The sequence below is a fragment of the Bufo bufo genome, chromosome 5 (genome assembly GCF_905171765.1).
Source record: "Bufo bufo chromosome 5, aBufBuf1.1, whole genome shotgun sequence".
NCBI classification, from domain to species: Eukaryota; Metazoa; Chordata; class Amphibia; order Anura; family Bufonidae; genus Bufo; species Bufo bufo.
The window spans coordinates 543,209,831-543,281,919 of record NC_053393.1 but is presented as its reverse complement, the minus strand read 5'-3'; positions in this window follow the sequence as shown (position 1 = coordinate 543,281,919).

The following is a 72,089-nucleotide window of genomic DNA, read 5'->3' as shown; positions in this document are numbered from 1 at the left end:
ACGGTTTTGGAAGGCAGATTTTGCTGGACCGTTTTTTTTTGACACAATGTCCCATTTGAAGCCCCCCTGATGCACCCCTAGAGTAGAAACTCCCAAAAATTGACCCCATTTTATAAACTATGGGATAGGATGGCAGTATTGTTGGTACTAGTTTAGGGTACATATGATTTTTGGTTGCTCTATATTAAACTTTTTGTGAGGCAAGGTAACAAGAAATAGCTGTTTTGGCACCGTTTTTTTTTTTTTGTTATTTTCAACATTCATCTGACAGGTTAGATCATGTAATATTTTTATAGAGCAGGTTGTCATGGACGCGGCGATACCTAATATGTATACAATTTTTTTTAGTTATGTAAGTTTTACACAATGATTTCATTTTTGAAACAAAAAAAATCATGTTTTAGTGTCTCCATAGTCTAGTTTTTTACGGTGTTCACCTGAGGGGTTAGATCATGTAATATTTTTATAGAGCAGGTTGTCACGGACGCGGCGATACCTAATATGTATACTATTTTTTTATTTATGTAAGTTTTACACAATGATTTCATTTTTGAAACAAAAAAAATCATGTTTTAGTGTCTCCATAGTCTGAGAGCCATAGTTTTTTCAGTTTTTGGGCAAATATCTTGGGTAGGGTACAATTTTTGCGGGATGAGATGATGGTTTGATTGGCACTATTTTGGGGTGCGTATGACTTTTTGATCGCTTGCTATTACACTTTTTGTGAAGTAAGGTGACAAAAAATAGCAATGTTTTTTTACAACGTTTTATTTTTATTTTCTTACGGTATTCACCTGAGGGATTAGGTCATGTGATATTTTTATAGAGCAGGTTATTACGGACGCGGCGATACCTAATATGTATACTTTTTTTTATTTATGTAAGTTTTACACAATTATTTCATTTTTGAAACAAAAAAATCTAGTTTTAGTGTCTCCATATTCTGAGACCCTACCTAAGCGATTATCTTAGGTAGGGTCTCATTTTTTGCGGGATTAGGTGACGGTTTGATTGGTACTATTTTGGCGTACATAAAACTTTTTTGATCACTTTTATTACCTTTTTTGGGAAGTAAGGTGGGCAAAATTTCAATTTCATCATAGTTTTTTATTTTTTATTTTTATGGTCGTTACGGACGCGGTGATATCAAACATGTGTAGGGAATTTTATTTTTTTCATTTGTAATCAGTGATAAATGTGTTTTTTTATTTTTACTTTTTTAAACTTTTTTTTAACTTTTTTTTTACCCAGACCCACTTGGTTCTTGAAGATCCAGTGGGTCTGATGTCTGTGTAATACAGTACAGTACACTATATAGTGTATTGTACTGTATTTTACTTACACTTTGTCTGAACATATCTAGCACAGATCTGTTCAGCACCATGGACAGCAGGATGCCTGAGAAGGAGTCCTGTTGCCATGGGAACCTTCCCCGTCTGCCACAACTGAGCTGGGGGGGCTGTCTGGGGGCTCCCTCCCTCTGTGACCCCATCCTGTCTGGGGACTGCAAAGGCACAGCAGCCCCCCGATGGGAGAGGGAGGGAGCTCCCTGACTGTTAACCTTTTCCATACCGCGGTCCGTTCGTATCACAGATGTCAGACGTTTATACCAGAGTGTCAGCAATGTGCTGACACTCTGGTATACCCACTGGACACCAATGATTATTCAAGAGGAGGCGGGCGGGGGATCGCGATCCCGCCTGCCGCACCTCCCGCCTCCCGCACCGCCTGCAACCCCCCCCCCCCGGCAGCTCCCGCCGACATAAAATCATTCAGGGGTGCAGGGGGGGACCGCGGGGATCAGAAACTGCAGAAAGCGCAGCAAACCGCAGGTCTGAATTGACCTGCGGTTTGCTGCGATCGCCGACATAGGGGGGTCACCCCCCCCGCGCATTTAGCCTGGGTGCCTGCTCAATGATTTGAGCAGGCACCTTGTTCCGATCACCGCCCGCCGCACGGCTGTGATCGGAACAACACATGACGTACCGGTACGTCAGGTGTCCTGAAGAGGTTAAGCTCATGTCTAATCTGGATAGGTTCTGGGCTAATTTCCCCAGGTTTTGGGACACCAAAGGTTAATAACTGAAATAAAGTGACCTAAATGGGAGGAAATGCTCAAAAACCCCAAACACTGTAGCGTGTTTATAACCGGGGGAGCAATTCCTCTGCATGTGAGGGATTAGCCAGTGTTGTCAGTTGCATATCATTGTGGTGCACCTTTCACAGTGATTTATGTATTTTTATATTCTCATCCACACATTATCCCATCTTGTGTAGGATGCCATTGTGGTGCATATGGTCCGCTGCCGACATCCTCCATTGTATGCATTTTTACTGGGGATCACAAGTGGAAGAATTGCTCCCCCGGTTATAAACACGCCACAGTGTTTGGGGTTTTTGAGCATTTCCTCCCATTTAGGCCACTTTATTTCAGTTATTTTTCTTAATATGTTTAGAATGTGCCCTTGGGTACTGCTGGTAGCATTCTGTTGCACCTGGTCGCCTGTGTCACATGACCTGTTATAGGTGGGGCTCGCAGCCTTATCATCTCTCCCACTACCTGAGTGATTTCACTATGGAGGTATGTGGGAGCTTGGCTGTAAGTTGTATATTAGCTCCTCTCAGTCCGTGTTCACACACCGTAGGTGGTTTAGTGGTAGGAACCCACGCTGAGATACCTTGACGGTGGTGCAAAAGGGCTCCGATGTGTTCCTGACTGGAATACATTGGCTAAAGTCTCAGTTCTTAACATCATCTTGCGGGATTAGCCAGAGTTGTCAGTTGCATATCATTGTGGTGCACCTTTCGCAGGGATTTACATAGAAGGTTGGAGTAAATTATTTTTTCCAATCTTCTCCAAACCGGACACAGTTACAGTTAACATCATATACTTATAATGAGGCCGTCCCTCCCCAGGATATTGTGGTGTGGCTCCGGAGACACTGCGATCTTATGTCTGACCTGACTAAGAACTGGGATGATGACGGTATCTGGACGCCAAGGGTGGAAGGTCCTGGAAAGACTGCACCAACACAATAATATCACAGGGCATCTACCCAACTCTTTCTACATTGGGAGAGAGAAAGGCGTCTGCTTCTACCCTAGTCAACCCAGAAAGTGCTTCCGATGTGGTAAGGACGATCATCTGGCCAGTGCCTGCACTGTGGTGAAGTGCAATCTATGTGGTGAGGTCAGCCATACAAGTGCAAGCTGTCAGACCATCAGATGTAATCTGTGTGGAAATATGGGCCACCCTCACAGAGATTGCCCAGATGCATGGCACAACATCTGTAAAGAGCTCCCTGATGAGGAACTGGTGGAAGGGGCAGAGGCTGTAGAGGAGGAGGCCTTGATGTCAGGGACAATACTGACGAGGCAAGAAGTCCAGCAGAGGTCAGATAGTGTAGAGACAGAATATCAGGGCTTCAGGTTAACATGAAGCTCTAGAGTTCCGTGGTTAAAGTTCTTGCCTCTAATGTAAAAGGTTGTGAGTTCAAATCCTGGCAGAAACATTTCAGAAATAGATGCTAAATTAAATTTAGACATTTTTTTTTGTGATTGTAAAAAAATGTATGGCACAAAATAAATAAATATATACACTGCTCAAAAAAATAAAGGGAACACTTAAACAACACAATGTAACTCCAAGTCAATCACACGTCTGTGAAATCAAACTGTCCACTTAGGAAGCAACACTGAGTGACAATCAATTTCACATGCTGTTGTGCAAATGGGATAGACGACAGGTGGAAATTATAGGCAATTAGCAAGACACCCCCAATAAAGGAATGGTTCTGCAGGTGGTGACCACAGACCACTTCTCGCTTCCTGGCTGATGTTTTGGTCACTTTTGAATGCTGGCGGTGCTTTCACTCTAGTGGTAGCATGAGACGGAGTCTACAACCCACACAAGTGGCTCAGGTAGTGCAGCTTATCCAGGATGGCACATCAATGCGAGCTGTGGCAAGAAGGTTTGCTGTGTCTGTCAGCGTAGTGTCCAGAGCATGGAGGCGCTACCAGGAGACAGGCCAGTACATCAGGAGACGTGGAGGAGGCCATAGGAGGGCAACAACCCAGCAGCAGGACCGCTACCTCCGCCTTTGTGCAAGGAGGAATAGGAGGAGCACTGCCAGAGCCCCTCCAGCAGGCCACAAATGTGCATGTGTCTGCTCAAACGGTCAGAAACAGACTCCATGAGGGTGATATGAGGGCCCAACACCGTGCAGGACGTTTGGCATTTGCCAGAGAGCACCAAGATTGGCAAATTCGCCACTGGCACCCTGTGCTCTTCACAGATGAAAGCAGGTTCACACTGAGCACATGTGACAGACGTGACAGAGTCTTGAGACTCCGTGGAGAACGTTCTGCTGCCTGCAACATCTTCCAGCATGACCGGTTTGGCATTTGGTCAGTAATGGTGTGGGGTGGCATTTCTTTGGTGGGCCGCACAGCCCTCCATGTGCTCGCCAGAGGTAGCCTGACTGCCATTAGGTACCGAGATGAGATCCTCAGACCCCTTGTAAGACCATATGCTGGTGCGGTTGGCCCTGGGTTCCTCCTAATGCAAGACAATGCTAGACCTCATGTGGCTGGAGTGTGTCAGCAGTTCCTGCAAGACGAAGGCATTGATGCTATGGACTGGCCCGCCCGTTCCCCAGACCTGAATCCAATTGAGCACATCTGGGACATCATGTCTCGCTCTATCCACCAACGTCACGTTGCACCACAGACTGTGCAGGAGTTGGCAGATGCTTTAGTCCAGGTCTGGGAGGAGATCCCCCAGGAGACCGTCCGCCACCTCATTAGGAGCATGCACAGGCGTTGTAGGGAGGTCATACAGGCACGTGGAGGCCACACACACTACTGAGCCTCATTTTGACTTGTTTTAAGGACATTACATCAATGTTGGATCAGCCTGTAGTGTGTTTTTTCCACTTTAATTTTGAGTGTGACTCCAAATCCAGACCTCCATGGGTTGAAAAATTTGATTTCCATTTTTTTATTTTTGTGTGATTTTGTTGTCAGCACATTCAACTATGTAAAGAACAAAGTATTTCAGAAGAATATTTAATTAATACAGATCTAGGATGTGTTATTTTTGTGTTCCCTTTATTTTTTTGAGCAGTGTATATATATATATATTAATACTTCTGATATATATGAATGCATAATATGTGGCAAACTACTACTGAGGTTTTTAGCCATAATATACTGTATTTAAAGCAGGTTTGTAGTAACTGCAGGTTATTATGAAGCTCTATAGCTCAGTGGTTAAGGTTCTTGACTTTAATGTACATAGTTGTGAGTTCAAATCCTAACAGAATAATTTCAAAAATAGAGGCTAAATAAAACTTAAATACACATGCCAACCTTTTTAATTTGTGCAACCAGTACCTTTTGTTGGGAAAGGTGGCAACCCTAACAGAACCCCGCTCCCCTATAAAAAAAAAATGCCACAAAGGGGCCCACTAAGATTTATCGCCCAAGGGCCCACATGAACCTGGAGCCTGCCCTGGCTTTTAGGTGAGGCAGAAAGAGATTCGAGGTCTGGTCCTTCTTTCTAGTCACTGGCTGTGGAGCCTTATGCCGGGGTGGCTGTCATGTTCACCACCAATAATGTGACAGTACATCGGTTAACAGAGGTGGCTATGGAAAGATGTTCTAGAAGTCACTATTCATGGTAGAAGGCTCGGGCTCATTAATATCTATGGCCCACAGTCAGTGGCAGAAAGAATCGAGTTGTTCAGTGAGGTTAAGCAATATCTCTTTACCTCAGTTCCTGTGGCAATGGCTGGAGATTTTAATGTTGCTAGAACATCGGGTGACAGATCCTCTGGCCAAACAGTGACCAGGGACTCCAAGGTCTTAAATAACATGATCTTGCAGGCAGGCCTCACTGATGTCTTCACCCAGGGAGGCAGGAAGCCTAACTTCACCTACTCTTGTGCCCAAACAGAAAAAGTAGGATAGATTTGGCTTTTGTTAGTCCGGCAGACACTCCGAAGTGAGTAGTCCATTATTTAGATCATCTAGCCTTCTTTTTCTGCTTGGGATCCATGAAGCGACCTGATATTGGTAGGGGGTTATAGAGACTTAACTCCAGTCTTCTGGACGATCCTTATGTCCAGGATTCTGTCCTCTCTCTTTTTCGGCATCAACTACAGAGAGTAGACTTTTACGAAAAAAATGGCTGACTAGTGGGAGGACATCAAGGAGGAGATCAGATACCTCTTAAGGAGACTGTCATTTAAAAAAGGGAGGAGTAGGTATAGCAAGTATCTCAAGCTGCGAAAAGTATTGGAGTCACTGTATTCAGCGGGTGGGGATGAAAAACAAAAGATCAACCCACTGAAATCTAAAATAAGTCAGTACCAGTACAGCAAGTATGCCTCCCTGGTTCTTGAAGGAGATTATGAGTCCTTAGGGTCACCTGATCCTTTTGAGAACTGCCTGGAGCATGTGGCAAAAAAAAAGTGGTCAGAGGTCTCACTGACTCCCAGGGTATTTAGCAGGAATCTTGGGAGGGTATCCTGGGGGTAGTGAGATCTTACTATGCTGACCTGTTTCAGATGAAGGTTTTGGATAAAGTGAAGGTGGCTCAATTCTTGGAGGCAACTCTAGGCCTAATACTATCGATTTGGACTTTTCTCCTTTAACAGCAGAATTGAAGGTGGAGGAGGTTAAAGTGGCCATTGATCAGTTACATCTGAAGAAGGCACCAGGTCCAGATGGTATAACAGCAGAATTTTATAAGAAGTTCAGACAGCACTTAGCTCCAATCCTTGTGGACATGTACAAAAATTTTCTAGAAAACCACCAAAATCGCTAATTTTGCTGTCTAAAGGTAAGGAGCCTAGTGACATCAAGAACTGGAGGCTAATTGCCCTCTTGAATGTTGACAGGAAGATTCTGGCAAAAATCCTGTTCTCTAGTCTGCTTGTCCCGGGCACTGTTGGCAGGCTGTCAGTTCGGCACAGTAAAAGGACGGAACATCTCTAGAGCAGTCATCTTGATAAGGAAGATGTTTGAGAGATGTAAAGCTCTGAGGTGTGGGAAATATGTTGTTGGTCTTGACCAGGCAAAAGCCTTCGACAGAGTAGACAATGAGTATCTATGGGCCACCTTGTCAAAGTATGGTATTCCGGGACAATTTATTGATTGGCTAAAAACCTTGTAAAGAGAGGCGGAGAGCTTTCCTCTGATCAATGGTTGGCAGGATGACACGTTCAGAGTTGAGGCAGGGGTCAGACAGGGTTGCTCGTTGAGTCCACTGCTGTATGTGTTTGCCTTAGACCCATTTCTGAGGTCACTGCAGGAGTGTGATTTTCGGGGGGGTGGGGGGGGGTGCCGGTCCCCTACTGCTTGCCTCTGAGTGTTGTTACCTACGCGGATGATGTGACTGTGGTGATATCTGAGCTTTGTGAGGTGCAGATGTTGTCTGTAGCCATCAGAAGCTACTCGGAGGCCTCAGGGTCTCTGGTCAATCTTGAGAAGGGTCAAGCTTCCTGGACACTGAATTCTGATCATGACTGATCTGCCACAATTTGCGAAAGCCTCCACCTATATTAAAATCCTTGGAGCTAAATTTGGGAAGGAAGATAATGCCAGGCTAAATTGAGAAGAAAGATTGGAAGCCGGAAATGCAAAGGTTCAGCGATGGATGAACTGGAGGCTGACCTATAGAGAAAGAGTTGAAATGTTGAAGACTTACCTGGTCCCTGTCTTCTTATATGTCTCTGTTGTCTTTAATTTGCCAGAATCTTTCTCCGCTAGGCTCTTTAGCCTGTTCTTCTAGCTTCTTTGGGGGAACATGTTGAACCCAGTTAAAGGAGGGAGAATCTTGGGTACGAGGTAGCAGTCTCAATAGGGGGAGATCGACTCGTGACTACCTCCCCCAGTACCTGGACTATGGTCTTGGATGCTTGAAGAAGTGGGGTATAGAGAAGTCTTACAGTCAGAATAAGACCAGGAAAGAGCTGTACTTCAGGGTTTGTAAGATCTGTTTACAGCCCACACTGAAAGACTTTACAGCCACCAACTTACAGAACAGTCTGATGTTTTCTTAACGCGGTTAGGCTCCCTCCAAAAAAAATTCTTGGCTGCTTGACAGCCAATATTGCTTCGCTGTCCTTGCATAGGAAGATTTTTGTTAAAGAAAATTTAAAATTTTTGGGCGTGTCAGATCGCATGTGTCTCTTGGGTTGTCAGCAGTAGTAGGCAATGGCACATTTTATATCAGAGTGCTGGGGAGGAAGAAAAATATGGCAGGTAGTATCCCATAAACTAAAAATACTAGAGATGGGACGGGGGATTCGTCGAATCCACGAATCCCTCGAATCTTGCTGGATTCGTGGGATTCGTGGACTCGAATCCCGACGTAATTTGCCTGAAACTAATCCGACGAATCCGGTGGGAGGGACTGGGAGGCGGAGCTGTCGGCCGGTGCGTTCACTGTGCTCCGGCCCCTCCGCTCCAGTAGTTATAAAATGTGTAATTCTGATTAATAATCATGCTGCCCCTCTGTCTGTAGTATAACATTCAATGAATCTTACTTACAGGGCTACTGCTATCGTAATGCAGGCCGGCCGGGCAGACGAGCGGCAGCGTCACTGACTGACGTCACCTGCTTGCGCCGCCTGCTTTATGAATGAAGCAGGCGGCGCAAGAAGGTGACGTCAGTCAGTGACGCTACCGCTCGTCTGCCCGGCCGGCCTGCATTACGATAGCAGTAGCCCTGTAAGTAAGATTCATTGAATGTTATACTACAGACAGAGGGGGCAGCATGATTATTAATCAGAATTACACATTTTTTAACTACTGGAGCGGCAATGGGGGGGTCTGTGGATGACACTGTTAAGGGGTGGGGGGTGGGTCTGTGGATAGCACTGTTATAGGGTGGGGGGGGTCTGTGGATGGCACTGTTATAGGGTGGGGGGGGTCTGTGGATGGCACTGTTAAGGGGTGGGGGGTGGGTCTGTGGATGGCACTGTTATAGGGTGGGGGGGTCTGTGGATTGCACTGTTATGGGGTGGGGGGGGTCTGTGGATGGCACTGTTATAGGGTGGGGGGGGTCTGTGGATGGCACTGTTATAGGGTGGGGGGTCTGTGGATGGCACTGTTATAGGGTGGGGGGGTCTGTGGATGGCACTGTTATAGGGTGGGGGGGTCTGTGGATGGCACTGTTATAGGGTGGGGGGGTCTGTGGATGGCACTGTTATAGGGTGGGGGGGGGGCTGTGGATGGCACTGTTATAGGGTCGGGGGGGGGGGTCTGTGGATGGCACTGTTATAGGGTGGGGGGGGGTCTGTGAATGGCACTGTTATAGGGTGGGGGGGGGTCTGTGGATGGCACTGTTATAGGGTGGGGGGGGGTCTGTGGATGGCACTGTTATAGGGTGGGGGGGTCTGTGGATGGCACTGTTATAGGATTGGGGGGTCTGTGGATGGCACTGTTATAGGATGGGGGGGTCTGTGGATGGCACTGTTATGGGGTGGGGGGGGGTCTGTGGATGGCACTGTTATGGGGTGGGGGGTCTGTGGATGGCACTGTTATGGGGTGGGGGGGTCTGTGGATGGCACTGTTATAGGATGGGGGGATCTGTGAATACCAGGGGGAGAGGTGAGAGGCACTATGATACTACTGGCACATTGGGGGGAGGCACTATGATACGGGCACATTATGGGGGGAGATGGCACTATGATGCGGGCACATTATGGGGGGAGGTGGCACTATGATACGGGCACATTGGGGGGGAGATGGCACTATGATACCGGCACATGGGGGAGGAGAGAGGCACTCCGCACTTGATACTGGCACATGATTAGGGGGGCATCTATGGGGACACTTACTGGCACATTATTGGGTGGCACTGTGGGGCCACTTCTTATTGGCACATTATTGGGGGGCACTATGGGGGCATCTACTGAGGCCACAAAGAAGGGGTATTTTATATGGGGGGGCTCTGTGTGGTACTAGTATTATCAGGGGTATTATCTGTTTCTGCAGTATAGTATTGGGAAGCACAGCGGCACAGTATTGGGGGTGTTAGGATGATTTGTCCAGAAGATGGGAGGATGATGGAAAAGTAGTAAACTAAGATTTTTTTTTTGTCAAGCTGCAGAGACGAAAAATGGCTGAAAAATGGTGGTCTGGTCTGAAGGTCTGAAAGGAGAAGATGAGGAAAGAGAACATCTACAAGAGACGTCACTGGATGTAAGAGGTATGTGGCTGTATTACCCTGTATGTTCTGTAGTGATAGGAGCAGGGGTCATCGCGGTCATAGAGGGTGCGACCGTGACTGGGAGGTGGAGGTTCAGACAAACTGACGCGGTCTGACTTTGTTTCTTACACCGTTCACACAATTATGTACAGGATTCGTAGGATTCGAGATTCGAAAGATTCGATATATTCGAGAACCTTTTCGGATTCGGATTCGAAAAAAATTGGATTCGTCCCACCTCTAAAAAAAACCAATACCCAGATATCATCTACGGGGTACCATCTAATGTAGGTGACATTGACTGGGGGACCATGTATCTGATCATTACCATCATCAAGTACTATCACTGGAATACCAGAACCAGAGTGTCCATCAGTAACGAGACATTCCAGCACACAAAAGCAGTGAACCTCATTATGTCAGAGCTGAGGTGGATCAAATCCCTGGAAATTAGGAAAAATAATAACCACGTGACATTGTGGAGGAATGTGTATTGTGACACAGTGAGAGGTTTTGTCTGGGAAAACAGGTATTTTCCTCCCAGCATGTGCTGCTGGGCTGATTTACAACCAGGTGAGGTCAAATACCGGACCGTTTTTTAAGTGCCGGTCCAGGTTTTGGCAGCACCTGGCTGTCCTTAAATAGGCAGCTGGGCTCAGAAGCCAGGTCTCTGTGTTGGGATCTGGGAGCCTTGTGTCTGGATAAAGGCTTGCTACCTGTTTGGCGTGAAAACAGGTTGGTGCTGCTATGGTCAAGGACTCTTTGAGGCAGAATTGCCGCATGGTGTGAATTACCACCAACACCGCAAGGTGACTTTTTGTTTGATTATGACTGCTTGTTTTGTCACTTGCCTAAAGTGTGAATAAAACACTGAACTGTTTGATCCAAAGAACTTGCTGTTGCCTCTATACTGCGCCCGCTAATCCTGTCTACCAGAGTGAAACCCCACAATTGGTGGAGGATGCGGGCATGAGCAGTGAGGCTGGCGTGAACGCAGATTTTTTTTGGTTTCTGCATTTCTCAGGCACGGTTGCATGTCGTCCATCAAACCAGCTGTATTACAACCAGTGCCCCATGACAAAATGGAGGCTGTTGTGAAGGCCCTCATGGAGGCTAACCTGCAGCAGCGAGAGACAAACCTGCAGCAACGTAAGGCTAATAAGCAGCAGCAGGAGACTAACCAGTTGCTGCTACAACATGTGATGGCTTTGCAGACAGCAGGAGCAACCCTGAGCGTCCACGATGCCCGGAAATCAGTCCGTGCCGCGATTCCTAAGATGACCCCCGCAGACGAAATCGAAACCAACCTGGCGATGTATGAGAAAGTGGCCATCAGTGAAAAGCTACACCTTGACCAGTGGGCTGAGGTCGTCGCTCCGGTCCTGGCATCCGATTCCCAGCGGGTGTATTTCGACTTGCCGAACGATCAAGCAGCCGACTACCAGAAAGTCAAGGGTGAGATTCTGGCAACACGGGGTGAATGTGTTGGTCCGGGCCAAGCGGATGCATCAGTGGGGGTTTAACCCGGCTGAGCCTGCAAGACCCCAGTATGCTATGCTGGATCGTATGTTAGCCGATATGTTCTGGAGGGCTTTGCCATACCCTCTCCAGCACTGGATCGGTCAGGTGTCTCCTGGAAATCCCTTTAGATAGTGGACCTGGTGGAACGCTATGAAGCTACCAGGAATCTAAAGGAGGGTTCTGTCGGGAGGGGGGTCGGCAAACCCCGCAAATCTCCACCCCAGGCCCAGGGATTTGAGCCAATAAAACCCGCCCAGGATGTACCCACGGCAGACCTGGCTCCAATAGACTGCTGGCGGTGAGGGGCCTGGCCATGTAAGGGCTGACTGTCCCTATCGAGTTGAGCCCATGGACACTAACTATGGCTACCGTCAGTCGCTATATGCCAGGAGGCTGTGTGCAATGGGTGCCCCAGGGTCTCTAGTCTCTTGTCCATCGTTTTCGATGAGGACCTTCACATCTGATAGATAGATCTTCAGCCATTAGCGATATATCCTTAGATGGCTAATAAGGTCTATGTTAGCATTAAATATTTTGTTACATACTGAACAGAGAAATATGGATGTTTTTGTTTCAGCATTTGCAGCTTTATGTTTACAAAGTGTACGCTTCTCCTGTGCTAGGATTGTCCTTCTGGATTCGTATGTCTGGCAACCCTGATAGATCAGGTAACGCCATGTATAACCATCATGCGCCAGAGATTCCCACGAGGTGATGTTGATATCCAGGGACTTGAGAGAGGCTTTCAGTGTATCTTTGTATCTTTCCCAGTGAACTGTTCTGAAAGGCATCTGACAGCAAGGCTGAAAACATTATGCTGAATAGGGTTGGAGCACACACCCTTGTTTCACGCCATTTGTGACAGGGAAGGCCTCTGAAGATTCACCATTGCTCAGAACCCGAGCCGCCATACCATCATGGAATTTCTGTACCATCTGGATGAATCTGTCTGGGCATCCAAACTTCGACATAATGCGCCATAAGCCTTAACGACTAACTGTGTCAAAAGCCTTGGTAAGATCTATAAAGGTGGTGTATAGTTCACGATTTTGCTCCTGACATTTCTCCTGAAGCTGTCGAGCTGCAAATATCATGTCCACCGTGCCACGCTCTTTGCGAAAACCACACTGTGTCTCAGGTAACAGACCCCGTTCCAGATGATCAATCAGAGGACTTAGCAACATTCGTGCCAAGATCTTGCCTGCATTGGATAAAAGTGATAGTCCTCTATAATTATCGCAGATTTGTCTATTTCCTTTCCTCTTATAAAGGTATACGATGGACATGTCTTTCAGTTTCTGAGGTGTGGAACCTTGATTCCAGAAAGACTGGAACAATTGGGTGTGTTTTTCAACAAGCACTGCACCACCAGCATTATAGACTTCCACCGGAATTCCATCAGATCCTGGCACCTTACCGCTGGACAATTGACTGGTGGCCTGTAATGTTTCAGCCTCTGATGGTGGGACATCCAGGCTATAGTTGATATCCACCTGGAGTATTCTGTCAATTGCCTCATTATTGATGGTAGATAAGCGGTTCAGAACAGAGTGGAAATGTTCAGCCCAACGATGTAGAATCAGAGTTCTCTCGGTGATGAGTGTTGTACCATTCGAATCCAGTAGGGGAGAGCTTCCTGAAGACTGAGGTCCATACAGGGATCTGATGGCTTCATAGAAACGTTTGGTATCGTTTCTATCAGCAAACTTCTGAATGCACAAGGAAGCAGGGAAAGGAAAATTACAGCGGCACTACGCAAATACACCTCTGTATATATGCGTCCGTATCAAACCCAGGGACGGCAGCCGTCTGTGAAGACCATGTAGGAGGTGGTGCTCAGCGTAGCAAAGTGGTATAACGATGAAAAGTAGAGAGAGACGCGGCACTCACCAATATTCTTTTGCTGGTTGCTTTTTATTGCAGAAAAGACAGCATGCTGCGCAGGCAGGGGGGCGGGATGGCCACAGTGTGCGTCGGCGGCGACGGCCGTTTCGCGCAAGGATAGCGCTTCTTCTGGCCGGATATGACGTGCAGGTGCACGGATAACCTTTTATCAAGGAGGAAATGCTGGGCGTGTCTATGGTAATCCCAGACCTCCCCTGTGTGCAGCTGCGAAAAATATACAGACATAGACACAAGTAAATAGTACAAAAAGTATCATTTAGCAAAACCATGCAACAATAAGGTACTCATTCTATGCTTGGGCGACAAGTTTCAGGGGCCGGGTCGAGAGCAAGGGCGTCTGAGAGGTATAAAAACTTCTGTATGCTTTGGCACTCAGCCAGGAGTCCTGCATCTTACGGAGTGTTGATAAAAGCATTTTTCTTTGCAGTTGACGACTTTTGATGAGCACGGTGAAGGCAATGTTTTTTGGCTAGTAAGGCCTTAATCTCTTCATCGCTTTCATCAAACCAGTCCAGCTGTTTCCTGCATGCGGGAGCCTTAAGTGCAGACAAATGCAAGATGTTCCGGAAGCATTCCCAGTCCTTCTCAGCACTTTCCTGCATTTGCAGGTTCGTGGGTTGATTTTCAAGACTTTTTACCAATGAGGCTGCGATATTGGGATTTACCAATGTATTGACATTGATCTTCTTTATCACAACTCTGTTTCCCTGTGGCCGCTTCTTAGATTTGATGTGAATATTTAGTTTACAAATGATGAGTCTATGGTCAGTCCAGCAGTCAGCCCTCGGCATGGCCTTAGTTACTCTTACATCCTGTATGTCTTTCCTCCGCACTGTGACATAATCAATTAGATGCCAGTGCTTGGAACGTGAGTGCTTCCAGGACGTCTTTTTGCGAGTAGGTAGGCGGAATATGGTGTTAGTAATGACCAGGTCATGAGCAGCACATGTCTTCAATAGTAACAGACCATTGCTGTTACATGTGCTGATTCCGTTTTTGCCAATGACGCCATCCCAGGTGAAGTGATTGGATCCCACTCTCGCATTAAAATCACCAAGTAGAATAATTCTGTCAGTGTGCTTCACAGATGAAAGTAGGGCATCGAGATCATTGTGTGTGCATAGGCACTGATCAGCGTAGCTTGTTTTCCACTTAGTAATGGGAGTTGCAGTTACATGAGCCGATCGTTTACACCCTTAGAAAGATTGGCAAGTTGGCGAACCAGATGATGAACTGCAAAGCCAACTCCAGACTCACGATGTTGGTCACTGCCACGTCCACACCAAAAGAATGTATAGCCGCCTCCTGTTTCTGTGAGTTGACCTTCATTTGCTAAGCGAGTTTCACACAGGGCAACAATGTCGATGTTGAAACTTGCAAGCTCTCTAGCTACCAGAGCTGTTCTTCTTTCTGGGCGATCTGCTAATGGGTTGTCTTGAAGCGTACGTACATTCCATGTACCAATAGCAAGTGGTAATACCCTTTGTCTCACCTTGGGTTTTGTATTTCGACCGCATGAAATGGGATTCCTTCCAGTCGCGGTAAGCTGGACAGGGTTTTAAGAGAAGCAACAATGTTTAGGACACCTTTTCTAGCCCCTTCCTCATACTACAGAGGTGAGCAGTGTTATCCTAAAGAGGGCTGCTCAGTCACTCAGGTAGACGCCGAGTCCAGCTGTTGCTTCGTTAGCATGAAGACGACCATTAGACCTGAGCCGCTTGTGTGCAGTTCCGCATCCACAGCTCCAAGTGATTGCACACCTGCTGCTTCATCGCTCACCTATCGCCACAGGACTTTGAACTGGTCGAGATGTCAAGACTTGCGTGTGAATTGGATTTTAGTGAAGGAGAGGTGCGCAGAGTCAGCCTCACTCTCTCTCTCTTCCCAGATTACATCTTGCTCCAATGGCGGGACAGAAGTCGAGATGGTTGGAGATGGGCTGGGCGCAGTGGTTGACCAGGACATCTTTCGTGTCTTGCTGTGCTTTTAGCGTACCACATCGCTTGCAGATACTGCCTTTATGACCGTTGGTCCTATTTAGTAGCGCTTATCTGCTCACTCCGACAGACTCTGTCTTCACATGCTCGGGATAGACAAATTCCTCTGTTACTGAAGGTCAATGACCCGACGGCTACTCTCAACCTGGTTTAGCCAGCTTGTCGTAGCTGTTGCCTGCAGTGTGGCCGCTGCGCATGTTACAGCTGCTGGAGCCACAGGTGAGAGCTGAGTGTCAGGTGGGGACCAAAGGTATACAAGCTGCCCTGAAAAGAGCACGACATGCCCTCCACCAGAGGTACTACACCTCCCTAGACACCCCAGACATCCCTATGTAGAAGAATATAACTACTATAATACTGCTCCTATGTAGAAGAATATAACTACTATAATACTGCTCCTATGTAGATGAATATAACTACTATAATACTGCTCCTATATACAAGAATATAACTACTATAATACTGCTCCTATGTACAAGAATATAACTACTATAATACTGCCTCCTATGTACAAGAATATAAATACTATAATACTACTCCTATGTACAAGAATATAACTACTATAATACTGCCTCCTATGTACAAGAATATAACTACTATAATACTGCCTCCTATGTACAGGAATATAACTACTATAATACTGCCTCCTATGTACAGGAATATAACTACTATAATACTGCCTCCTATGTACAAGAATATAACTACTATAATACTGCTCCTATGTACAAGAATATAACTACTATAATACTGCTCCTATGTACAAGAATATAACTACTGTAATACTGCCTCCTATGTACAAGAATATAACTACTATAATACTGCTCCCTATGTACAAGAATATAACTACTATAATACTGCTCCTATGTACAAGAATATAACTACTATAATACTGCTCCTATGTACAAGAATATAACTACTATAATACTGCTCCTATGTACAAGAATATAACTACTATAGGGGGCGGAGCCGAGCCACGCTGCTGAATGGCCGCACGAGCTTGAGCTCCTCCAGCATTCCGGCTCATTTGCCCTATATAAGCTTATAATTTGCCCCATTATGGGGAAATCTGGCAAGGATAAGATCAGAGGAAGTTCAGAGTCAACCCCACGGCACCCTAAACAACCAGAAGTTTCTCCGGAAAACGCCGAGAGCTGCCGCACAGAAAGGCGCCAATATGGCGGCGTCTATTGCCCATGACTCTGACGCAGGAGAACTATCCGATGCGGGCAGCGGCTCTGATATTTCAGACAGGAGGCCCAGAGATCCGCCTCTATCAGAGCGGACCCTTCGCCGGGTTCTTGAATCGGCCCTTACGCCTCTTAAACAAGATTTGGCGGACATCAAAGATGATATGAAACATCTAGGCCAGAGAGTGGTCACGCTGGAGGGCACGCAAGAAGCCATCATGACCTATGAAGGCAAAGCGTCAGAGGTGCTAGCATCTCACAAGGCCCTATTGAATGAGGCCTTCCTGAAACTGGAGGATCAAGAGAACCGGAGTCGCCGGCGCAACATACGCATCCGCGGCCTACCTGAATCAATCGCGGCGGAGGCCTTACCGACAGTGGCGCGTGAGCTGTTCTCCACAATGCTTGGGCCAGACAGAGCGGAGGGGATCGTGGTGGAGCGCATACACAGGGCGCTGCGCCCTAGGCCTAAACCACAAGAGCCACCACGCGACGTAATCTGCGGCCTACTGAGCTACATAGACACCGCAGCCCTCCTGAAAAGGCAACGAGAGATGGAGGTGCTGGAGTATGAAAATGTGCCCATACAGATGTTCCAGGATCTTGCGCCATCCACCTTGGCTAAGCGCCGCTTATTCAAGCCTCTCCTCGATGTTCTCAGGAAGACGTCGACTCCGTTCCGGTGGCTATATCCTTTTGGGCTGGCGGTTTCCAGGAATGGAAAACTGCTCACAGTGCGTTCACCAGCGGACCTGGAGTCAGTCTGGAGGTCCCTAGATGTCCCTCCAGTGGAGATTCCCTCGTGGTTACCAGCCGACCAAGATGGCCCCCTGCCTGTCCCACCGCGGGTATCTGCTTGGCAGACGGCATCCGCAGGCAGGCCAGATCGCCCGGGACGCAACAAGATGGACAGGGTCCTTACTTGAGCCTGAACCACGGTGACATCGGCTGTGTTTGTAAGCATGAACTGCTAATACCATGCTTTGTCTCATTTCTCTAATATAGAGATGTTTTTATCTCTTGCCCTCCTGGCAGAGTGTTTTGTTTGGGCGAGCTCGGCCTTTCCTAATGGCCCTGTATTTGGCTAATACCATGCTTATAGCCTAATGCTCCCATAAGAAGTTATGCCTTAGTTGGGACACTTTCCTGATGTTGTAGGACTCTGCCTCCAAGGAGGTGATCTTTCTCTCCCCATGTGCAGGGTAATGACCGGATAGATTCCGGTGCTGGGTGTATTTTCATTTTTTGTTCTTGTTGGTCTTTTTGTTATAGACCATAAGTGCTTTGCTTGCCCCCTCGCCAGTCCATTTCTATCCTGGCTGGTGATAAGTAAAGCGCTCTTCACTTCTCGGATGGGTATCGTGTCCGAGCTGGTCATTTGCCAGTTTAATATGTTTAATGTTATCCCCCTTATTTTTTGTCTTTTATTCCCCCTCCCCCCTCCCCTCTCCTCTGCCCATTTTATCTTAATGCGTTTCTTTACAGTCTGGGGTATCATATGCTTATATGCAGTTGTATGTATGCAAATATGTCTTCCATAGTAGTAGCCTCACTTAATGCGCATAGGCTGAACGAGCCATGCAAAAGGTCTCAGACACTCTCTCTCCTCCTGAAAGATAGGGTCTCAGTGGTTTTCCTACAGGAGACTCATTTTAGAACAGGCAAAATCCCCAAATTTCCCCCTAGGAAATTTGTACAATGGTTCCACAGTACACATGACTCGGCCAGTAGGGGGGTCAGTATAGCCGTGCATAAATGTCTACCCTTCAAGCCTAAAGCAACATCTGCAGACCCTGATGGCAGGTTCCTTTTTGTAAAAGGTGCTTTAGGCGACTCTCCTGTGACGTTCGCCAACCTATATGCCCCTAATAAAGGCCAAGTACCATGGCTCGTTCAGACCCTAACTGCATTATCCGCCTTCTCAGAAGGGTTATTAATTCTTGGGGGCGACTTTAATGTTGCCATAGAACCAGCGGTGGACACCTCGGTGGGCAGACCTTCTGTGTCTTATAGGTTATTGAAAAGGCTAAAAACTTCACTGAGGAAACTTAAGGTTTTGGACGTTTGGCGGACCATGAACCCAAATGGCCGAGACTACACATTTTATTCACACGCTAAGATGTCCTTCCATAGATTGGATTATCTGTTCTTGTCTGATTCGCATATACGTAATGTCTCTGGAGCCCGGATAGGCAATATAACATTATCCGATCATGCCCCTGTTATTATTACCTTCTCCCTGTCAGGTCCACAAAGGAAAGAGCGTTTTTGGCGCCTCAATGACACTTTGGTCTTGGACCCCACACACGCCAGCAAAATTAAGGCCTCGATCTCGGAATTCTTTAGGCTCAACGATACCCCAGAATCCCCCCCGTCTCCTGCTATACTGTGGGAATCACATAAAGTAGTTCTTAGAGGGGAACTTATTGCCTTGGGGGCTTATGTAAAAAAGCAAAGGACGAAGGCCTTGGATGCCTTGTTAGCTTCCATTGCTCGTCTGGAATCCTCTCACAAGGAATCACAGGCTATACGCACCTTAACAGAATTGTCTGAAGCTAGAACGCGTCTTAAAAACTTATTAAATATCACTTCTGCAAAATTAGTGTTACGATCAAGATTTAAGGCCTATGCCCATGGGAATAGAGGAAACAGACTGATGTCGGCTATTGCCAAAAAGCAGTTTTCTGACTCCTTTGTTTCCTCTATTAAAGATTCCAAAGAAAAGATACATAAGTCCACCCCAGACGTTGCCAAGGCATTTTGCTCCTTCTATGAAGCTTTGTACAACTTACCCCCCCCATCAGGGGCTACACCTAGTGACTTATCAGAGGCCACAGATAAATTCCTGCAGACTCTTAACCTTCCTTCTATTTCATCATCTAAGGCCTCCCAACTAACTAGACCCATCTCAGAGTCGGAGATCCGTAAGATTCTCATGTCCATTCCCTCAGGCAAAAGTCCCGGCCCTGATGGCTTCTCCATCGTGTATTATAAATCATTTCAAGATGTTTTAATCCCCCGTTTTAAGAACTTGTGCAATCACCTCCTGACTGGTGGCTCTCTTGCACCTCACTCCTTATTGGCGCACATTACTGTCCTCCATAAGGAAAATAAGGATCCGACTTGCTGCAGTAACTATAGGCCGATATCTCTGCTCAACAATGATGTGAAGTGGTGGGCGAAGATTCTGGCTTCTAGGCTTCAGGATGTTCTACCTGATATTGTCCATGAGGAACAGGTGGGCTTTGTCCATGGCAGACAGGGGTCAGAAAACACGGTACGGCTCCTACATCTTGTAAATTGGGCCAAAAGATCCTCTAAGCCTTTGGTCTTGGTGAGTACAGATGCGGAGAAGGCCTTCGACAGGGTCAGCTGGCACTTTATGTCTCGGACCCTGTCGAGGTTCGGCATCCCGGATCAGTTTGTTACTGCTATCAATACCTTATATTCGGCCCCCTCTGCCATGGTCAAAGTTAACGGAGCACTGTCCCCACCATTTCGCATCACTAACGGGACAAGGCAGGGATGTCCTCTTTCTCCTGCACTATTCATTTTAGTGATGGAGACCCTCCTGTGTAAAATTAGAGCAGATCCAGATATTAAAGGCCTCCAGGTTGGCTCCTGCAATCATGTTACTGCAGCATTCGCGGACGACCTTTTAGTCATGACCTCCAATCCTTCGGAGTCTTTGCCCAAGCTGTTGAATATATTTGAGGAATTTGGATTCATATCCAATTTTAAAATAAACTATGGGAAATCCATGGCTCTCAATATTTCCTGCCCTCAAGCTTTGATTAATAATCTTAAGCGCAATACCCCGTTTACCTGGGCCTCCAGAGACATTATGTTCTTGGGGATGCGAATTTCGGCTAACGTCCATGATCTGGCCTCCCTCAATTATGCTCCACTTTTGCAAAATGTACGCAACCATCTACAAAACCTGAAACTCCCATTTGTATCCTGGGTTGGAAGAAAGAACTACCTTAAGACGTTTATTCTTCCCAAATTTTTATATATGCTGCAATCCCTCCCTATTTGGCTCCCAAACTCATATTTCACAGAAGTCCGCCGAGTGTTCACACGCTTCCTATGGAATGGCAGATCACCGCGTATTGCCTACTCTACCCTGACAAGGGATAGGAGGTTCGGGGGTTTTGGGATGCCAGATGTAAAATTATATTATACTGCTGTCCAATTGTGTAGATGTGTAACAGTACTATCCCGGTCATCTAGTTCACTCTGTTCACGTCTTGAGTCTGTATTGCTCACAAATCAGGAGCGGCTTACTCTGTGGGGTGTCAGGCCCTTCTCAGCCAATCACTGCTCTTCTTCCCCATTTAGAAGGGGATGCTGGTAGAATGGTCCAAAATGGTCAAATCCCACCTGTTCAGCTTTCCTAACCCTTGTATGCCACTCAAATTTCTGCAATCCCGTATCCATCCTTCAGTGCAAAACCCCTCTGGGATTTGGTCCAGGCTCGCTGACCTGTCTCTGCGGGATGTCCTTCTCCCAGATGGTAGTTTGCACTGGAATTTGATAATGGACCGCCCTGAAGTTAAAGCTGCACCCTTCTTTCACCTGGCAGATTTTAAAAGAGATATAACTCAGTGTACTGGATCCTTTGCTGGGAGCGGTTCTCCTTCCTGGCTGGAGAAGAAAGTTTTGGCTATTAAACCTCCACTTAGGCCACTATCTCTGATGTATAAGGAAATGCTTTCCTCCTTTCCACCGGAGCTCCGATACGTGACCTCCTGGGAAAAGGAGCTCTCTCTGACCCTGAAAGAGCCAGAGAAGGCCTTTGTCCTAGCTCACTCGCACGGTTTTAACCGTTGTGTTAGGATTCAGGAGAATTCTTTTAAGCTCCTTAGTAGATTGTATAAAACGCCTGAATTCTTGCATAAACTAAACCCAGATATCCCCGAAACATGCTGGAGATGTGGCATAGAAACTGGATCCCTGTCTCATATTTGGTGGCTCTGTCATAAGATTCAGCCGTTCTGGAAGCTGATAGAGTCCCTGATTAATGATATATGTAAGACCAAGATCACCCTAGACGCCAAACTTATTCTATTATGGTGTCCTAATGACACTCTTACTCCTGCTAAGAATAATCTCCCGACAATGCTACTCACTGCAGCGAAGCTGCTTGTCCCCTTTTTGTGGAAAACTGATTCCCCGCCGTCTCTCCAAATGTGGACGGATAAGGTAGACCAGATCTACCGTTTCGAGGAACTTGCGCATTGGGAAAATAACTCACGCTCTCGCTTCTTAAAACTGTGGTCCCCATGGAAGACACATAGAAACTTTACGTGCTAGAGCAGCATTCCCTCCCTCCCTTGTTTCCCCCTCCTTTCCTTCCTCTCCTTTCCTCCCCTTTTCCCTCTTCCCCTATGTATAAGTGTATCTGATTGACGCCTCTGATTTTATGTAATGCTCGTACATGACGTTGACTGTCACTTATGACTCTCTGACATATTTTTGCTGTTATGTGTGAGCTCACAGCTCTGATTCCTTTTCAATAAAAAGAAATATGGTTAAGAATATAACTACTATAATACTGCTCCTATGTACAAGAATATAACTACTATAATACTGCCTCCTATGTACAGGAATATAACTACTATAATACTGCTCCTATGTACAAGAATATAACTACTATAATACTGCTCCTATGTACAAGAATATAACTACTATAATACTGCTCCTATGTACAAGAATATAACTACTATAATACTGCCTCCTATGTACAGGAATATAACTACTATAATACTGCTCCTATGTACAAGAATATAACTACTATAATACTGCTCCTATGTACAATAATATAACTACTATAATACTGCTCCTATGTACAAGAATATAACTACTATAATACTGCCTCCTATGTACAAGGATATAACTACTATAATACTGCCTCCTATGTACAAGAATATAACTACTATAATACTGCTCCTATGTACAGGAATATAACTACTATAATACTGCTCCTATGTACAAGAATATAACTACTATAATACTGCTCCTATGTACAAGAATATAACTACTATAATACTGCTCCTATGTACAAGAATATAACTACTATAATACTGCTCCTATGTACAAGAATATAACTACTATAATACTGCCTCCTATGTACAAGAATATAACTACTATAATACTGCTCCTATGTACAAGAATATATCTACTATAATACTGCTCCTATGTACAAGAATATAACTACTATAATACTGCTCCTATGTACAGGAATATAACTACTATAATACTGCCCCTATGTACAAGAATATAACTACTATAATACTGCTCCTATGTACAAGAATATAACTACTATAATACTGCTCCTATGTACAAGAATATAACTACTATAATACTGCTCATATGTACAAGAATATAACTACTATAATACTGCCCCTATGTACAAGAATATAACTACTATAATACTGCCCCTATGTACAAGAATATAACTACTATAATACTGCTCCTATGTACAAGAATATAACTACTATAATACTGCTCATATGTACAAGAATATAACTACTATAATACTGCTCCTATGTACAAGACTATAACTACTATAATACTGCTCATATGTACAAGAATATAACTACTATAATACTGCTCCTATATACAAGAATATAACTACTATAATACTGCTCCTATGTACAAGAATATAACTACTATAATACTGCTCCTATGTACAAGAATATAACTACTATAATACTGCTCCTATGTACAAGAATATAACTACTATAATACTGCTCCTATGTACAATAATATAACTACTATAATACTGCTCCTATGTACAAGAATATAACTACTATAATACTGCCTCCTATGTACAAGGATATAACTACTATAATACTGCCTCCTATGTACAAGAATATAACTACTATAATACTGCTCCTATGTACAGGAATATAACTACTATAATACTGCTCCTATGTACAAGAATATAACTACTATAATACTGCTCCTATGTACAAGAATATAACTACTATAATACTGCTCCTATGTACAAGAATATAACTACTATAATACTGCTCCTATGTACAAGAATATAACTACTATAATACTGCCTCCTATGTACAAGAATATAACTACTATAATACTGCTCCTATGTACAAGAATATATCTACTATAATACTGCTCCTATGTACAAGAATATAACTACTATAATACTGCTCCTATGTACAGGAATATAACTACTATAATACTGCCCCTATGTACAAGAATATAACTACTATAATACTGCTCCTATGTACAAGAATATAACTACTATAATACTGCTCCTATGTACAAGAATATAACTACTATAATACTGCTCATATGTACAAGAATATAACTACTATAATACTGCCCCTATGTACAAGAATATAACTACTATAATACTGCCCCTATGTACAAGAATATAACTACTATAATACTGCTCCTATGTACAAGAATATAACTACTATAATACTGCTCATATGTACAAGAATATAACTACTATAATACTGCTCCTATGTACAAGACTATAACTACTATAATACTGCTCATATGTACAAGAATATAACTACTATAATACTGCTCCTATATACAAGAATATAACTACTATAATACTGCTCCTATGTACAAGAATATAACTACTATAATACTGCTCCTATGTACAAGAATATAACTACTATAATACTGCTCATATGTACAAGAATATAACTACTATAATACTGCTCCTATGTAGAAGAATATAACTTCTATAATACTGCTCCTATGTACAAGAATATAACTACTATAATACTTCCTCTTATGTACAAGAATATAACTACTATAATACTGCTCCTATGTACAAGAATATAACTGCTATAATACTGCCTCCTATGTGCAAGAATATAACTACTATAATACTGCCTCCTTTGTACAAGAATATAACTACTATAATACTGCTCCTATGTACAAGAATATAACTGCTATAATACTGCTTCTATGTAAAAGAATATAACTTCTATAATATTTCCTCTTATGTACAAGAATATAACTACTATAATACTGCCTCCTATGTACAAGAATATAACTACTATATTACTGCTTCTATGTACAAGAATATAACTACTATAATTCTGCTCCTATGTACAAGAATATAACTACTATAATACTGCTCCTATGTACAAGAATATAACTACTATAATACTGCTCCTATGTACAAGAATATAACTACTATAATACTGCTCATATGTACAAGAATATAACTACTATAATACTGCTCCTATGTAGAAGAATATAACTTCTATAATACTGCTCCTATGTACAAGAATATAACTACTATAATACTTCCTCTTATGTACAAGAATATAACTACTATAATACTGCTCCTATGTACAAGAATATAACTGCTATAATACTGCCTCCTATGTGCAAGAATATAACTACTATAATACTGCCTCCTTTGTACAAGAATATAACTACTATAATACTGCTCCTATGTACAAGAATATAACTGCTATAATACTGCTTCTATGTAAAAGAATATAACTTCTATAATATTTCCTCTTATGTACAAGAATATAACTACTATAATACTCCTCCTATGTACAAGAATATAACTACTATATTACTGCTTCTATGTACAAGAATATAACTACTATAATTCTGCTCCTATGTACAAGAATATAACTACTATAATACTGCCTCCTATGTACAAGAATATAACTACTATATTACTGCTTCTATGTACAAGAATATAACTACTATAATACTGCTCCTATGTAGAAGAATATAACTACTATAATACTGCTCCTATGTACAAGAATATAACTACTATAATACTGCTCCTATGTACAAGAATATACCTACTAGGAGGGGCGGAGCCTGACTGCTGACCGAGTCAGACGCATGTAGGAGAGCTCTCCTCCTTGCATCCCTATAAACTGGCTAAATCTGCAGCCTAAATCAGCACAGAATGGGTAAAATTGGGAGAAGCTTACCCAGAGACAAACCAGATACCAGCAAACTTGACAGAAGCGTCTCCGACATGGAGAAATTCCTTAGCAAAAAAACTTCTGCCGTAACGCCGAGTGCTCCCAAGATGGCGCCGACGGAGCATGAAGATGGGACGCCAGACCTGGAGGAGGAAGAGGGAGCCGCTGCAGACCAACCGAAGGAGCCTGCTATGTCAAGCACAGCTCCGATCTCCAGACAATTCCTACAAGCTTTGACGTCTGCCCTCACTCCGGTCATGCATGACCTTAAAGAAATAAAGGCAGACGTGAAGCACATAGGCCAGCGAGTGGAGTCTCTTGAAGACAACCAAACTGCCATCCTGGACTATGTCAGGGCTGCCAGCGACAACACCACAGCGCTTGTAGCCTCTCTAGACGCGGCCTACGCACTTATAGAGGATCAAGAAAACCGTAGTCGGAGGAAATATCTCCGCATACGAGGCCTACCTGAAAGTGTCTTGCATGAAGCTCTGCCGGACACTGCTGGCGCCATTTTCCCCCTCCTTGTGGGGCCTACAAGAGCGACTGAGATCCACATAGAACGCATCCACAGAGCTTTAAGGCCGAAATCAAAGGACACAGAAAACCCCAGAGATGTGGTGTGTGGCCTACTTAAGTATGTAGATACAACAGCACTGATGCAAGCCGCAAGAAACCAAAAAGAGATCATCTTTGAGGGATCCAAAGTCTCTATCTATCAGGACCTGGCTTCCTCTACACTAAATAAACGGAGAGCACTTAGACCCCTCACGGACTATCTGCGCCACATCAAGATCCCCTACAAGTGGCTCTTCCCCTTTGGCCTTACATTTGCTATAGGAGGACAACGCTGCATCATCCGCTTGCCATCGGATCTTCAAGCCGCGTGGGAGCTGCTGCGCACTGACCCCTTAGACATCCCCTCATGGCTGCCCTCTGCAGGAACCAGAGTCCCACTTCCAGAGCTGCCGGAGACGCCGAAGTGGACAAAGGCCCCAACGCGGAAAAGGGCTGCGCACAGGCCCCGGGACACTTGACGTTAAGGGCCTTCCTCAGGCTTTGTTACTGTGGCCTAAAGATGCTGCACTCGCGAGTGCTAATTCCCGGAAAGTTACACTTTCCAGCTCTGCTCCTACCAAGCACGCAAGTATATTTGTACTTTAATTGCTTACTGCATTTCTCCCCCATTCTAGTTGATTAGCTGTTGCGGAGGGGCCCCAGGTTCAGCCTGGGCCCTGCCGCGCTTTACTGTAAAGTTGGCCAGATTTATTTGAGCGTTAGTCAATTCTGCGCCAGGTTTGCGGGGTGTGCTGTATACCACAAGGATAATGCAGATGCGCACTGTCCCCTTTTTTACCAGGAAAATCTTAGCGCAGACCTGGTACGCGCGCTCTCCTAAGATGGTCTCTTACGCCCGCTCCGTCGCATCTAATTGACCTGCTGCGACGCGGCTGGCATAGGAGCCATCATACCAGAGTGCTTGCCACTCTACTTCATGTCCTGTTTGAATATGTTTATCTTACTGTTAATGTTTCTCACCCTCCCCCACGATCGACAATGTTATATAACACATCCCAGCCACCACCACATTTAACCTCTACTCATGGCTGCACAGATTAAGTGTACTACTTTTAATGTACGGGGTTTCAATACCCCACAAAAACGCTCTCAGGTCATCCGTCTACTGAAAAAATCATACACTGATGTATGCTTCTTCCAAGAGCTACATTTTAGGGAGTCCAATGATCCCGCTATACAGAACTCTTATTTTCAACACTGGTTTCTCAGTGTCTATGGGACAGCTAAGCGAGGGGCGGGCATAGCAATTTCTAAAAGAGTCCCTTTCAATTTGACAACTACACAGACGGACCCTGAGGGTCGTTTCATTTTTGTGAAGGGCGTCATTGGTACGCAAAAGGTCACCTTGGCCAGCCTCTACAGCCCCAACCGAGGCCAAAAGAGATGGATCAGGAATACCCTTCACAAGTTAGGGACGTTCGCTGAAGGCATTTGGCTGTTAGGAGGGGACCTTAACGTCACCTTGAACCCTCACACTGACTCCTCTGACGGTACCTCCCAACTGACCCAGTCAGCACTGGGATGCATAAATAGATACTTCTCTGATGCCCACTTAGTGGACACATGGAGACTGGTACATCCAAATGGACGTGATTATACCTTTTCTATGGCACCACACAATACACACAAAAGACTGGACTACATATTTATCTCCAGCAACTCTATTGATATAGTAGATAGCTCCTCCATTAACCCCATAACGGTGTCAGATCACGCCCCAGTCTCAACAGTCATATCCCTCTCCAGTCTTCCCACTCCATACAAACAATGGCGACTGAATGAAACGCTACTAGATAAGCCCGCAGACGTCAAATCCCTAGAACAGAAACTGACGTGGTTCTTCTCAGAAAACGCCACACCAGGAATGTCACTCATAACTCTATGGGAGACACACAAAGTAGTAATGAGGGGAGAGCTTATAGCTCTAGGCAGCAAGATCAAGAGAGACCGACAGCAAACCATACACTCCCTCCTCAAACAGATAGCCGACAAAGAGTCCATACACAAACGCTCCAAAACACTTGAGGTCAAAATGGAATTGACCCAATTAAGAACCCAACTAAAAGACCACCTTAAGGTCTGCTGTGCAAAGGCCTACCAATATTCCCAGTTCAAATTTTACTCCCACGGGGATAAAGGAACAAAACTTATGTCGTCCCTTATCAAGCCAAAGAAAGAATCTATGTATATATCTAGTATTAAAACGAAGCAGGGAACCATGCTGCATAAAACGGCCGACATAGCTACTGAATTCCAACAATTTTATCAGCAGCTATACGGGCTAGCGGACCCACAGGCCCCACCAGACATCCCACTAGAGAAAATGAGGGACCAATTCCTAGAAAAAGCAAACTTACCACAAATCACTCCTCAGGAAGGGGACACCCTTTTGGCACCTGTTACGGAGCCTGAATTAAAGAAAATTCTAAACTCAATGCTGCTAGGCAAATGCCCAGGCCCTGACGGCTTCCCAGTAGGCTACTACAGGAAATTCTCTAAACTCCTGACCCCATATTTAGTATCCTGGTGTAATGCACTCCTCACCGGCTCACACCTACATAAACAGTCATTAGAAGCCATGGTCACCATCCTCCCCAAGCCCGGAAAAGACCCCACCCTTTGTAGCAGCTACAGACCGATATCCAGGGCTTTTTTTCTGGCGGAACGTCACGGAACGTCACGGAACGGCGTTCCGCCACCTATTTTCGCTGACTCGCCCCGCCCCCCTTTAGTTACTGGGCCCAGCCGGCCCGCTGCTAGTGGCGTCGCTAGAGGGGGGCGAGGGGGGGGGGGCAATCGTCCCCCCCTATGTTGTTCTTTGCCCCCCCCGGGTGCCCCCCCGCTGATTCTCCCAGGTGAATACTAATAAGCGCTTCCATTATGGAAGCCTCATTAGTACCAAAGGACCAGGAAGTGGTGAACGCTCTGTACTTACCACTTCCTGGTCCTCGGCTGTCGGCTGTGCAGGGCTGCGCACAGCGTGAGGGCGCTCTGTGACCTCACGCTGTGCGTGCCAGTTCAGAGCTCAGTCGACTGAGGAGAAAGAAAATTGCAGGCGGCGTCCGTCCAGGAGCAGGAGAGGTAAGTGTTTTTTTATTTTATAAAAAATGTGGCTGCTGTGGGCAAAATGGGGACTAATTGGAGGCATATGGGGGCTAATTGGAGGCATATGGGGGCTATGGGGGCTAGATGGAGGCATATGGGGGCTAATTGGAGGCATATGGGGGCTAATTGGAGGCATATGGGGGCTATGGGGCCTAATTGGAGACATATGGGGTTAATTGGAGGCATATGGGGGCTAATTGGAGGCATATGGGGGCTAATTGGAGGCATATGGGGGCTAATGAGGCATATGGGGCTAATGATGCATAATGGGGGCTAATGAGAGGCATCATGGGAGCTAATTAGAGACACAATGGGGGCTAATTAGGCATATGGGAGCTAATAAGAGGCATACTGTGGGCAAATGAGGCATAATGGCTTATAATAGGGGCTAATAAGAGGCATAATGTGGGCTAATGAAGCATAATTGCTTATAATGGGGGCTAATGAGGCATAAGGGCTGATATGGGAGTGATGAGAGGCATAATGAGGGCTAATGAGAGGCATAATGTGTCATCCACAGATGCCCCCATAACAGTGTGTCTTCCACAGATCCACCATAACAGTACACGCAAGCAGAGGACGGCACAGCAGACGACTGAATGGCTTCTTTTGTAAGTAAATAGTTTTATTATAAATGTATCCCTGCAGACCGCAATTCTCTCGTATTTTGTAATCTTATTTATATATACTTATTTTGTTTTTGCCCCCCCATTTTTGACTGTGGTATCTTTGTGCCCCCCCTATATATTGTTCCTAGAGTCGCCACTGCCGCGGGCACTGGCAGCCTGGCTGTCACGACCGTCACTGGCAATTTTACTTGCATCCCTGTTCTCTAAAGGGGGGGTTTTAGGGGCGGTCCTAGGGGTGGGTAGGGGCGTGGCCAGGGGAGGGGGGGTGAGTTTGTAGTGTAAGGGGACTGTAATGCCCGTCACTACAAAAGTGTCACTTGGTGTGCTGTCGTCCCCCCTTATTTATGGGGAAGTTGGTATATGTCCTCTTTATAAAATGTCATGTAATATAATGCTATGTATTTCCCTGTTACTGTGAAACTTGCATGTACAGGCCTGCTAGGGGTGTCATTCCAGCTTCTAGTCACTAGAGGGAGCTAGAGAGCCCTAGTTTATATAAGGCCCAGTCAGGGAAGTGAGAGGGAGTCTAGTCTAAGTGTCTGTCTAAAGCTGCAGCCTGTAGTCTGAAGCTGGAGCTTAGACTATGTCAGAGACAAGTCCAGGCCTGAAGCCTGCGGACCAGGAGAGGGTATTGCAGTCCCTGTAACCGGGTTCCGAATCCAAGGAGAAGGTTCCCCTCCTGAATATATATATATGCAGAAGCAGGAAGACCACCGTTCAGAAGCTTCTAGAGTCTGAGGAAAGAGGGAGAGAGACAGAGGCATGTCAAGAGAAGCAAGAGGTACTCAAGATAACAGAGGAGGTACTTTATAAAGCTAAAACCAAGGATATACGCCAGAGTTAAGGTATTGGGCCTTGGAGAAGATTTGCTATGTTCCAGGATCAGTCAGAGATAGAGTGCAAGCTCCTGTACTGCAAGTCCTGTGTGTTTAACACTCTGTAGTCACCTTGCTCAATCTGTATTGCCTGCATCGACCGTATTGAAAAATCGACTGTATGCAAAGGAACTGTGCTTCCGTTAATGTCTCTATGAAAACTACTAAAGTTGGAGTTCTGTTTTAACATCACGGTGTTCCTCATTTATTCCTGCTATCAGCAAACGGCGTGCCACCGTTTAATTGGCACTGGCGTCACGAACATTTTCCTACCATCACCTGCCTATGCAGAGAGTCAGCCGTCTCAGGTTAGTGTTTATTGCACTACTACACCCAGGAACACATTTCTACACACAACTTGAGTACGCTGCACCTCTCTTTTGGCGTCACGAACAGGATACGCACGCTTTATAGTGCAAGAAGCGTGAACTTTGTGCCTTATACAGTTGCCCTGTGACCAAAGTGACAAATTACCTGTTTATTGAAAGTGGACTTTGTGGACTGAAAAATATACCCAAAGTGTACCTAAAACTTCTAAAAAGCGCTGTGCAGTGTTGCGCTACCAAGAGGAAGGAAATCGCCACATCGGAGTGTGGTTTTGTGGACTTTTCATCATCCTGCTTGCTGTCAGTGAATAGACAGCGTTTCTTGCTAAAGATGGCCGCTGAGCTTGCTGAAATAACTGCTGCGTCATCTTCATCCCGAAAAGGCGGGAAAAATTGGCGCCTTTCTGAGGAAATAGCGGGAAGGAGTTCAAGGTCAGGCGCCACTGCTTATCTGGACATTTGCATGTCTGCCAGCATGGACACTGCCTTCCATATACTGGAATACCTGGGGGGGCGGCCTCCCAGTGCGAGGGGAGGAGCTGGCTGATTTAATTGACGCGACCCTATCGCTCTCCAGAGAAGGATCGAGCATGTTGGAAAGTGAACAGAGCGCTGCTGCAACATCCGCACCTGAGATTGCAAAGATGTCTGATATTGGTGTAGAGCCAGAGGAGGCTCCACCGGCCTACTCTCCGGGACCGGAGAAACCCGCCTGCCGCCCAAGGGAGAAAGAACCAGAGCCCTGCTATGGCTCGTGGAGAGACTTTTTTCAGCCCTCTTTCAAATGGTCCTCACTAATGGCAGAGATCCGGGAGGCCGCTATAAAGCGGAATACCAAGACCAAGATCTACTACGAAGAGTTGACTAAGACTATCCATGAAAGACACACCAACACCCAACCCCGCCTGGAAAGGAGAAAGGGAGTGGTGGTGTCCTTTGACAAAACCCGTGGCTACGGGTTCATCCAAGACTATCTGACTGGCAGAGACCTATATGTGAATAGAAGGTCTGTCAAGAGAGACTACCTCCCTTCCTATCAACACAGCCTCCGCGAGGGAGAGGAAGTGGAGTTCACCCCTGCCGAGAGCCTGAGAGGCCCTTATGCAACTGCCGTGACCCGTCCCAAGCGAGCACCTGAGGACTGGGAGGCAGAAGAAGAAGACTACTCTGGCTGCGAGCGAGAACCGGAACGCTCTCCAGAGCCGGCCCATCACGCCTTCCAGGAGCGGAGCTCCTTCATTGGGCCTAACGTCTTCTGGCAGCCAACCGTGTTGGAGAAATGGGTGAGCCCCTATCCTTCCCCCGAGCTGCCTCGTCGGGAGAAGACCATACAAGATATGGAAAACTTGCAAGGACTTCATGCTACCTTGGAGAACATCCGGAAGGGTCGGAGACCCGATGCGCCACCAGAACCTGCAGAGGCCGAGTCCGAGCCGTCATTCCCTGTACCTGCGCCGGCGATGCCAGCAGATGACAGCGACTCTGACACGGGGAGCATCGGTGAGCAGATTGTCCGGCTGGAGGAGAAGTTGCGGGAGCTGCGCAAGATCGCGACCGCCAGGATCCAGACGCCGCCAAAGAAGGACGAGGTAAGGGTGCCTGTCACCACCCGTAGACTACCTTCTGCTGCCACCGCTCCGCCAGTGCCCCAAAGAAGACCTCCGGTTGCTGTGAATAGCTGCGCAGAGCCCACCGGACCGCTTGCGGCGGCGGTAACCGCTCCAATCCATCCCACAATTATCATGCCGGGACCGGTACGGTCCACCCAAGGGTTTACCCCTAGGCCCATGGGGCCAATACCTATTAGGGGCCCCTTCACCTTGCAGCTGCCCCCTAATACAGTTATGTGGGCCCATCCTCCTGTAGAGGACTACTACAGGCCGTACTTGCCAGCAGAGCCAAGTGGTTATGATATGCCACTGTGAATCAGCCTGCTAGGCCTTTGATTTATTTCACCGAAGAAGTATGGTATTAACCCTTTCAGGACAGGAGTCCTACGTTTTCCTGGTCCTTTGTTGCGGCTGCCAGTTCATCCACGGCTCAGTGGTAGGTGTTGGCCACTGAAGTAATAAAGCCAACAAAGCCACGTTTGTTTCCAGGACCTCCTGCCTGATTTTGCTATCCCACGCCAAGTTGTGCCTGTTCCTTAGTTGCACCTTTTACCCTTTACCCCCTTTTCAGGTTGATCAGGGGTATTACAGCACTTGTTTTATATTCTACAATTTTATTGTGCAACTTCATACTAAGGAACCGTGCCCGGAGACAGACTCAAAAGAACCTGAGCCTCTGAGATTTTTGCTCTTTTAAAAGGAAATGTGCCCAGAGATGGACTCCACCGCACGAGAGCCTCTGTGATTTAATAGGAAAATAACCTGGGTACGGACTCATGTTTGTTCTTTGAGCCTCCAAGAACTTTTATACTGTTTTATCTATTGTGCTGTTCTATTATGGACTTATTCATTGTCATGGACTATCCTGGTTATAATGTTACGCTGTGCCAGGTCAGCGCCCCCGTTCCATTCACTATCCTGAGGAGAAGAGAACGACGCCCCTTGTCACTACCCTTCACTTTTGCCAATTGGACCTGATATGAATGTAAATGCAGATGAATTACATGTATGTATGCCTGCATGTCTCTTTTTTCTGTTTCAGGTAGAGATTCCAGTTGGGCGAGCCCTGATGGAGTACGAGGTCGTACTCAGCTTAAAGCAGTGGGGTATGTAGTGTACGGGGACTGTAATGCCCGTCACTACAAAAGTGTCACTTGGTGTGCTGTCGTCCCCCCTTATTTATGGGGAAGTTGGTATATGTCCTCTTTATAAAATGTCATGTAATATAATGCTATGTATTTCCCTGTTACTGTGAAACTTGCATGTACAGGCCTGCTAGGGGTGTCATTCCAGCTTCTAGTCACTAGAGGGAGCTACAGCGCCCTAGTTTATATAAGGCCCAGTCAGGGAAGTGAGAGGGAGTCTAGTCTAAGTGTCTGTCTAAAGCTGCAGCCTGTAGTCTGAAGCTGGAGCTTAGACTATGTCAGAGACAAGTCCAGGCCTGAAGCCTGCGGACCAGGAGAGGGTATTGCAGTCCCTGTAACCGGGTTCCGAATCCAAGGAGAAGGTTCCCCTCCTGAATATATATATATATGCAGAAGCAGGAAGACCACCGTTCAGAAGCTTCTAGAGTCTGAGGAAAGAGGGAGAGAGACAGAGGCATGTCAAGAGAAGCAAGAGGTACTCAAGATAACAGAGGAGGTACTTTATAAAGCTAAAACCAAGGATATACGCCAGAGTTAAGGTATTAGGCCTTGGAGAAGATTTGCTATGTTCCAGGATCAGTCAGAGATAGAGTGCAAGCTCCTGTACTGCAAGTCCTGTGTGTTTAACACTCAGTAGTCACCTTGCTCAATCTGTATTGCCTGCATCGACCGTATTGAAAAATCGACTGTATGCAAAGGAACTGCGCTTCCGTTAATGTCTCTATGAAAACTACTAAAGTTGGAGTTCTGTTTTAACATCACAGTGTTCCTCATTTATTCCTGCTATCAGCAAACGGCGTGCCACCGTTTAATTGGCACTGGCGTCACGAACATTTTCCTACCATCACCTGCCTATGCAGAGAGTCAGCCGTCTCAGGTTAGTGTTTATTGCACTACTACACCCAGGAACACATTTCTACACACAACTTGAGTACGCTGCAAGTTCCACCACCTTTTCTCTGAGGAAAAAAAGCCCTGCCGATATCACTCCTAAATGTTGATATTAAGGTCTGGGCCAAACTACTAGCCACACGCCTGAGCCTATTGCTGCCAAAGCTCATTCACCCAGATCAAGCAGGCTTTGTGCCGGGGAGGGAGGGGAACCACAATTCCTGTAGGGTCTTTACCGCCATACAATGGTCAAGGAAGAAGCACCTTCTGTTGACCTTCCTCAGTGTAGATGCGGAAAAGGCCTTTGACCGGGTAAACTGGAACTTCATGAAGAAGACTTTGCACAGGTTCGGTGTGCCGGTGCGGTTCCAGGAGGCAGTCATAACGCTCTATAGCGACCCAAGTGCCATTATAAGGGTGAATGGCATCTTATCATCGTCCTTTCCTATACGCAATGGGACGCGCCAGGGCTGCCCCTTGTCTCCAGCTTTGTACATCCTAGTGATGGAAACTCTTCTTTAGGCAATTAGAGACCACCCCAAAATACGTGGAGTACGGGCTGCTAATGATTCCATAGAATACATAAACGTAACTTATGCAGATGACCTGCTGATAATGGTTTCTAACCTTCCCGCATCTCTTATCACTATTTGACCAGTATGGCAAAGTGTCGAATTATAAAGTAAACTACTCCAAATCAGAAGCCATGAACATAACGGCCCCTGCGAGCTCCATTGCCGCTCTTAAATTGACAACTCCTTTCCAGTGGCAGTCCTCCCACATCTCTTATCTATGCATTAAAATCCCTGCATCCCTAGACAACTTACTTCATCTTAACTATACCCCTCTGCTGATGGAGATCCAGCAACAGCTACATTCCCTACGCCTCCCGTTCACCTCCTGGATGGGCAGGAAAAATATCCTAAAAGCGTTTGTCCTCCCTAAAATTTTATACGTCTTACAAATGTTGCCCATTTTTCTCCCTACCTTATATTTCACCAGACTCAGGAGACTTTTTTCTACATACCTATGGGGAGGGAAGGGAGCTAGAATAGCACATCATAGACTAATTTTTCACCGAAGCCATGGCGGTTTTGAGTTACCTGACCCACAGTTGTACTACCAAGCCATACACCTGAAAAGGTGGTTGCAACTCCACGTTCCCTGCTACCGCATTCTAGGCACAGAACTAGAACTCCTACAACTTAACCAACCTCAGAGAGCCGCTTTATGGGATCTGACGCCCACTTCACTTCACCCACAAGTTTTACTTAAAGGCACTAGACTGGTTATTATGCACCTCAATAGTGATAAAGGGCTTTTACCCAATCCCTCCTCTGAAATGCCGGCTGACCTTACCCCATACTCTATCAGACCTGGGGAGACACATATGCCCCCAATCTGGAATAGGCTACGGGACTACTCAACAGCTGAATTCATAAAAGGAACTAAGGGTGATTTGCAAAAACAACATCCCCTCACCCAAATTTGGGGCAACTCCAACTTCCTAGACCAGATCACATTGAGATCAGTCATAGGGGCGTTGCGGCCAGGAAACATACTTACTACCACGCCAACGTGGTTTGAAAAACTATTGACGCCCCCGGCACCCCAACGGAAGATGATCTCCCTGCTATACCTTGCCTTAAACACCCCTCAAACTCGGGTGACTCCACAATACATACATACATGGGCCAAGGATCTGAATGTGACCTTTACAGAGACAGATATTCTCCGCATGCACGCTCACTCACATGGATTCTCCCGTTGTGTGAAGGTGCAAGAGCACTCGTACAAGGTACTCACACAGTGGTATTGCACCCCTGCACAGCTATTCCTGAGTGGCTTGAGTGATACTGATAATTGCTGGAGGTGCAAAGAGGTCAAGGGTACTCTACTCCACATTTTCTGGTCTTGCCCAAGAATAAGACCATATTGGGATGGGGTCTCGAAGATCATTAACACAATACTGGGTAATAACCTGCCATTGTCTCCAGAACTGGTGCTCCTATGGCTCCCCTCAAAAGCCCTGTCCCCTTCAGAAGGCAACCTGGCCACCCATTTGATACAAGCAGCTCGTCTGCTTATTCCCCACAAATGGCTAAGCCCAGAACCCCCTACACTCTCTCAATGGTTAGCTAAAGTGGATTGCCTTTATCGCTTGGAGGAATTAGCCAGCTGGGAGGCTAGGGCACATGAAAAACATCAGAAGCTTTGGACTCAGTGGACTTCCTATAGACATACATCCAGATTCTAACTTTCGCTAGCATCAGGCCCAAGCGGATTAACTCTCATACACAACTCTCATACATACCCCTCTTACACTTGGATCTGTGTGTCATGATTTCCCCATAACTTGATGTAATAGACACATCAAGAGCGCTTGACGGTCACACTGAGACAACATATGCTCGTCGATCGTTGTTGTCCAGTTCTGAGGGACACATTTTTCCCCTACCCCTGTTCACCACCTTTATTACTTTTATCGATGATATGTAGCTGAATAAAAACTGCAATTGTATAACACATATATGTACATTGGATTTTCAGGCTTTAAAATATTGATGCACAGTATGAAATTATGGAACTTGTACTATTAACTTTTCCTGAACGCAGGCATGCACCTATATGTACCTGTATCTATGCTTAACCTTAATAAAAAGATAATTGACAAAGAATATATCTACTATAATACTACTCATATGTGCAAGAATATAACTACTATAATACTGCTCCTATGTACAAGAATATAACTACTATAATACTGCTCCTATGTACAAGAATATAACTACTATAATACTGCTCCTATGTACAAGAATATAACTACTATAATACTGCCTCCTATGTACAAGAATATAACTACTATAATACTGCCTCCTATGTACAAGAATATAACTACTATAATACTACTCATATGTACAAGAATATAACTACTATAATACTGCCTCCTATGTACAAGAATATAACTACTATAATACTGCTCATATGTACAAGAATATAACTACTATAATACTGCTCCCATGTACAAGAATATAACTACTATAATACTACTCATATGTACAAGAATATAACTACTATAATACTGCCTCCTATGTACAAGAATATAACTACTATAATACTGCCTCCTATGTAAAAGAATATTACTACTATAATACTGCCTCCTATGTACAAGAATATAACTACTATAATACTGCTCATATGTACAAGAATATAACTACTATAATACTGCTCCTATGTACAAGAATATAACTACTATAATACTGCTCCTATGTACAAGAATATAACTACTATGGGGCGGAGCTTGGCCGCTGAGCTGTATGGCTGCTGGTTTCTGAGCTCCTCATCCTAGCTGGCACAAATCCCCTATTACAGCACCTTAAGGCTCCATTCACACGTCCGCAAAATGGGTCCGCATCCGTTCCGCAATTTTGCGGAACGGGTGCGGACCCATTCATTCTCTATGGGGACGGAATAGATGCGGACAGCACACAGTGTGCTGTCCGCATCCGCATTTGCGGTGCGCGGCCCCGATCTTTGGGTCCGCAGCCCCGCAAAAAGATAGAGCATGTCCTATTCTTGTCCGCAGCTTGCGGACAAGAATAGGCATTTCTATTGGGGTGCCGGGCTGGTGTGTTGCGGACCCGCAATTTGCGGGTCCGCAACACACCACGAACGTGTGAATGCAGCCTTAAGCCGCACAAAATGGGCAAAGTGGGGAGAGATCGCCCCAGGGAACCTGCCGACCCACCTGTGAGCCGCTCCAAGCAGCCTGATATGGAGCAATTCCTGAGGAAATCTTCCAAGGGCCTCGCTGCGGAGACACCTAAGATGGCGCCGGCTCCCTCTCTTCATTCTGATGCGGACGAATTTTCAGAAGCGGCAAGTATATCGGATGCTTCCGAATATAAAAATCGCAAGCGTGGAGCGACTCTCTCCAAAGCGATTCTTCGCAAAATCCTGGATTCTGCCCTGGCACCTCTAAAGCAAGACTTGGCAGAAATAAAGTCCAATCTTCGCTCCATCGGCCAGAGAGTCGCTGCGTTGGAAAATTTGCAGGACTCGATTATTCGCTTCGGTGAGGAAACCTGCTCGACACTTTGCTCTCATAGAGAGCTTATCAACGATGCCCTTTTGCGAATCGAAGACCAGGAAAATCGAAGCCGCAGACGTAATATTCGTATCCGCGGCCTTCCAGAAATATTTGCATCGGAAGTTCTCGAAAAAGTTGCGAAAGAAATATTCGCGAATCTTTTAAACCCAGAAAGAGCGGCAACTATCATCATTGAGCGCATACACCGTGCTCTTCGTCCCAAGCCAAAAGTGTCGGATCCTCCGAGGGATGTTATCTGCGGCCTCCTCCGTTTTGTGGACACTGCGGCCCTATTGAAAGCCAGTAGAGAGGCTGACCGCCTGGAATATGAAGGCTCGCTGCTGCAGTTCTTTCAGGACTTAGCACCCTCCACGCTGGCATAGAGACGTATTTTGCGTCCGCTTCTTGATGCTCTCAAATCCTCGGGGACCCAGTTTCGATGGTTGTACCCCTTTGGCTTGGCTGTCTTCAAAAACGGAAGGCAGATCACCATACGCACTCCCCAGGACTTATCCGGGGCCTGGGTCCATCTGGTTATAGCGCCGATTGAAATTCCGTCCTGGATGCCGGCGGACCAGGGAGATCCTGTACCCTCGCCTCCGAAAGCAGACTCCTGGTCCCTTGTGCCTACCGGGAAGAAATCCCGACCCAGTCAGAGTTCCCAGGCCTCCGCCGCAGCGGGTCACTCTCCTCATCGCTGAAGCCTATCTGCTGAGATGTTCTCCATTTTTGCCGGATACAATACCGGTGTACTCCTGAGGTGGATTTCCGAAGTTGCGGATCTCTCTCTTTCTTGTTGTTCAGGACATGCACCAGGGCCTTTTAGTCCTTGACATGGCTTTTTGGACGTATCCAGGCCTTTGTTTCCTTCTCTAAGGACTTCACCTTCCTGAGTGCTTTCTACCTCTCCCCTCCCACCCCCTTCTGCACAGGTGATTTGTTAGCCACTGTTCTCCTCGTTTACTGCCTTGTTACCTGATGGCCTTCCCTTGGCCTACCTCAGCTCTACGAGACCCCCCGCCTGATGGATCCCGGCACCAGTCCGTGATGAGAAAGGATCCTCTGATTTCCAGGTGCTCTGTAGAGTTCTTAGTTCTGCGCTATGTGAATATGCTTTCCTGTTTGTCTTTGTTCTTTTTTTTCTCTCAATGTCTACCTTCTTATCCTTTTGCCCCTATGTGTTTCCCCTTTTGTGTCCTCTTATACCATCTTTACGCTCTTATTTGGCTCGCTCGGATATTGTTTGCTGTGTGCTTCCCTACTGACTTCAAATGGCTTCTCTTGTAGTTTTCTCCCTTAATGTCCGGGGCCTGAATGAGCCGTGCAAAAGATCCCAGGTGATTTCCTTGCTACAAAAAGATAAAGTTTCCATCGCTTTTTTCCAAGAAACACATTTTCGGGCAGGTAAGATCCCTAATCTTCCTTCCAAGAAATTCACTCAATGGTTCCATAGTGCGCAGACCTCCGCTAGTCGGGGTGTCAGCATCGCCATTCACAAGCAGGTGCTCTTTGCGGTTACAGCCTCCTCCTCGGATCCTGATGGCCGGTACTTGTTTGTGAAGGGCTCTATAGCAGGCACACCGGTCACATTGGCCAATATATACGCGCCTAATAGGGAACAAGTTGCATGGCTGGTTCAGACCCTCTGCGCTTGCTGCATTCAAACATGGTATGGTAATTCTGGGGGGAGATTTTATTGTGACCCTAGACCCACTCCTGGACTCCTCCTCGGGGAGATCGGCCATCACTCATGTTCGTCTTAGACGCCTGAAAGCAGCTCTGCGTAATTTGGGTGTCATTGACATCTGGCGTACCCTGAACCCTACAGGTCGTGACTACTCGTTCTACTTCCATGCCAAGTCCTCACACCATAGATTAGATTATGTCTTCCTTTCCTCTGAACATGTTAAACAGATTGTACACACTCGAATAGGCAACATTACGCTGTCGGACCATGCCCCTTTCTTTTTGACGGTCTCGCTGTCCACTCTTCCTACAAGAGAATTGAACTGGTGTCTCAATGAAACCCTAATTCAGGATCAGGTATCCTCCGAGAAAATAGCCTCCTCTCTACGGGAGTTTTTCAGTAACAACACCGCAGGTCCCTCCCTCCCCTGCTGTAATCTGGGAGACTCATAAGGCTGTGATCCGTGGAGAGTTTATCGCCCTCGGCTCCCATATTAAAAAACAAGGAGCCCAAGCTATATCCACCCTTCTGTCCCGTATCGCCACTCTTGAGCTCAGCCATAAGCAATCCCAAGCTATAAGCCTTGCGGAGGAGCTTTCGGTCGCGCGAACCCAACTCAAAAATCTGCTAAACGTTACCTCGGCTAAACTACTCCTACGCGCGCGCTTTAAATCTTACGCCCACAGGGACAGAGGGAACAAACTTATGGCGGCACTAACTAAACAACAATATTCTGACTCCTTCATACCAGCAATCAAAGACGCGGCAGGTAATCATCTTAAATCTACCCCTGACATAGCCAAAGCATTTTGCGCTTTTTACGAGGACCTTTACAATCTCCCGGCCCCTCCTGGCTCATCTCCCTGCTCTATCACATTCACCGATGCCTCGAATAAGTTCCTCTCCTCCCTTCAGCTCCCCTCTATATCCTCAGAACAGTCCTCCCAATTACTAGCTTCCATTTCCGGCCCCGAAGCCCTGAAGGTCCTGGCCACTATCCCCTCCGGACGCAGTCCTGGACCCGACTGTTTCACCATCTCCTATTATAAAGCTTGTAAACCCATACTGGTCCCTCACTTTAGCTCTTTATGTAATTATCTTCTGGACGGTGGCCACCTCCCTCCCCAATCACTTACAGCCCATATCACCATTATTCGTAAAGAGAACAAAGACCCGTTGCACTGTGGCAGTTACCGCTCTATCTCCCTACTAAATACAGATATTAAATGGTGGGCTAAGATCTTGGCCCAGCGGATTCAAAAAGTCCTTCCGGACATTATTCACAAAGAGCAAGTTGGCTTGGTCTCTGGCAGACAAGTAAATTAAAATACCGTTCGCCTCCTACATCTCATGAATTGGGTGCGGACTACTTCTACTCTGCTAGCTCTGCTAAGCACTGATGCAGAGAAAGCTTTCGACAGAGTGAGCTGGCAGTATATGTCCCTGACTCTGTCGAAGTTTGGCTATCCTGATCAACTTATCTCGGCTATTCTTTCTCTGTACTCAGCCCCCTCTGCCAGGGTCAAGGTCAACGGCACCCTCTCACCCGCCTTTGCCATTACAAATGGCACTAGACAAGGTTGCCCTCTCTCCCCCTCCCTCTTCGTGATAGTCATGGAAACTCTCCTGTGCAAAATCAGGCAAGATCCCGATATTGAAGGTCTTGGGAGAGCCTCCCACACGCACCTCACGGCTCCGTTTGCGGATGACCTCCTTATTATGACTACTAACCCTGAGAGATCCTTCCCCCGGCTACACTCTATATTTGAGGAATTTGGCTGGATCTCCAATTTTAAGATCAACTATAGCAAATTCCTTGCCTTGAATGTCACCTGTAAACCTGCTCTTGTGGCGTCGCTTAAACGCTCCACCCCCTTCGAATGGGCCACCTGTGATATCACATTTTTGGGGATCCACATTTCTGCCAACCTGAATGACCTTTTCAGCCTTAACTACGCCCCTATGCTTAATTCTATTAAGTCCCACCTACAGTCGGTTAAACTTTTATTCATTTCTTGGATAGGCAGGAAGAACTATCTTAAGACGTTTATCGTCCCCAAACTCCTATATCTGCTGCAGACGTTGCCTATATGGCTCCCGCGCTCATACTTTACAGAACTGCGTCGGAGGTTATCCCTTTTTCTTTGGTCGAACAAACCATATAGGATAGCTTACGCCACATTGACTAGGGAAAAGAGGTTTGGGGGCTTTGGCCTACCTGATGACCACCTGTATTATGCTGCTACGCACCTGAACAGGTGCTTCTCTCTCTTTTCTCGAAGTTTCCCGAACTTATGCACGGACCTGGAACGTGACCTTATCACATACAAGGATAAACTCATCCTATGGGGGGTTCGTAGCTGCTCGCCCTCACACTCCTTTGTCTCTCCCATCTGGAAAGGCATGCTCGTTGAATGGGCTAAACTCTACAAATCTAAAGATCTTAGATTTCCAAGTCCCCACCTCCCTCTACACCTCTTACAAAATGTAGTGCACCCTGAAACCTCTGCCCCTTCAGGTGTTTGGTATAGGCTGTCTGACCACACCCTACAAGAGATTGTGTCCACGGCTGGGGACTTGGCATGGAACGCAATTCAGGCTTTACCCGAGGTTTAAAAGCAATCTTTCCTGGCTCTTGCTGCCTGCCGCAAAGATATTGCGATTTTAAAACTTCCTCCTCTTTGCACTGAAGAACCCACCTGGCTGGAAAAGAAACTAGATAGACCGATCTCCCCAAGGAAGCCCCTGTCAACTCTTTACAAGGAGTTACTCTCTTCCACACCTCCAGTACTATCCTTTATAGCTTCCTGGGAGAAGGAACTCTCTTTCTGCCTTTCGGAACCAGAAAAAGCATTTATTCTCGAATTCTTTCAAGTTACTGACGCGTTGGTGCAAAACGCCCGAATTCCTCCATAACCTCAACCAAGAGATCCCTGATCAGTGCTGGCAGTGTGGAACAGAGAAGGGGTCCCTATCTCATATATGCTGGTCCTGTAGTCTAATCCGTCCCTTCTGGGAAAAGATTGAGAGCCTACTCAATCGAATTTGCGGTTCTCCCATAAGACTGGACGCGCAACTGGTTCTGCTCTGGTGTCCCAATATGTCCCTAACCCCTTCCAAGAACAACTTACCAACATTGCTTCTTACTTCTGCCCGCCTGCTGATCCCTGTGCTGTGGAGGAATGATTCTGCGCCCACTATGTTGATGTGGCAAGAGAAAATTGACCAGATATGTCGTTTTGAAGAATTGGCTCACTGGGAATCTCACTCCCGCCCTCAATTCCTAGACACATGGAGCCCCTGGAAGGTTTACCGCCACCCGGCAAACTGAGCGACCCCATCACCATTGTAGTTCTTCCCCCCCCCCCCCCTCCCCCTATCCCTCTTTCTTCTCTTGTGTGTCTATCTTCTTCTTGTTTGGTAGTATCGTCTGTTCGTCTGTGTTCATCCCCCATAAGTTTAAATACCAGTGTATTGATTGCATTTGTCTGATGCGATCTGCATATGGCTTTTGTCATACAACGACGTTACTCAACTATTTGCATTCTCAATAAAAAGAGATTTGGTTAAGAATATAACTACTATAATACTACTCGTATATGTACAAGAAAATAACTACTATAATACTGCTCCTATGTACAAGAATATAACTACTATTATACTGCTCCTATGTACAAGAATATAACTACTATAATACTGCTCCTATGGGCAAGAATATAACTACTATAATACTGCTCCTATGTACAAGAATATAACTACTATTATACTGCTCCTATGTACAAGAATATAACTACTATAATACTGCTCCTATGGGCAAGAATATAACTACTATAATACTGCTCCTATGTACAAGAATATAACTACTATAATACTGCCTCCTATGTACAAGAATATAACTACTATAATACTGCTCCTATATAGAAGAATATAACTACTATAATACTGCTCCTATGTACAAGAATATAACTACTATAATACTGCCTCCTATGTACAAGAATATAACTACTATAATACTGCTCCTATGTACAAGAATATAACTACTATAATACTGCTCCTATGTACAAGAATATAACTACTATAATACTGCCTCCTATGTACAAGAATATAACTACTATAATACTGCCTCCTATGTACAAGAATATAACTACTATAATACTGCTCCTATGTACAAGAATATAACTACTATAATACTGCCTCCTATGTATAAGAATATAACTACTATAATACTGCTCCTATGTACAACAATATAACTATTATAATACTGCTCCTATACATTTTTATCACCCTTTGATTCATTCTTTATTCTACAGTGCCAGGTGTGTGATACTTGTCCGGGTACTGTCTTGTTTGGTATTGAAGTGGGTTCATTGTTTTCATCCTTCTGGAGACTCTTAACATTTCCTAGTAATTTTTTATTTCACTAATTGGAGTGCCACTTTTTTAAATTGACAGAAGGGTTCTCAAAGTGCCCTGTAGAATGCATTTGCTCCACCAGATGAGGTGATTGGTCCTTATTGTTTTTTGAGAGGCTCAGTGTTACTAATTTGCAGAAGCAGTTTTCCTTATACTTACAAAAGATCAGTAAAGTATCATCAGCGTCCAGATTACTGTTCACACTTGATTCATATGTAATTAATGACTAAAGTTTAAAGATAAAAAAAAAAAAGGGTGTGTGCATGTATATATATATATATATATATATATATAGTGCCTTGAAAAAGTATTCATACCCCTTGATCTTTTTCATATTTTTTCTCACTGCAACCACAAACTTAAGGATTTTATGTGATAGACCAACACAAAGTATGTGTGAAGTGAGAAGAAAATGATACATAATTATTTAAAATTTAAGAAATAAAAATCTGGAAAGTGTGTTGTGCATTTGTATTCAGACCCCTGTACTCTGATACCCCTAAATAACATCCAGTGTGACCAATTACCTTCAGAAGTCACCTAATTAGTACATAGAGCCAACCTGTGTGTAATGCATGACTTATTGGGGATGTAAGATTACCTCAGCCAACTACCCGCCAACCCCACCAATACGTTCGTCCCTTTCACCCCCAAGAATCTGTCACGGATGAAATTGCAGATAGCTGGAACTTATAAATAAATGACCGACTGGCTTGATCCCAAACTAAGGAGCAAATAGGTGAGCCCTTTAAAACCCTAAGAGCTCTCCCTGACTGCTATGCACATGCAAGGGTCTCAATGGTAGACGATTGCATGCCCACGTACCTAAGACTGTGTGACACCTAAAAACCCTATAATAGTGAGGGGACACGACCACCGACTCCCTGCACTGAATACGGACGGAGTCAGGGTCACCTAGCATCAAGCCAGCAAGGAAACACAATAAAGGAAAAGACTTATCTGAACAAACAGCAGCAGCAGCCTCCAGCAGTGAACACTTCATCCAGGAAGTAGTATAAACCACAAAGTGAGGCAGTATGGGAGGGAATATAAAGGAAGACGATTAGTCTAAATAAGTGACACCTGGCAGAAGGAAAGGAGCTGACAAAGTGAAACCAAAACAAAGAACGTCATACAAGAGGTAGAGAAGAACGTCTGTCAGACCTTCTCACAGAGCTGGCGGTGAAAGAATCCCATAAAATTAATCCCTTCCTGCCTTTGCACTTCCCCCTAAGTCAGTATGCACTTCGCTACTGGCTGCGCCTCGCTCCATTGCTCCAATGACTTATTGGGGATGTAAGATTACCTCAGCCAACTACCCGCCAACCCCACCAATACGTTCGTCCCTCCCCCCCCCCACTGGAATTAATACTCTGAAACCGACTTCTTGGTATAAATGGCCACAACGGCCCGTTAATTAAAAAACCACCACATACTCCTCCAACTTTTAACACTGATATAACATAACAGTGAACACATAACACAAAATTAAAGTGCAATTACATTCCAACACTGTGTAAAGAATCCTAGAAGGCAACCCAAGCAAGCTGCGTTCATCACACCCCATCTCCACTTGACTTTTTACCTTACCCTCGGCCGCAGTCACCGACCCAAGGGCACCAAACCTTCCAAAATTCTCTCTCCATAAACCCCTGTAGGCCTTTTATCCCCCAACAGGAGCCCCATCCGTCGGCTTACCAACTTCCTGAGATGCACGCTCCAACGTGTCATGCACCTGTTTAAAACATTGAATTGCCTTCCAGGACCCTCCATTAACATGCCACAAACGAACATTGGTGACACCTCACCTATGGACGTCCTGCCAAACCTTCAAGGCTGTTTCCAAGCCCTCTTGGATCCCCAAGGCCCACATATCCGTGCCGACGTCATTCAAGTGCACACCATCGGCCCTCAAGAATTGAGACGAGGCAGCCTCCAATTCCTTATGCCGCACCACAAAGCCACCCTGACGACGATCAAAACGCCCGACTTCTTTATTCAGCTTCACCCGCGCCCTGTTAATACGATCCACCGACCTCGCGAATCGCCATGACCTCCGAGCCACCACGTCAGGCCAGACGACCAACAAATCCGGAAAATCACCTAACAACCGCAACAAGTCCAGCTTGATATCCCGAATCATATCTCTGGACCGCCGAACACCCAAATCATTACCCCCCACATGTAAGACCAAAATGTCGGGAGGCCTATCTAACGACGCAGATGCATGGAACTCAGGTAGCACCCTACCCCACAAGAGACCTCGCAAACCTATCCACCTCACTTGCAACTCCTCAGGCAGGAACCCCAATTGCCTTCCATTTCTCCGCACGTCGGCTCGCAACACACCCCAGTGAACATAGGAATGTCCCAGAATTCACGCCAAGCATGATGAGGACCCTGTAAATAAACAAAAATTAAAACTATGCCTCAACAGGCAACTAATACAAATGACATAATGACTCAAAACACAGTACAATAAAACCAATCCTTATAACATATGAGGCCGAATACTTCCGAAAACATGCCAATTCCCAACGGCCAATCCGCTTAATAGCCTCATCCCCTAGACCCCATCTGGCCGCCTCGGTCGCCGCGCCTATCCGGAAGGAATGAGACGCAAACGGATAACCTCTCGCATCTAGACACTTCCTGAACACCGCAAAAAAACGAGACAAGGCCGTTCCATCCTGGTGCACCAACAAAGACCCCCCAACATTTGGCCGCAAAGACAAAAACTCTTCCACACAACGTACAGGGCAAAGCACTGACCCACACAAAGGGTGCAACAAAATGGCCACTCCCCTGCCTTCCTGGTTAGTTTTTGACCTACGCAACACACATCGCACACCTTCATCACTCAAACGTATGTCCTCATGCAACAAACCCCAACCTCACACCCGACTGCTGGCTACTAACTCGGAAACCCTAAATGCACCAAAAAAGGCCAAAGAAAACGCAGCCCGAAACAAACAAATCTCATACCCCGACTTACACACTACACCAACCTCATCCCACAAAACCTGCAACACCGGAAAAGAAACTGGACGACGAGTGTCTGTCCTCACTCCACTGCGTCTATAACCCTTCAACGCCTGGCGAACCAAAAAACTTCTGGACACATCAGCCAAACCACGCAGGCGCAGCCATAACGCCACAGCCGCAACCCTTTTAGAAGCAACAGAGAAAGAAACACCCGAACTGTAAGACATCCCCACAAAATAAACCAGTAACAAATGCAAGTCCTATACTACCACGCCACCCCCGACCTGATCCATTAACTGTTCCCATTGGGACCACACAGACGAATAAGCTCACCACGTACTCCTACTCACGGACCGCCTGATCAGATCTGATGAGACCCCAAGGCCACGCTCCAGAGCCACTGAGGACAAGGCAGACCCGTCGCATCCGCGCTCGGCACCAATCTGTGAAAACGATCCCACTGAAAACGAGAAAGGGAATCCGCAATTGAATTATTAGCGCCAGGAACATGCACCGCTACAAAGCACGCATTCATCTTTAAACCCTTCAGAACCAAGTGCCTAAGCAAGCGCAACACCGGGGGCGAATTGGCGGACTGACTATTAACCTCTTGTAGTACTCCCAAATTATCGCAACAAAAACGCACCCGTTTTTTCCTTAACAAATCGCCCCACAACTCAGTTGCCAACACATTCGGGAACAATTCTAACAACACTAAGTTACCCAGAAAACCGGCCACTGCCCATTCCTCCGGCCAGGGACCCGCACTCTATTGCCCTTGACAAAACCCCACATAACCACAAGAACCTGACGCGTCCGTAAACAGCTCTAGGTCTACACTGCAAATCGGCTCCTACATCCACACTGAACGACCATTAAATTAACACAAAAAACGGTCCCAAACTACTAAATCCGCCCGCACCTCAGCAGACAGCCGCAAGAAATGAAAAGGCACCTTCACACCCGCTGTAGCCATGGCCAAGCGCCTACAAAACACCCGGCCCATAGGCAATATCCTGCAAGCAAAATTCAGTTTGCCTAACACCGACTGCACCCTACGTAACTGCACTTTCTTTGCTTTACCCAAGAATGCTACCTTGCCGCGCAAATCCACCACCTTCTCCTCGGGTAACCTGCATTCCATTGCCACACTATCAATTACTATTCCCAAAAACTTAACAGAGGTAGCCGGCCTCTCAGTTTTTTCCGGTGCCAACGGCACCCCAAACCTGGCCGCCACCCGCTCCATAGTGTGCAGTAAAACCGAACAGACCCTCGACCCCGCAGGCCCCAAAAACTAAAAATCATCAAGATAGTGCAACACTGAGTTCCAACCCGCCTCTCGCTTCACCACGAACTATACTTTTCAAACAAAGAACACAAAATAGCACAGCCCATCGGCAAACAACAATCCACATAAAATTGCCCAGCCCATTTAAATCCCAACAAATAAAAACTATCCGGATGAATGGGCAGTAAACGAAACGCTGCTTCAATATTAGTCTTTGCCAACAGAGACCCCTGCCCGAAACGGCGCACCCACCGCACCGCCTCATCAAACGACGTGTACGACACAGAACACAACTCGTCGTCAATACCATCATTTACTGAACCTCCTGCAGGAACTTACAGATTATGAATGAGCCGGTAATTATTCGGCTCCTTTTTTGGGACCAACCCCAACGGTGACACCCACAAACCCTGCAAAGGACACTCTGCAAACGGACCAGCAATGGTCCCAGCAGCCACTTCCTTTGCAATCTTGTCCTCAACCACCTCCGGACGCTGCAACGCGTCCACCCTCACCGGAGTCACCCCTCTTCTGCACAGCCTCATATCCCTGTCCTTTCCCACGCCTAAAACACTGCGACAAGCTGTGGGCACCTCCGCAACCTGAGCATTCATGCTTGAACCGGCAATCGGCCAAATACCTACAATACCCTTCGTTGAATTGCCAACAGCATTCCTTTTTTCCCCCACTATTAGAATCCGCCGCCGAGGAACCCCCGGCCGCACCCCGAAAGGGCTGGTTACCCCCTTTTGGAGCCACCATCAGCCGCATCCACAGGCTAATGTCTTTGTGGTCCCACCTAATTCCCGGCCGGACCGCCTTCCTCTGGCGAAACTGTTCATCGTACCGGAGCCAAGCTACCCCCCCATACGTCCGGTACGCGTCCTCCACAGCATCCATGTAGCAAAAGAGCGCCGAACAGTGTTCTGGCGTCTTTTCGCCAACAACACTTGCTAAGATAGCGAAAGCCTGCAGCCAATTAGAAAAAGGGTGCAGTATAAGTCTATACCGCCGCTTCTCCTCCTCCTCTCTTTTGCTCTCCTCAGGCTTCACCCTATCCAAATGAAACTTTTCTAAAGGAAGTAACGAAAATATTTCCACGTACTCGTCCTTCCAAATCTTCTCACGGACCTCGGGCTTCAAGTGGGCCCCTCAAAGCAGACATAAATCTCCCCCTCTGCTGCGTCCGCCAGCCTAACATCTTCCCCCGCTTTAGCTTTTCCGCCCCCAATAGCCTCAGTTTCTCCTACCGCTCCCCCGGCCGCCGCATCAGATGGACTCACCACATGAACCGCACTATCCCGCTCCCCAGCCCCCGCCACCTGCGCAGGAGCCCAAACTGCAGCTGGAGATGTGACCGCCCCAGACCCCAAACGCGACAATAGTGACAACATGCCCGACAACAATTCTTGCGCTAAACCCTCCGACCCAGACCTGCACAACTGATCAGATGTGACCCCACCCCAACCCAACACATAAGCCTGACTCAACGTCCTCTCACCTGGCTGACCCTGGGGTATCCGCCCAGCAGCCGCAGACCGCGCTGACACTCCACTCGGCGTAGCTCCGACCGGTGACAAAGACGTCGTCGGACAGGTGTCTTCAGCGTCCACCACTCGAATGTCCTCTTCCCACTCTTCTTGGCTAAGTTCCCCTTCTTCTAGCGACTGTTCTGGCAGAAGACCCCCGTCCACGTCCGAAAGACGGGGTCGCGGCTCTGCCGATTCGATGTCTAAGTGCCCACCGCCTTGTGGCCCCTGTCCCCGAACATCCCTGGCCTCCTCCACGAAATCCCTGTAAACGGGCTTCGTGGCCTGACAGCCAAGAGCCGCACTGCGCCGCCCTGATGTATCCGACTCAACCTGCTGCGCTGTGGGAGGAGCTAAACCGGTTCCCACAGCCAGCGCTCTTCCCCTTGTCCTCCTGCCTGCAGTACCAGGCCTCGCCACTGGTCTCGCTGTTGCTCCTCCCCTTGTCATCCTGCCTGCAGTACCCGGCCTCACCACTGGTGTCGCTGTTGCTCCTCTCCTTGACGTCAGGCCTGCAGTACCAGGCCGCACCACAGGTATCGCTGTCTCTCCTTCCCTTGTCGGCAGGCCTGCAGTACCAGGCCGCACCACTGATGCCGCTGCCGCATTCCGTCTACTCACACTCTGGCAGGGAGAAGACCGCCGCCGACCCGCCGATACAGGCCGCGGCGCCACCCGCACCCGCTCAGTGAGGCCGCAACCGACCGGACTCCCGCTTGCCGACAAAGGTAAGACCCCATGCGCCCGCTCCTCCGATGGGCCAGTCTGCGCTGATGTCGCCGCTCCGCGACCCCCCCTGCCGAGTAGGAGACAGAAGACGGGTGCTAGCCCGTCTTTCCCCTGCAGGTGCCCGACGCTGTATAGGATTCCTCCTTCTGCGATGGCCGGCCGTAACCCTGTCAGCGCCGACTGACCGCAGCGGAGGGTCCCTGGTGGGGCTCCTTAAGCGTCGCCGCACCCGGGGGGTCGCCTCAGGGCTACGTCTATCCGGTGGCACTGACCTCCGCGCCCTGCTTCTCACAGTCGGCGCAGCTGGGGACACAGCCTGTGCCTCCATAGCCGCTTGAAAGCTCTGCTCCAGCCAGGCAGAGCCATGCTGTTCTGCCGCTGCCCTAACCGCCGCAAGCAACTCATCCAAAGAGGACATGACCGCAAAAAACTACGCTACCTCGCACTACTCACGTTTTTCTAGCCCAACTCGCAGGTCTAACCCCGGACACTAATGCACGTGCCCCCCCCCCCAGCAACCCTTTATATACAGCCCGCAAAATTAACTAATACCGCCCCCCCCCCTTACCACCAATCAGACTACAGCACCAAGAATCACATAAAATTAACCCCTTCCTGCCTTCGTACTTCCCCCCAAGTCAGTATGCACTTCGCTACTGGCTACGCCTCGCTCCATTGCTCCAATTCTCAGTATAACTACATCTATTCTGTGAAGTCCTTTAGAGGGTTGTTAGAGAACATTAGTGATCAAACAGCATCATGAGAACCAAGTAATACACCAGTCAGGTCTGTGGAGAAGTGTAAAGCAAGGGTAAGGTTATAAAAAAAATATACCAAGCTCTGAACATCTAATGGAGCACTGTTCAATCCATCATCCGAAAATGGAAGGAGTATGGCACAACTGCAAACCTACCAAGACATGGCCGTCCACCTAAACTGACAGCCCAGGCAAGGAGAGCATTGATTAGAGAAGCAGCCAAAAGATCTATGGTCACTCTGGAGAAGCTGCGGAGATCCACAGCTCAGGTGGGAGAATCTGTCCAGAGGACAACTTTTAGTCGTGAACTCCACAAATCTGGCCTTTATGGAAGAGTAATAAGAAGAAAGCCATTTTTCCTGTTTGCAATTTTCCACAATCCATGTAGGGGACACAGCAAACATGTGGAAGAAGGTGCTCTGATCAGATGAGACCAAAGCTGAACTTTGTGACCTAAATGCAAAATGCTATGTGTGTTGGAAAACGAACACCTCACATCGCCCTGAACACACCATCCCCACCGTGAAACATGGTGGTGGCAGCATCATGCTGGGGGAGGCTTTTTTTTTCAGCAGGGATAGGGAAGTTGGTCAGAGGTGATGGGAAGATGGATGGAGCTAAATACAGGGCAATCCTGGATTACTGCATGCAGTACTTTTAGTCCGGCTGCCCCTCACCGTGCGCTGCCGTGCCGCTGCCGGAGCTCTGCCCCCGCCCCCATTATAGTCAATGGGGACGGAGCGGCAGTCCGGGGGCACACGTGAACTAGCGGCAGGACAGATCCGACAGGCTGTTCACCTGCCGGAACAGCCTGCCGGAGTTCCCTGCCGCTAGTGTGAAACTAGCCTTAGTGAGGAGCAATGTGAAGCTGCAACTTATAGAAATGCACTGGAGATTCCACAGACAGCAAACACTTACAGATAGTATAGACATCTAGTCAGGTGAGAGCAGTGTGAAGTTGCATCTCATAGGAATACATTGGAGATTCTGCGCACTGCTCACACAAATAGTATAGACAGCCATTGAGAGTCAGATGAGAGCACTTTGAAACCACACCTGACAATTCTGTGCACAGCATGCACATATAGTATAGACAGTGTGAGAGCAGTGGAAAGCTGCATCTCATAGAAATACACTGGAGATTCTGCACAAAGAACTCAAAGATATTATAGACAGTGGAAGTCAGTGAGAAGCAATGTGAAGCTGCAACTTATAGAAATGCACTGGAGATTCTAAACACAGTAGACACTTGCAGATAGTATAGACAGCTAGTCAGGTGAGAGAAGTGTGAAGTTGCATCTCATAGGAATACATTGGAGATTCTGCACACTGCTCACACAGATAGTACGGACAGGTATTGTGAGTCAGATGAGAGCACTTTAAAACCACACCTCAGAGAAATACACTGACATATGCACAGCATGCACATATAGTATAGACAGTATGAGTCATTGGAGAGCAGTGCAAAGCTGAATCTCATAGAAAAACACTGGAGATTCTGCACAAAGAACTCACAGATAGTATAGACAGTGGGAGTCAGTGAGGCGCAATGTGAAGCTGCAACTTATAAAAATGAACTGCAGATTCTGCATACAACAAACATACAGATAAGAAACCTATCACAACGACCAATAGGGGCCACATAAAGCAATATACAACCTATAATACGTGATGTGTTAGCCCAAGTAATAATTCATCACCGAACAATTAATATAAATATAAGTTTATTTTTGTCAACATTTAAAAAACAATATACATGATGGATACAAGTTATGGTCCATAAAATCCAAGGGGGAACAAATAACAAGTGAGGGGGCAAAAATATCTGGGAAGGGGAGGCAAACTGGCACTGCACAGTATATCAATACATGATTATATAAAGTACTAACATTAGGGCATATAAAATCTTGAAGTCAGACTGCATATATGGTATTATAAACAAGTAAAGTGCAAGTGCATGGCCCAAATGTAGCAGCAGACAGGCAGACACCAAGCTACCCACCTTCCCAGTGCCTGTTTTATTAACTGTTACTATGTAATGCTGCTACATTTGGGCCAGCCCGATGAAGGCTGTTCTCGGAACTGCCTGCTCCCGGTGACCGCATGTGTTTCAGAGCGGCTCGCGGGGCAGTCACAGGTAAGGACTTACCTCTGCATCGCCGGACTTGGGAATAAAGATGGCAGATCGCATGTGTTCGTCGGCGAACACTGCGAACTGGCCATCACTGATGATATTACTTGGGCTAACACATCCCGTATTATAGGTTGTATATGTAAACATACAGATAGTATAGATAATTGGTGGGAGTAAGGTGAGAGCAGTGTGAAATGATATCTCATAGAAATACAGTGCGCTGGGCATTTTGCACACAGTCAGCACAGATAGTATAGACAGTGTGAGTTGAGGATTTTTATGACTCTGAAGCGAATCATTGCAGAGATCCATCTATTATATCACTGTATTCCTGGTCTGTTATAATGTAGAAATGATATCTTCAGCAGGATTTTATACACAGCGGATGGGTCATAGAGAGGAACAGGGTGGGTATAGTTTGGTTGAGAGGGAAGGTGTCTGAGAGCTGCCTGGACCAATTTGATAGGTGATGTAATCCTGCAGTTCACAGGAAGTCAGCAACACAGGAGAGTCCAACGACTTACCTCCATCAAGACAGGAAGCTCTGCTAGAATAGTGTGACGTTTGTGAGCCTCGGTTATTTGTGGTTAAGCACCGAGCTGTCCTTTGTGCTCACATTAGCTATAAAAAGAATACACTTAAATCCATAGTATAATCCTTCGGCAGAAATAGCAACTGCTCACCAACTTGCTACAGATGCTTTTTACACTACGAGGAGTCAAAGCAAACAAAAAATGTGTGTATCTTACAGAGATACTAAATTTGTCACTTTTTTACTCTAGGGCTAGTGGCACGTTTAGGGAAATCTGCTGGATTTGGTCCATCTGGATAATGAAGTATAACCCCGTAACAAGCGCTGATTGATATTGCGGGACACAGTCAGCAGTGTTGGCAATGCACATTTTAAAAATATCACCGTCATTTGCTTCCAGGTCCAAAATTCTGTGCTGATTTCTTTCTAGATTACATCTTTATAGAAGTTGGAGCTCCAAAACCTCTGCACGTGCAAAGAGTTAAATGTCAAATTTCTGTCTGCCTTTAGCCGCCACTAGAGGTTGCTCAGGAGCAGACGTCTTTTGGAAAAATTCTAATCCCATCCATTTAACCCCTCAAATGCTGTGATCGCAAACTACTGTGGTTGGAGAGAGGAAGGGGGCTCTTTTTGATTCCCAAACACCCCACCACCTGCACACAATCACAGGTCATCAAGCTATTAAATGTTGGCTTTTAACCCCTTCCTGAATTATGATGTACCTGTACGTCATAATGTGTGAAGGGATGTATGGAGCGGGCGGGTGCTGGCATACATACATCATACAGCTGGCAGCCCCCCCCCCAGTCATTTAACCCTTCAACGCTGATCACGGCACCTGTGAGTGAAGGCAGAGGAATGCGCCTCCCTCTGCCTTCCGATCGGAGCCCTCGCTGTGAAATCGCGGTGCTCCGATCGGTTGCCATGGCAGTCTGGACGCTGCTGAAGTGATCCAGGCCTGTCATGGCGTTCTCCATGCTGAGCTATGCACGAGGCACAGCTCAGCAAGGAGAGTGTAAAAATCCTATTCACCCTAATAGATCTCTATTAGGGTGAGTAGGAGAGGGGATCAAAAGATCCCATGTACTAGACCTCTATAGGGCCTAATAGTTTTAAAAAAAAAGTTTTAAAAAATTAAAAAACACCAATATATTAAAAGTTTAAATCACCCCCTTTCCCACATTTACATATTTAAATTATAAACAATAGAAAAATTAAATATTAGGTATCGCCGCATCCAAAAATGTCTGAACTATTAAAATATTTTTTTTTAATTCCTATTCGGTGAATGCCGTAACGGAAAAATAATTGAAAAAAACTCTCAATTCGCCATTTTTTTGGTCATCTTGTCCCCTCAAAATATTCAATAATAGAGATCCAAAAGACTTATATACCACAAACATGGTACCAATAAAAAATACAGTTCTTTACGCAAAACACAAGCCCTCATACATCTCTGTAGACTGAAATATAAAAAAGTTATGGCTGTCAGAAAATGGCAATGCTAAGAAAATTTTTATTTTTTTCAAAGGTTTTTATTTTAAGTAGTAAAGTAGGAAAAACCTATACAACTTTGGTATCGCTGCATTCGTTTTCAGCCGCAGAATGAGGATTTCATTTTTAGCGCACAGTGAATGTTGTGATGTCAAAACCCCAAAAACCATAGTGGAATTCTGTTTTTGTTTTTCAATTTTGCCACACAAATCATTTCTTTCCGTTTTCCAATCTGAGATATGGTAAATTAAATGGTGGCAATAAAAAATGCATCTTGGCCTGCAAAAAAAATATAGCTATGTGAACGGAAAAATTTAAAAGTTATGGTTATTGGAACGTGGGGAGGAAAAATCCAAAATGCAAAAATGGGACTTGACCTTAAGAGGTTAATAGTACAACTCACCCACAAAAAAAGTCACCAAGATTCGCTTGGTCCTTAAGGGGTTAAATAAGCAAAAACCGGAAGATTGGATGGTTGTTCTAAGAGTCTGGGACATCTCCTATTTTTTTCTAAGATTCTCCCAAACATTCCAGGAAAAGCTACTGGAATAAAGGAATAACTACTGCCCTCATCATTTTATTGACAGGAGTGTGGGTATCTTTAAGACAGAACATATTCTCCAAAGGGATTTAAAAATTCACCAGAATTTTGTGAGGCTGTGATAAGCAACACCGCTCATCGTGGACCTGAGATAAGACGTCTGTTCCTAGCTGTGGGTTTAATAAGGAGCGATAAGATCTCTTCCCTCTGAGACTTAATCCTCTTTCATGTGGATCAATAGCTCGATGAGAACTCGCACGTTCATTCCACTTCTGAGAGTCCGTCACATCACAGGACTGTGACATCCACCGGTGACAATCGCTGCAAGTCACACACAGGGTTAACAGTGCACAGTGGCCACCCCCGGGACCGCTCCATTCATTGTATCTTGCATTTCATTCCATGTGATTCTTATATTTTCGGTGAAGAAATAAATTTATTATAATGCTTTGCAGATTATGACAACACGTTGTGAAATACTCATAAGAAATGATGAAGCTGAGCCGCGGAGCCGTGTAATGGGTCTGTGGAGAGAGGAACTTGTAGGATTCAGGTGAAGAAGAAGAAATTTCCTCTTGGAATTTGAGCACTGTTTTAAAGAGTCTTTGGAGTTGTGCACTTGTTGGATGATGGAGTTGTGCACTTGTTGGATGATGGAGCTGTGCACTTGTAAGATAATGGACCTGTACACTTGTTGGATGATGGAGCTATGCACTTGTGGGATGGTTGACCTGTGTACTTGTAGGATGGTGGAGCTGTGCTTTTGTAGAACTGGGGCGCTGTGCACTTGTAGGATGATGGACCTGTGCACTTGTTGGATGATGGAGCTATGCACATGTGTGTAGGATGATTGACCTGTGTACTTGTAGGATGATGGAGCTGTGCACTTGTAGGATAATGGAGTTATGCACTTGTAGGATGATAGACATGTGTACTTGTAGGATGGTGGAGCTGTGCCTTTGTAGAACTGGGGAGCTGTGCACTTGTAGGATGATGGAGCTGTGTACTTGTAGGATGATGGAGCTGTGCACTTGTAGGATGGTGGAGCTGTGCATTTGTAGAACTGGGGAGCTGTGCACTTGTCATGCACTTGTAAGATGATGGAGCTGTGCACTTGAAGGATGGTGGAGCCGTGCACTTGTAGGATGATGGTGCCATGCACTTATAGGATGATGGTGCCATGCACTTGTAGGATGATGGAGCTGTGCACTTGGAGGATGATGGAGCGGTGCACTTGTAAAACTGGGGAGCTGTGCACTTGTTGGAGAGTGGAGCTATACAGCCCTTAAATGGTAAATACAGCCCCATGCGGGGTATTAGCTGGTGGGGGTGTGGAGCTGCTTCCTTCCCTTCCTTACTCTCCCGCATGGCCCCCCTGTATTTACTCTCCCTCCTTCCATAGTTGTTTGTCTTGGAGACGTTTGTAATTGACAGGCAGGATTCGGGGAATTTGTGCAGCTTGTCATTGGAAGGAATAAATCTCTTTCGCTAAAGGTTAGTTGAAATTTGTTTGTGCACCGTAAATGCCGGCAGAGATTTAATGTCTCAGGTGTAAAGTAAGTGGAGGCCGGGAATTGTATGAAATATTAATGCTCTGGGGAATGCCAAAGTCATGCAGAAATGGAAAGGGATCTGCAGCCCCCCATGTGCTCCGTCTTCATTATCCACATTCTGCCTGGTTTCAGTAGGGGCCATTATGTGCTTGTCTACTGTAGGTGTGAACACTGATGTGGACGGTGACCTGACAAGCCGAGGGTTTATATCCTGAAGCGATCAAGTGAGAAAACCTTCCCTGCTCTTACTGTGAAGAATCCCCTCCTTGACTCTGAATGCAGTTTCTTTCAACAAATAAAACTCCAGTCTTCCAGACTTGCGCTTAAATTCTTCACCATTTTTTTAGATCTCTGATTCCTGTCAGTGAATGTAAGCATCCTTGTTTATATCAGCACAATTTACAGGGAATTTTTCAAAGTTCTCAAGTTTTCTTAGATGGTAGGGCATGGTGGGATCCGCCTGATTTTCACCAGTTCTCCGGAACCGTTTGGACGCAGGATCCCGACCAAGTTCCCTGCTGGTTTCAATGCTATTTGCATTCTTTGGACGCTGATACAACTGTGCATACACATGCAGGCATGCGCAGGAGACCCTGGCACCTAACTGTGTTATATTAGGGGGGCATAGCATGCCATGTTAAAGACACATTTTTTGACACTATTATTTTTATTGGGCACTGTGCGTGGCACCATTATATTCACGGGGTACAGTGTGTGGCACTGTTTTATTTAGGGGAACAGTGTGTGACACTTTGATATTCGGGGGTACAGTGCATAGCACGTTGATATTTAGGGGGTACAGTTTGTGACACCATTACCTTTAGAGGGTACAGTTTGTGGGACTGTTTTATTCAGGGGGTACAGAGTGGGGCACTGTTATACTCAGAGGTACAGTGTGTGGCACTGTTATATTCAGGAGTACTTTGCAAGTTACTTTTATATTCAGGGGTACAGTTTGTGACACTGCTATATTAAGAGGGCATAGTGTGTGGCATTGTTATATTCAGGCATAGTGTGTTGCACTGTCATATGCAGGGGTATTGTGTGTGACAGTGTCATATGTAGGGGGGTATTGTGTGTGGTAATGTCATATGCAGGGGGTATTGTGTCTGTCAGTGTCATATGCAGGGGGTATTGTGTGTGGCAGTGTCATATGCAGGGGGTATTGTGTGTGGTAGTGTCATATGCAGGGGGTATTGTGTCTGTCAGTGTCATATGCAGGGGGTATTGTGTCTGTCAGTGTCATATGCAGGGGGTATTGTGTGTGGAAGTGTCATATGCAGGGGGTATTGTGTGTGGCAGTGTCATATGCAGGGGGTATTGTGTGTGGCAATGTCATATGCAAGGAGTATTGTGTGTGGCAGCGTCATATGCAGGGGGTATTGTGTGTGGCAGTGTCATATGCAGGTGGTATTGTGTGTGGCAGTGTCATATGCAGGGGTATTGTGTGTGGCACTGTCATATGCAGGAGGTATTGTGTGTGGCAGTGTCATATGCAGGAGGTATTGTGTGTGGCAGTGTCATATGCAGGGGGTATGGTGTGTGGCACTGTCATATGGAGGATGTATTGTGTGTGGCAGTGTCAAATGCAAGGAGTACTGTGTGTGGCACTCTCATATGCAGGGAGTTATGTGTGTGGCAAACTGCAGACGGGCAGCAATGTTCTTTTCGGAGAGCAATTGCTTTCTCCTTGCAGGCCTGCCATGCACACCATTATTGTTCAGTGTCCTCCTGATGATGGACTCATGAACATTAACATTACCTAATAAAAGAAAGGCCTTTAGTTGCTTACAGATTACCTTGAGTTCCTCTGTAGCCTTGCAGACTATTACCCACCTTTTTCTTGGTGTAATCTTTGTTGGTCGACCATTCCTGAGGAAGGTAATACATTTTAAAAGGGTCTTGAATTTCCTTCATCTGTACACAATCCAACTGGATTGGTCGAGTCTAAGCTCTTTAGAGATGGTTTTATAACCTTTTCCAGCCTGATGAGCATCAATAGTTCTTCTTCTGAGGTCCTCAGAAATCCTCTTTTTGTGCCATGATACACTTCCACAAACATGTGTTGTGAAGAACAGACTTTGATAGATCCCTGTGATTTACATAAAACAGGTTGCCACCACTCACCTGATTGCAGGGGCAGATTAACAACTTAAAGTGGCCCTGTAAAAAACCTAAAAGTGGCCCCATGTTGTAAGCTTGTCCAAATTGACAGGTGGGAAAACAGAACTAGGCTGTCCAGCAATACCTTAGTGCAGCACAAAATACCACCCCAGTGGAACCAAATACCACAGTGGAGCACAAAATACTGCTGCCCCTGCAGTATTCAACTGTATCATCGTCCTGAGGATTGCGATACAGTTGAATTCTAGAGGGGACATATGGCCGCCGGCCAGGTTCATAAGTACCTGATGCTTCTAGCATTAATTAATGCTGAGAGCATCAGATCATTATGTACCTGGCCGGGCGGCCCCCTGGACATCGGCCCACCGGGAAATTTCTCTGTAGGGTCTATGGCCAGTCCGCTCGTCCTGATTGTCAACCCATTGATTAAAAACACCTGACTTATATTTCACCTTACAATCAGGGACTAATCCTAAAGGTTCACATACTTTTGCCATTCACAGACATGTGATATTGGATCATTTTCCTAAATAAATGTCTAATATTTTTGACTCATTTGTTTTATTTGGTTATTATTACCTACTTTTAGAACTTGTGCGAAAATCTGATGTCGTTTTTTGAACAATGTATGCAAAAAAAAAAAAAATTCTGAAGGGTTCACAAACTTTCAAGTGCCACGGTATGTACTGAAATTTGATTATTAATTTACGGATATTCTTCAGCGGCATACAACGCGTCAGACACCTCACATGCATGTTTCGGTAAGCCAAGCAGGGACCTGTTGTGGTGTAGAGAGGTCACAGAGATGGGACTTTCAGTGTTCTGTATGTGCATGTGACTGTTTTTTTACAATTACGCCTGCACAGTTATTTTGTATAACATTAAAAGATGTGCTGTAAACCTTTTCCGATGATTCTCCAGCATTCGACCCGGTGCTCAGTGCTGAATAATGCACATGCAGCCAGCCAGTCGCAGGGGGTACACGTGAGGTTCACGGTAGACCGATGAGGGGTCAAATGGTATAACACACAGTTCATCAGTTTACTCACGGTTAGCAGATAGCCTCCCTGGGCAGCACAGTGTTGAGGTGGACAGCACGAAATCCTCGGGGGCACGCTCTGTGGTAGGAAGCATCAGCCAAGATGGTGGTTGACGTCCCCTTGATGTTAAGGGTGCTTAGGGTGCTTGTTGCGGCTGAGTCCTTTGATGATTTTTGTCGTGACGCCAGTACCGTTAATGGTGGTACAACCATAGGTAGTAATAATGAGGTAGACAGTGGTAAGATGCAACTCACAACTTTTACTTTAGTGGCTTTTCAGTTTCTGTGGTACAATTATGCAGTCGTTAGATGGTACAGAGACGATACTGCAAATCCACTGTTTAGGGCTTGTCAGGTGCTTGGTTGGTTTTGGAGCAGTGGGTTACTTCAATTTCAGTGGAATCTTGGTGAGGTTGCCGGAGGCTAGGGTATCCTTCACCTAAAATATCCCAAAGGTCCTTTCTGCCTGGGTTATGGCTGTTATCCTTTGGACGAAGTTAAATTGGTTCTTTTCTCTTGTCCCTCTCTGGACTAGAACTTTTCTTTAGAGCTGAAGTGCTGGATCTGCACCTTTTCACTCTCTGAACTTCACACTGACCTGTGGTATCAACTGGCTCCACTAACCACTGACCTGAACTGATCTAATCTCATCTGATCGCCTCCTCTCCTTAACTCTTCTGTTCACTGTCTAATCCCATCTCTAATCTGTCTCACTAGGCCTGACTTGAGTATATATAGGACCTGCACTTTATCCCCATCTAGTGGTGGGATGTATAAATTGCACCTAATAGGCCTGTTAACAGGGATTTTGTAGTCACACAAATGCAAAGTTATACATTACAGTACAATGCGATTATCATGATCAAAAGTACTTTTAAGCAGTGCCCACACACACGTAGTGGGACGCTGCATACCCCTATGGTAAAATGGTAGTCGACCTCGACACATTCTTGACTCGATGTTGTTTCATCCTGAAAGATATAAAAAGGGAGAAGCATGCATGCATAGGGAAATAATGCCATAACTTACGTTCTTGTACTTCTTGTACCTATAAATAAAACAGGTTAGGCAAGCATATCTCAGGCAACAACGAAATGCATCAAATGGGGTAACACATTATTGTCTCTGAATACTGCTATGATACCGGCAACTAAAATAGTCCATAAAGATAAGGAAAACTCCAAAAAATGTCTCAGGAGGCTCACATGGTATGAGTCCGTTCCCTGGGCACCAATAAATGTAACAATGGAATATCACGGCGGCTCAGGTACGTGAAAGTCTATCTCCTGGTGCGGACTTGAACATTGCAAAACAGGCAAATTAGTCCCTTAAAAAGTCCTTTAAGGAAAATAGAACAAGATAAACAGTCTCTTAGTCCTATTTCTGAATAAACATGGCGGGGATCTTAACTTCTCGGCTGCTGAAGCAGGAAATCTCCATAACGGACTGGAGGTTGTCCTCTTGTGCTCCTCTCAGATCTCCGGAGTGGCTGTGATTCTTCAGATCTTGTTTCCGGGGAACTTGGGGTTTCCTGAGTAGCAGTTACTTCAGTTTCAGGTTGAAGTGTTGGGGCATTAGTTTTAGCAGGCACTAGAATGTTGAGCCATGGGGTTAAGAACCATTGCAAAGGATCAGAAGCTAGCAATGTTTTTCCCAGGGACTGTATTGTTCCCTCTGGCTCAGTTGGTTTTTCCATTTCTGGTTCAATGGGTTGAATTTCCTCTGGAACAGCTTCCTTTTGAGAAGTTTCTTCTGGGATGTCCTCTTTAAGGCACAATTGTAGGCGATTTCTGTGTACTACACGTGATTTATCCTCTTGGGTAATCTCATATGTGTCATTTTCTGGATTTAACCACCTCAGCCCCCATAGCTTAAACACCCTGAAAGACCAGGCCACTTTTTACACTTCTGACCTACCCTACTTTCACCATTTATTGCTCGGTCATGCAACTTACCACCCAAATGAATTTTACCTCCTTTTCTTCTCACTACCAGAGCTTTAATTTGGTGGTATTTCATTGCTGCTGACATTTTTACATTTTTTGTTATTAATCGAAATTTAACGATTTTTTTGCAAAAAAATGTTATTTTTCACTTTCAGTTGTAAAATTTTGCAAAAAAAAACGACATCCATATATAAATTTTTCTCTAAATTTATTGTTCTACATGTCTTCGATAAAAAAAAAAATGGTTTAGGTAAAAGTTATAGCGTTTACAAACTATGGTACAAAAATGTGAATTTCCGCTTTTTGAAGCAGCTCTGACTTTCTGAGCACCTGTCATGTTTCCTGAGGTTCTACAATGCCCAGACAGTACAAACAACCCACAAATGACCCCATTTCGGAAAGTAGACACCCTAAGGTATTCACTGATGGGCATAGTGAGTTCATAGAACTTTTTATTTTTTGTCACAAGTTAGCGGAAAATTATGATTTTTTTTTTCTTACAAAGTCTCATATTCCACTAACTTGTGACAAAAAATAAAAAGTTCTGGGTGTCTTCTTTCCAAAATGGGGTCACTTGTGGGGTAGTTATACTGCCCTGGCATTCTAGGGGCCCAAATGTGTGGTAAGGAGTTTGAAATTAAATTCTGTAAAAAATGGCCGGTGAAATCCGAAAGGTGCTCTTTGGAATGTGGGCCCCTTTGCCCACCTAGGCTGCAAAAAAGTGTCACACATGTGGTATCTCCGTATTCAGGAGAAGTTGGGGAATGTGTTTTGGGGTGTCATTTTACATATACCCATGCTGGGTGAGAGAAATATCTTGGTCAAATGCCAACTTTGTATAAAAAAATGGGAAAAGTTGTCTTTTGCCAAGATATTTCTCTCACCCAGCATGGGTATATGTAAAAACTTGTGACAAAAAATAAAAACTTCCATGAACTCACTATGCCCATCAGCAAATACCTTGGGGTGTCTTCTTTCCAAAATGGGATCACTTGTGGGGTAGTTATACTGCCCTGGCATTCTAGGGGCCCAAATGTGTGGTAAGGAGTTTGAAATTTAATTCTGTAAAAAATGGCCGGTGAAATCCAAAAGGTGCTCTTTGGAATATGGGCCCCTTTGCCCACCTAGGCTGCAAAAAAGTGTCACACATGTGGTATCTCCGTATTCAAGAGAAGTTGGGGAATGTGTTTTGGGGTGTCATTTTACATATACCCATGCTGGGTGAGAGAAATATCTTGGTCAAATGCCAACTTTGTATAAAAAAATGGGAAAAGTTGTCTTTTGCCAAGATATTTCTCTCACCCAGCATGGGTATATGTAAAAACTTGTGACAAAAAATAAAAACTTCCATGAACTCACTATGCCCATCAGCGAATACCTTGGGGTGTCTTCTTTCCAAAATGGGGTCACTTGTGGGGTAGTTATACTGCCCTGGCATTCTAGGGGCCCAAATGTGTGGTAAGGAGTAGTGTTGAGCGAACAGTTCGAGCATAGTTCGGGTCCGTACCGAATTTTGGGGTGTTCGTGACACGGACCCGAACCCGAACTTTTTCGTAAAAGTTCGGGTTCGGGTTCGTCGTTCGGCATGTATTTTGGCGCATTTTGAAAGGCTGCAAAGCAGCCAATCAACATGCATCATACTACTTGCCCTAAGATGCCATCGCAGCCATGCCTACTATTGGCAAGGCTGTGATTGGCCAAGTGCAGCATGTGACTCAGCCTCTTATAAGCTTGTGCGCACGTCGGGACGTGCTCACTCCCGATGTGAATAGAACAGGGTTAGACGCAGCTGATGCTAGGGCGAGAATAGGCAGGGATAATTGAATAACTGGAAGCAAATTTCTCTCCTCCACCTGTGATTCATCTGAACAACTGCAGCTGAGCTGCTTTTTTGATAGGGATTGGCTATTTTTAGAGTGGCCAGAGTGATTTTTCCATCCACATGTACCTGGGCTGACCGCCGGCCGCCATTTTGCGACTTGTAGTGCTGCAGCAGAAGCTGCCACAGTGTGCATTCCAAAGCTCCAAACAAGTCAGACATCTACACCTGGGATTCAGACCAATAGCGATTTAGCAGCACAGTCCAAGGCTATTTTTTTTAAAGGTTGTGCAGACCATTTTGTGGCACATGTTACTGGGCTGATAGGCGGCGGCCATCTTGGGACTAGTGCTGCAGCACAATCTCTCCCAACGTCCATTAATCACTTGTAATAGTGGTCTGTGCCATAGAAATCCTACATCAGGGACTTGGGTGTGCTTGTGTCACCCCTACTAATACCAGTCCACCTGTAATCCATACAGTGAAAAGCCATAAAGTATTCCAGTGAGGGAATTTTTTTTTTATTTAAAAAAGGCCAAGTTAGTTTATCTGGCGTTCAATATACTAGATACAGTTAGGCCTGCGTTTCATACATCTGGAATTAGCAAACTAATGTGCTGGGGTTGGGAAAACATATATGTACCCATACTAGAATCTGTCAAAGAAAGCGGTACTCACATATAACAGTCATTCCATCTGTAATCCATACAGTCAAAAGACTGAAAGTATTCCAGTGAGGGGATTTTTTTTATTTAAAAAAGGCCAAGTTAGTTTATCTGGCGTTCAATATACTAGATACAGTTAGGCCTGCGTTTCATACATCTGGAATTAGCAAACTAATGTGCTGGGGTTGGGAAAACATATATGTACCCATACTAGAATCTGTCAAAGAAAGCGGTACTCACATATAACAGTCATTCCATCTGTAATCCATACAGTCAAAAGCCATAAAGTATTCCAGTGAGGGGATTTTTTTTTTATTTAAAAAAGGCCAAGTTAGTTTATCTGGCGTTCAAAATACTAGATACAGTTAGGCCTGCGTTTCATACATCTGGAATTAGCAAACTAATGTGCTGGGGTTGGGAAAACATATATGTACCCATACTAGAATCTGTCAAAGAAAGCGGTACTCACATATAACAGTCATTCCATCTGTAATCCATACAGTCAAAAGACTGAAAGTATTCCAGTGAGGGGATTTTTTTTATTTAAAAAAGGCCAAGTTAGTTTATCTGGCGTTCAATATACTAGATACAGTTAGGCCTGCGTTTCATACATCTGGAATTAGCAAACTAATGTGCTGGGGTTGGGAAAACATATATGTACCCATACTAGAATCTGTCAAAGAAAGCGGTACTCACATATAACAGTCATTCCATCTGTAATCCATACAGTCAAAAGACTGAAAGTATTCCAGTGAGGGGATTTTTTTTATTTAAAAAAGGCCAAGTTAGTTTATCTGGCGTTCAATATACTAGATACAGTTAGGCCTGCGTTTCATACATCTGGAATTAGCAAACTAATGTGCTGGGGTTGGGAAAACATATATGTACCCATACTAGAATCTGTCAAAGAAAGCGGTACTCACATATAACAGTCATTCCACCTGTAATCCATACAGTCAAAAGACTGAAAGTATTCCAGTGAGGGAATTTTTTTTATTTAAAAAAGGCCAAGTTAGTTTATCTGGCGTTCAATATACTAGATACAGTTAGGCCTGCGTTTCATACATCTGGAATTAGCAAACTAATGTGCTGGGGTTGGGAAAACATATATGTACCCATACTAGAATCTGTCAAAGAAAGCGGTACTCACATATAACAGTCATTCCATCTGTAATCCATACAGTCAAAAGACTGAAAGTATTCCAGTGAGGGGATTTTTTTTATTTAAAAAAGGCCAAGTTAGTTTATCTGGCGTTCAATATACTAGATACAGTTAGGCCTGCATTTCATACATCTGGAATTAGCAAACTAATGTGCTGGGGTTGGGAAAACATATATGTACCCATACTAGAATCTGTCAAAGAAAGCGGTACTCACATATAACAGTCATTCCATCTGTAATCCATACAGTCAAAAGACTGAAAGTATTCCAGTGAGGGAATTTTTTTTATTTAAAAAAGGCCAAGTTAGTTTATCTGGCGTTCAATATACTAGATACAGTTAGGCCTGCGTTTCATACATCTGGAATTAGCAAACTAATGTGCTGGGGTTGGGAAAACATATATGTACCCATACTAGAATCTGTCAAAGAAAGCGGTACTCACATATAACAGTCATTCCATCTGTAATCCATACAGTCAAAAGACTGAAAGTATTCCAGTGAGGGAATTTTTTTTATTTAAAAAAGGCCAAGTTAGTTTATCTGGCGTTCAATATACTAGATACAGTTAGGCCTGCGTTTCATACATCTGGAATTAGCAAACTAATGTGCTGGGGTTGGGAAAACATATATGTACCCATACTAGAATCTGTCAAAGAAAGCGGTACTCACATATAACAGTCATTCCATCTGTAATCCATACAGTCAAAAGACTGAAAGTATTCCAGTGAGGGAATTTTTTTTATTTAAAAAAGGCCAAGTTAGTTTATCTGGCGTTCAATATACTAGATACAGTTAGGCCTGCGTTTCATACATCTGGAATTAGCAAACTAATGTGCTGGGGTTGGGAAAACATATATGTACCCATACTAGAATCTGTCAAAGAAAGCGGTACTCACATATAACAGTCATTCCATCTGTAATCCATACAGTCAAAAGACTGAAAGTATTCCAGTGAGGGAATTTTTTTTATTTAAAAAAGGCCAAGTTAGTTTATCTGGCGTTCAATATACTAGATACAGTTAGGCCTGCGTTTCATACATCTGGAATTAGCAAACTAATGTGCTGGGGTTGGGAAAACATATATGTAACCATACTAGAATCTGTCAAAGAAAGCGGTACTCACATATAACAGTTATTCCATCTGTAATCCATACAGTCAAAAGACTGAAAGTATTCCAGTGAGGGAATTTTTTTATTTAAAAAAGGCCAAGTTAGTTTATCTGGCGTTCAATATACTAGATACAGTTAGGCCTGCGTTTCATACATCTGGAATTAGCAAACTAATTTGCTGGGGTTGGGAAAACATATATGTACCCATACTAGAATCTGTCAAAGAAAGCGGTACTCACATATAACAGTCATTCCATCTGTAATCCATACAGTCAAAAGACTGAAAGTATTCCAGTGAGGGAATTTTTTTTATTTAAAAAAGGCTAAGTTAGTTTATCTGGCGTTCAATATACTAGATACAGTTAGGCCTGCGTTTCATACATCTGGAATTAGCAAACTAATTTGCTGGGGTTGGGAAAACATATATGTACCCATACTAGAATCTGTCAAAGAAAGCGGTACTCACATATAACAGTCATTCCATCTGTAATCCATACAGTCAAAAGACTGAAAGTATTCCAGTGAGGGAATTTTTTTTATTTAAAAAAGGCCAAGTTAGTTTATCTGGCGTTCAATATACTAGATACAGTTAGGCCTGCGTTTCATACATCTGGAATTAGCAAACTAATTTGCTGGGGTTGGGAAAACATATATGTACCCATACTAGAATCTGTCAAAGAAAGCGGTACTCACATATAACAGTCATTCCATCTGTAATCCATACAGTCAAAAGACTGAAAGTATTCCAGTGAGGGAATTTTTTTTTTATTTAAAAAAGGCCAAGTTAGTTTATCTGGCGTTCAATATACTAGATACAGTTAGGCCTGCGTTTCATACATCTGGAATTAGCAAACTAATGTGCTGGGGTTGGGAAAACATATATGTACCCATACTAGAATCTGTCAAAGAAAGCGGTACTCACATATAACAGTCATTCCATCTGTAATCCATACAGTCAAAAGACTGAAAGTATTCCAGTGAGGGAATTTTTATTTTATTTAAAAAAGGCCAAGTTAGTTTATCTGGCGTTCAATATACTAGATACAGTTAGGCCTGCGTTTCATACATCTGGAATTAGCAAACTAATGTGCTGGGGTTGGGAAAACATATATGTACCCATACTAGAATCTGTCAAAGAAAGCGGTACTCACATATAACAGTCATTCCATCTGTAATCCATACAGTCAAAAGACTGAAAGTATTCCAGTGAGGGGATTTTGCTTATAAAAAATAATATATTTCATTGTGGTGCGAGTTGAATCGCAACAATGAAGAAAAATACTATTAAGGGACGAGGACGCGGTCGTGGTGGTGTCCGTGGAGCCTCTGTTGCTGGTAGAGGACGTGGCCGTTCGGCCCCAGGCGCACACAGTAGGGAACGAACTCCCTCAACTAGCCGGCAGAATGTACCGCAATATCTCGTGGGGCACAATGCCGCTCTTAGGATGGTAAGGCCTGAGCAGGTACAGGCATTAATCGATTGGGTGGCCGACAGTGCTTCCAGCACGTTCACCACATGGTCTTCCACCCAGTCTTCTGCGGAAAGCGCACAGGTGGCACCTGAAAACCAAGCCCATCAGTCTGTCACATCACCCCCAAGCATATCAGGGAAACGGTCTGAGCCACAAGTTATGCAGCAGTCTCTTCTTCTGTTTGAAGACTCTGCTTCCAGGGTTTCCCAGGGGCGTCCACCTAGCCCTTCCCCAGTGGAGGAAGACATACCATGCACTGACGCACAACCACTTATGTCTCCAGATGAAGAGGACATGGGAATACCACCACAGCAGAGTCACCGACTCTCTGATGATGACGAAACACAGGTGCCCACTGCCGCGTCTTTTTGCAGTGTGCAGACTGAACAGGAGGAGGTCAGGGAGGGAGACTGGGTGGAAGACGATGCAGAGGACGATGAGGTCTTAGACCCCACATGGACTGAAGGTCGTGGCGATGACTTTCACAGTTCAGAGGAAGAGGTAGTGGTGAGACCGAGACAACAGCGAAGCCAAAGAGGGAGCAGGGGGCCAAAGCAGACGAGCCGCCGCCCCCAGAGTTCGCCTGCTACTGGACATCGCCAACAGGGACCCAGCCCCACAAAGGCAGCTTCAAAGAGTTCCCTGGCATGGCACTTCTTTAAACAATGTCCTACCGACAAGACCCGAGTAACTTGCACGCTCTGCCATCAGAGCCTGAGGCGAGGCATTAACGTTCTGAACCTCAGCACAACCTGCATGACCAGGCATCTACATGCAAAGCATGAACTGCAGTGGGGTACACACCTTAAAAACCAGGCACTCGCTGAGGCTCCCCCTGCTCCCTCTACCGCTGCTGCCTCGGCTTCCGCCTCGAGAGGAATGTTGCCACCTGCCGAGCAGCAAACAGAGGATGTGCCACCGACACCACCACCACCGCCACCGTCAACTAGCGTCTCCACTATATCACACAGCAGCGTTCAGCTCTCAATATCTCAAACCTTAGAGAGGAAGCGCAAATTCCCCCCGAGTCACCCTCGAGCCCTTGGCCTGAACGCCAGCATTTCTAAACTGCTGGCCTTTGAAATGCTGTCATTCCGGCTGGTGGACACAGACAGCTTCAAAAAGCTGATGGCCATGGCTGTCCCGCAGTATGTGGTTCCCAGCCGCCACTACTTCTCCAAGACAGCCGTGCCTTCCCTGCACATGCAAGTGTCCGATAAAATCAAGTGTGCACTGCGCAACGCCATTTGTGGCAAGGTCCACCTAACCACAGATACGTGGACCAGTAAGCACGGCCAGGGACGCTATATCTCACTAACTGCACACTGGATGAATGTAGTGGCGGCTGGGCCCCCGGCGGACAGTTCCTTGGCGCACGTCCTTCCGCCCCCTAGGATCGCAGGGCATCATTCTCTGCCTCCTGTAGCCTCCTCCTCCTACTCGGCTTCCTCCTCCACTGCTTCCACCAGCTCATCCGGTCAGCCACACACCTTCACCACCAACTTCAGCACAGCCCGGGGTAAACGTCAGCAGGCCATTCTGAAACTCATATGTTTGGGGGACAGGCCCCACACCGCACAGGAGTTGTGGCGGGGTATTGAACAACAGACCGACGAGTGGTTTCTGCCGGTGGGCCTCAAGCCAGGCCTGGTGGTATGCGATAATGGGCGAAATCTCGTGGCAGCTCTGGGACTAGCCGGTTTGACGCACATCCCTTGCCTGGCGCATGTGCTGAACTTGGTGGTGCAGAGGTTCATTCACCACTACCCCAACATGTCAGAGCTGCTGCATAAAGTGCGGGCCGTCTGTGCGCGCTTCCGCCGTTCACATCCTGCCGCTGCTCGCCTGTCTGCGCTACAGCGGAACTTCGGCCTTCCCGCTCACCGCCTCATATGCGACGTGCCCACCCGGTGGAACTCCACCTTGCACATGCTGGAGAGACTGTGCGAGCAGCAGCAGGCCATAGTGGAGTTTCAGCTGCAGCACGCTCGCGTCAGTCGTACTGCCGAACAGCACCACTTCACCACCAATGATTGGGCCTCCATGCGAGACCTGTGTGCCCTGCTGCGCTGTTTCGAGT